This window comes from Triticum aestivum, chromosome 6A (genome assembly GCF_018294505.1).
Source record: "Triticum aestivum cultivar Chinese Spring chromosome 6A, IWGSC CS RefSeq v2.1, whole genome shotgun sequence".
In the NCBI taxonomy this organism is placed as follows: domain Eukaryota; kingdom Viridiplantae; phylum Streptophyta; class Magnoliopsida; order Poales; family Poaceae; genus Triticum; species Triticum aestivum.
Window position 1 is genome coordinate 453338913 of NC_057809.1, and position 72089 is coordinate 453411001.

The window sequence follows — 72089 nt, forward strand, 5'->3', positions numbered from 1 at the left end:
GCTACGACACTGCCATCTTACCCATCCTCATGCCAACACATGGCCATTCATACTCACATCCATCCACTTATGGATCATTGAACTCACTTACCTCAACATTGCATAAAATAACGTTCATCGGTATGCTCATCAACATGCCATGAAACTAACTAAATGCAGAACATGCCAAGACACTCATCATATCAAAAGTTCAAACATGCTTGCCTGGTTCAGAGTAGTCGGAGCCTAGCTCGGTGAAGTTCGCGGCTCCGTCACCTCCTTCGGTATCTACGGTATAAAGAAAGTATATGCGCTATCGTAAATACCAAGGAGTGCACAGAAAGTATACCAAATTTTTTTTAAATAAATATGATAAAAAACTAGACAAAATTTTAAAGAGAACAGAAAAAGAATCAACCAAAAATACCTTTCTGTTTAAAAGTTATAAAGGTTTTTGTCTAGGGACTCATCTGTAATGAAACAGAAGTTTTCTAGGAGCTAGTTTAGAAAAACAGAAAGCGCTTCGGTAGCGACTACGCCAGCCCAGAGGGAAAGCGCATTCGGCAGAAGACGTTTTCAGAAAATGCTTCGCTCCGACAGGATAGAGAGGCTGACAGGCGGGTCCCGCCCGTCAGGTTTAAATATTCAAACGGGGCGGCAGAGTTCGCCAGTGCCCGAGAGCCGCGGTGGTCGTCGGCGGTGATCCACGGCGAGGCAGAGAGATCGGAGGGTACCTCTGTGTTCAGGGCACCCTTCCGCGTCGGTTGGTGGTGGTGGTGGCGGTCGGCGAGCACCACGTCGACAGCGAGCTTTGCTCCGGCGGACGGCGGTTCGGGTGGTTGCGGACTTCGTCGGAGAGAGCTGCAGTGATCAAATTGAGGAGGGGGTTAGGCTTCTGGTAGCTAGAGGGAGTAACTGACGGGGTTTGGGCGCCGGAGATAGCCTCACCGGAGAGAATCGAGGTGGAGGTCGAGGCGGATCGGGGCGGCCGGAGCTGGGGGAGGAGACCTCCTCGAGGTCCCCCTAGTGGCCTGGCGGGGCGTTGGTGAGGTGTAGTGATGAGGCGTGCACGAGGGTGAGCTTGGGGGCCCTTTTTATAGGCGGTCCGAGGCGGTGGCCGTGAACGGGGATTTCCGGCGATGGTTACGGTGGCGCAGTGCTCGGTCGGGGGTGATTAGGGAGTCGAGCGCCGTCGTGGGAGTTTACTGGGTCCGTTTAGACACTAACCGGACTTGGATTAGAAGCTTAGGGCAGGCTTTGGTCGGAATGGGACGGCGCGGGTCCGTTGGCGGCAGAGAGCGCGTCCAGTGCTGTCGGGCCACGGCAACAGTGCAGCGGGGGTGCGCCGGCGTGCATGAGGCCACGCGGAGAGCCAGGGAGCAATGGGCGGCGCGGAACGGCGTTGAGCCGCCGTTCTTGTCCCCTGTCAGCCGCCACGGGAGATCTCAACGCCGCAGAAGACTCCGGCGAGGGCGGGCCAGCGTGCCACCGACGCCAGGAAGAGGCCAAGTGAGCGTGTGGTGCTCTAGACAGTAGGAAGAGGCGGAGAGGAACGTGCCAAATGCACTGTGAACGCGTGAGTGAAGCTGACGAACGAAAAATGACACTGAAGACTGAATTTTTCTGAATTTTGAACAGTAACAGTGCCCGCAAGGTGTTCGACAGAATGCTTTTGGCCTCTGCAGATTTTTCCTTGAGCTGAAACTTGGTGGAGTGGCTTCTCATTGCTCACATAGGTTGCCTGAATTTTGGTGGAATTTTTGGAGTAGTGTAGATATGAATTTCATCAAATTTGGCAAATCTGGTCCAAACTTGCAGAGACTGAATTTTGAAAATTTTGAAAAGAGGAGGAGTGGATCAAGATGGTTCTGGTTTGTGGGTACAAAGGACTACCCAGGAGAGTTGGTTTGAGGTCAAAACTCAAATGCAATATGGTACTTGCTTTGAAAATCCCTCAGGCTCCAAATAATTATCAGATTTGTTTTGAGAGGAAAAATAATTAGAATAAAATCCAAAACTTGTTTGGATTAGTTGGGACAGAGGACTTAGGTTGATCACAAGGTGTAGGGGAGGTTTTGGAGGGGTTTTACCACATGGGAACAATGCAAAGTCAAGGGTGGTTCCAAGGTATGAAAATCCCCAAATTTTCATAGAGCTTCATTTTAAAAGAAAACAATTTAAACTCAAAAATTAAATTTGAGAGAGAACCAACAGAGAAGAAGTTTCAAAAGATCAAACACCAAGGTTTGAAAAAATAAAATCCTTGCCAAAGCAAAGGAAGTTTTTTTTAAGTGGAAGGTTTTTCTTAAAAAGAAAAAAAATTAAATAGCCTCTCCTCAAAAACCACAAAGTTTTTGATAAAAACCAAATAAAAATTTTAGAGTGTCACAACACCTACCCCCTTAGGAAAAATCTCGTCCCCGAGATTTTAGCTGATCCTTAAATAGATGTGGATGCTCAGTCCGAAGAAAATCCTCGCTTTCCCAAGTTGCTTCACTGTCGGTGTGATTGCTCCACTGGACTTTGAAAAACTTGATGGTCTTCTGTCGGGTCCTCCTTTCAGATTCCTCTAATATTCTTACGGGACGTTCTCGATAAGTGAGGTCTGGCTGCACATCAATGTTTTCATGGGATACTTGTTTCTCTGGGTTGCTTACATACTTCCTTAATTGAGAGACGTGGAACACGTCGTGAATGTCGGACAAGTCTTCGGGTAAGTCTAGCTGGTAGGCCATAGTGCCTCTTCGTGCCACTATGCAGAATGGTCCAATGAATCTTGGTGCTAACTTTCCTTTAATCTTGAATCGTTGCAATCCTCTCATAGGGGATACTCTCAGGTATACGAACTCACCGGGTTCGAAGCTGACCCTACGATGTTTCTGATCATAATAACTCTTTTGTCGACTTTGAGCAGTCTTAAGTCGGTCTCTGATTAGCTTGACCTTTTACTCGGCTTCTCTGAGCAGGTCTGGCCCGAAGATGCGGCTGTCCCCGGTCTCTGACCAATTTAACGGGGTACGACATCTTCGTCCGTACAAAGCCTCAAATGGTGCCATTTGTAGGCTGGCCTGGTAGCTATTGTTATACGCGAACTCGGCGTATGGCAGGCTTTCTTCCCAACTGGTTCCATATGTGAGGACACATGCTCTCAGCATGTCTTCTAAAATTTGGTTTACACGTTCAGTTTGTCCATCAGTCTGTGGATGGTATGCGGTACTGAAGGCTAGTTGGGTTCCCAGAGCCTGTTGTAAATGCTCCCAAAATCTTGAGACGAACTGAGTGCCTCTGTCGGATATTATAGTCTTCGGGACACCATGCAGACAAACTATGCAGGAAAGATAAATCCTGGCAAGCCTCTGAGTGGTGTAGGTTGTCTTCACTGGAATAAAGTGTGCCACTTTGGTCAACCTGTCAGTGATGACCCATATGGCATCATTCCCGTGTCGTGACCGAGGTAGTCCAACAATAAAATCCATCCCTATTTCATCCCATTTCCACTCAGGTATTTTGTTAGGTTGCAGTAGTCCGGCTGGTCTCTGATGTTCAGCTTTTATGCGTTGACATGAGTCGCAACATGCAATGAAGGTGGCTATGTCCCTCTTCATACTGTGCCACCAAAATCTTTCCTGAATATCCTTATACATTTTGGTTCCTCCAGGGTGGATCGAATATGGAGTGGTGTGTGCTTCAGCTAAAATTTGCTGTTTAAGGTCTTCTATGTTTGGCACGCATAGCCTTTCTCCGTACCATAATATTCCTTCATTGTCTATGACGAATTCCGAGGCCTTGCCCATACTCAACTTTCTTTTAATTCCTTCAATGCTGGGGTGACCGGGCTGAGCTTCTTTAATTTTCTCCACAAGGTTGGGTTGTATTTCCAAGTTTGATATGGTGCCTTCTGCTACCATTATCAAGTTGAGCTTGGCAAATTCTTGATGGAATTCGGGCCTCAAGCTGTGCAGATAGTTTCCGTCGGAGCTGGGGTTCCGACTCAGGGCATCGGCCACTACATTTGCTTTCCCTGGATGGTAATGGATACCAACATCATAATCCTTTACCAATTCCAACCAGCGTCGTTGCCGTAAATTTAGTTCTGGCTGCGTGAAAATATATTTGAGACTTTTGTGGTCCGTATATATTTCACATCGATTCCCGAGTAAGAAATGCCTCCATTCCTTGAGTGCATGAATAACTGCTGCCATTTCCAAGTCATGAGTGGGATAATTTTCCTCATGCTTGCGAAGTTGCCTTGAAGCATAGGCGACAACCTTGCCTTCCTGCATTAACACGCATCCGAGACCCTTTCTGGACGCGTCACAATATACTTCAAAATTCTTGTGTATGTCGGGTACAATTAATACCGGTGCTGTTGTTAACTTCTGCTTTAGCTCTTGGAAACTTTTCTCGCAGGCTTCTGTCCATTCAAACTTCTTATCTTTCTTGAGCAACTGTGTCATAGGCTTGGCTATGGTGGAAAATCCTTCAACAAATCTGCGGTAATATCCTGCCATTCCCAAGAAACTCCGTATGTCCGTTACGCTGGCTGGTGATTTCCAGTCAAGTACGGCCTTGACTTTCTCTGGGTCCACTGCGATACCGTCTTGAGTCAGCACGTGGCCTAGAAAACCTACTTGTCTTAGCCAAAATTCGCACTTGCTGAACTTGGCATACAATTGGTGTTTTCTTAGCTCTCCTAGCACAATCCTGAGATGTTCTGCGTGCTCTTCTGGTGTCTTGGAGTATACCAGAATATCGTCGATGAATACCACGACGAACTTGTCCATAAACTTCATAAATACTTTGTTCATGAGGTGAACAAAATATGCTGGGGCGTTAGTTAATCCAAATGGCATCACTGTGAACTCGTACAGTCCATATCTGGAGGTGAAGGATGTTTTGGGGATATCTTCCGTTCGTACCTTCAATTGATGGTATCCTGACCTTAAGTCAATTTTTGAGAATACCTTGGCCTGAGCAAGTTGATCAAACAAATCGTTTATCCTTGGCATCGGGTATTTGTTTTTGACTGTGGCCATGTTAAGTGCTCGATAGTCAATACACAATCTCAGCGTTCCATCCTTCTTTTTGGCAAATAAAATTGGTGATCCCCAAGGTGAGGAGCTGGCTCGAATGTATCCTTTTTCCAGTAATTCCTTTATTTGCTTCTTCAACTCGATCAACTCGGATGGTGCCATTCTGTATGGTTTCTTGTATATGGGGGTGGTTCCTGGTGCTAGCTCAATGCGGAATTCTATCTCTCGGTCTGGTGGCATGCCTGGTAGCTCTTCAGGGAATACATCTGGAAATTCACACACTACTGGAACCTTGTTTAGCTCAGAAACGTCCACCTTATTTAATCTCGGTTGCCGGGGTATTTTTCCTTCCTTGGCTGATACTTTTATTGTCTTCCCTTGGTGGTGTGAGAATCACGGTCCTGTTGAAACAGTCGATAAAACCTTTATTGGTGGTTAGCCAATCCATCCCTAGGATGACATCCAGTCCTTTATTTTCCAATACAATAAGATTGGCGTGAAACTCCAATCCTTCAAACTCAATGATCACATTCTGACAGTAATTCTGAGAAACTTGCTGAATCCCAGGGGACTTGATGATTATGGATTTCTCCAAAGGAAGCATCGAAAAATTATTTTGCAAAGCAAAACTTTTCGAAATGAAAGAGTGAGAAGCTCCAGAATCAAACAAAACCATTGCAGGTATTGTGTTGACAGGAAACGTACCGAGTACGATATCCGGAGCATTTTGTGCCTCCTCTTTGGTTACGTGGTTCAGATGACCCTTCCTGTGGTTATTGTTGGGATTGAAATTGTTTCGCTTTGGCGCTGAATTATTGCCGCCGTTGTTCGGCTTTGGGGTTGAACTCCTTGGCTTGGGGCACTGTTTGGCATAGTGCCCTTCTTCTCCACAAGCGTAACAAGTAACGCCGGGGCGATAGGTGAATTCCTTGTCCCTTGCATGAAAATTCTTGATTGGGCGTGAGACATTGGATGTGAATTTGTGTGTCCCACCCTTTTGAAAATCTGTCTTGCTTCGGTGATTGCGAGCGTGATTAGTCTGGTCCCTTTTTTGCTTGCGGATATCTTCCAGACTGCGTCTCTCATTTTCCAGAGTAATGGCTTTGTCCACCAGTGTTTTAAAATCAGGAAAAGTGTGCACAACCAGTTGGCATTTAAGCGCGGGCGCCAGACCGTCAAGGAATTTCTCCATCTTCTTGATTTCAGTCATACGCTCCTCATTGGCGTAGCGGGATAATAGGGTAAATTGACTGTTGTAATCTGACACTGTCATGTTCCTTTGTTTGAGGTCATCGAATTCTCTCTTCTTGATTTTCATAATACTCTTAGGAATATGTGCACCACGGAAACCTTCCTTGAAATCATCCCAGGTTATGTCATTTTCGTTGGGATGCATGTGCAGAAAATTCTCCCACCACGATGCGGCTGCTCCTGTGAGATAGTGTGGAGCATATAATACCTTCTCGGGGTCTGAACATTTTGCAATAATTAATTTTCTCTCCATATCTCGAAGCCAGTCCTCGGCTTCAAGAGGCTTGTCAGTGTGAGAAAATGTTTGAGGACGTGTCTTCTGTAGCTCAGATAACTTGGAATGCTGCTGATACTGTCCATGATGATTCCCCATGTTGATGACTTGGTTCATCATCTCACGATGTTGTTGCTGACTCTGCTCATAAAGGCGACACATTTGTGAAAGTGCCGATTCACTGCCCTGTTGGCTTGACTGTCCCTGAGTGAACTCGTTGTTGGGTTGTGCATCATAATTTTCCTCTGGTGGAGTTGGCATGGAACGTGTCCAAGGACGAGACATTTTTCACTCTGGGGATATATTTTTGTAAAACTCATAAGAAAAGCGGAAAGTGTCGCAAAACAAAACCATAAATGCATAAAGCTGGCAGATAGAATTAAATAACTCGGCTTACTTAAGAAAAACAAATCGACTTGCGCACGGAGAAGGACTGCTCATTACATATCTTACACGCGGGCGGTAATTATACAATACATCACTCAGGATATGCGTACATAATCCTGACATGTTATTTAGGCTAGTGCACTTCTCCAGATCCTACATGATGCGCAAACAGGCTACTTCTCACAACCTATGTACATATCTTACAAAGCGGTACAATACACGGCAGCTAAGCGTACTCAGGCAGAGATGTTGACGACCTCCTTTGCCCTGCCGAGGGCGAGGCATAGCGAGGTTGGGGACTCGACTTCCTCCTCGCTAATAGGCTCCATACGTGTAGTGTTGCGCAGAGTGGACGGAGCGGTTGCCAGGGGCGGAGCAACACGTACAGGAGTGGGCGCGAAGGGTGGTGCAGTGCGCGCTGAAGTGGGTGCAATGACTTGGTTGAATTCTTCGGTAGAAGGCAGGTGACGAGTAGGCGTATAAGATGCTGAGGACGAGACCAAAGTCAGTGGCGGAGCGATGGGTAGGAGCTCCCTCCTGTTGGCAGCACAGCCATGGACTGAGTCCATGCGGGTAGCTACGAAATCGTCCACCAGGTTGTCGAAGGCTGCCTCCAGGGCCCGGAGATACTCAATGAGCATCTCAAAAGCCTCGTCTCGTTCTCCTCTGGGGCAGGAGTATGCGTAGTGACAGGTGTAAGGCACATGGCACGGAAGATAACGGTAACGACGAGTCTTCATCACGGGAAGGACATCCCTGAGATGAGCTATCGCCTCGCGGGCTGCCATCTGCATAGCATGCCTCTCCGTAGGCATGGCTCTTCCCATGAACCGGAAGCAGCGTAACTCACCACGCCCTCCCTTGAACTGTACCGCGGCCTGGTGCATGGTCAGACTGTCGTTGACTTGGTGCTGGCAGAGTGTGAAGACGGGGCGCACGGATGGCCCCATCGCGACCTGAAGGATGAAAGAAAGAAGCTTGACGAACCCATCGGGCACGTTGGCGAAGGTCAGAGACTCGCAGCTGTTGTCGGCCATCTACAAAAGTAGGTAAAAATTCTGCAGGGTCAGATCATAAATTTATGCTGACTGACACAAAATGACTACAATTGCAAAAATATAAAATAGCTCTATCATGCTAATAACTAATTAGCGATCGCACCTAGTGGCTTCCTACAGTCAGCCTGGCTCTGGTACCAAGCTTGTCACGACCGGTTTTCCAATAAAAATATTTATTGAGAAACCAGTCCAGTATGAGAGAAATCCTCCTCACTGGTAGACAATTTCTTGATACAATAAGCCAGTAGCATAAAATATATTACAGGGTCGAACTGCGGTTGCTCAACCAAATTATTACAAGCACGCCAATAATTGTACATAATGGCGGACATGACACAGTGGTGTGGAGACATACTACTGACTCGAGGATAGGGCGGTGGTGGAAAAACACAGCGGGGAGAGAAATACAAGACTCTAAGTCTATCATCTCATCGAGCGTCGAGGTGAGGCTCGATGAATTTATTTGGTAGCGGAAGCGGATATAAAACAATGACCAAATCCAGGGTTGCACGAGACTGACTGGGACTCCTCTAAGTGTCGGACTCGCTATCAAACTCTTCATCCATGAGATCGCCTTCGTCAGCATCTGGCCAAATCAACAAGCCAGTGAGTACTTTGAAAGTACCAGCAAGACAGTTCGGACGTAAGATATAACAAATGCATGCATGGATGCGTCATGAATGAATTCACCAATGTACATTCAAAAATTAGCATAACAAGGTAAGTAAAAGGGAAACGGCGGTAGTCCGCCTGAAATCCCAACAGAACATAAATAATTACCGATCGGGTGTCTGAAGCGACGCCTCGAAAGGTGAACAAATAAATATAAGGAAAAAGATGCCACAGTCGGGCGTCTTAGCGACACCACATAAAGGGCTTAAAAAGAAATACCTTAGTCGGACGTCGGGGCGACGTCACAGAAAGGGCTTTAAAAGAAATGCCACAGTCGGACATCGGGGCGACATCATAGAAAGGGCTTTAAAAGAAATGCCACAGTCGGACGTCGGGGCGACATCATAGAAAGGGCTCTAAAAGAAATGCCTCAGTCGGACGTCGGGGCGACATCACAGAAAGGGCTTTAAAATAAATGCCACAGTCGGACGTCGGGGCGACATCACAGAAAGGGCTTTGATTCATAAGTAAATAATACTCATAATAAACATTTAATTCATGAGAATAAATGGGTTAGTCCATCCACAGGAATATTCATTTAATCGGAATTAGCACTCATGCGAATCACCGGAGTCTCTGTCATCAAAACTGTCATTGTTAGGACAAGATAATACGAATTTGGACATGGAATAGATGATTTGGAGGGGATATATGACTCTGCAGAGTTTGTACAAAATTATTCCCACAGCCAACGGATTTCCGTAGTCACGAAGGACTAGTTCCGTTTACGGTATTTCGGAAGAAAACATAGCTAACCAGTACACACCCATCCTACCTCTCGATGCTAGGAATCACCCTAGACATCGTCCAAGAAAAACTTTCGAGACGGGGAGATCACAATCTCGAATAGCATGGGATCAAATTTATATACGCGCGCTCTAAGGGGTGCCCCCTCTCGGTCCCAACCGGAAACACCCATGCCCCCTGACCGGATGACTGGCTTTAATCCAGGGCCATGGAACCATCATCACGACCTCTCCTTTTTGTGTGTACCAGAAAAGCGGTTTGCAACTTACTAAACCATATTCCTTGCGGAAAACATGTGGTAGTACAGGGAAGGAAATGAAAGGAACTGGACCGATACGGTTTGACACTGAAGTCACATAGTCTGGCATAAGACTGGCATGCTACGACACTGCCATCTTACCCATCCTCATGCCAACACATGGCCATTCATACTCACATCCATCCACTTATGGATCATTGAACTCACTTACCTCAACATTGCATAAAATAACGTTCATCGGTATGCTCATCAACATGCCATGAAACTAACTAAATGCAGAACATGCCAAGACACTCATCATATCAAAAGTTCAAACATGCTTGCCTGGTTCAGAGTAGTCGGAGCCTAGCTCGATGAAGTTCGCGGCTCCGTCACCTCCTTCGGTATCTACGGTATAAAGAAAGTATATGCGCTATCGTAAATACCAAGGAGTGCACAGAAAGAATACCAAATATTTTTCAAATAAATATGATAAAAAACTAGACAAAATTTTAAAGAGAACAGAAAAAGAATCAACCAAAAATACCTTTCTGTTTAAAAGTTATAAAGGTTTTTGTCCAGGGACTCATCTGTAATGAAACAGAAGTTTTCTAGGGGCTAGTTTATAAAAACAGAAAGCGCTTCGGTAGCGACTACGCCAGCCCAGAGGGAAAGCGCATTCGGCAGAAGTCGTTTTCAGAAAACGCTTCGCTCCGACAGGATAGAGAGGCTGACAGGCGGGTCCCGCCCGTCAGGTTTAAATATTCAAACGGGGCGGCAGAGTTCGCCGGTGCCCGAGAGCCGGGGTGGTCGCCGGCGGCGATCCACGGCGAGGCAGAGAGATCGGAGGGTACATCCGTGTTCAGGACACCCTTCCGCGTCGGTTGGTGGTGGTGGTGGTAGTCGGCGAGCACCACGTCGACGGCGAGCTTTGCTCCGGCGGACGGCGGTTCGGGTGGTTGCGGACTTCGTCGGAGAGAGCTGCAGTGATCAAATTGAGGAGGGGTTAGGCTTTTGGTAGCTAGAGGGAGTAACTGACGGGGTTTGGGCGCCGGAGACGGCCTCACCGGAGCGAATCGAGGTGGAGGCCGAGGCGGATCGGGGCGGCCGGAGCTAGGGGAGGAGACCTCCTTGAGGTCCCCCTAGTGGCCTGGCGGGGCGTTGGTGAGGTGTAGTGATGAGGCGTGCACGAGGGTGAGCTCGGGGGCCCTTTTTATAGGTGGTCCGAGGCGGTGGCCGTGAACGGGGATTTCCGGCGATGGTTACGGTGGCGCAGTGCTCGGTCGGGGGTGATTAGGGAGTCGAGCGCCGTCGTGGGAGTTTACTGGGTCCGTTTAGACGCTAACCGGACTTGGATTAGAAGCTTAGGGCAGGCTTTGGTCGGAACGGGACGGCGTGGGTCCGTTGGCGGCAGAGAGCGCGTCCAGTGCTGTCGGGCCACGGCGACGGTGCAGCGGGGGTGCGCTGGCGTGCACGAGGCCACGCGGAGAGCCAAGGAGCGATGGGTGGCGCGGAACGGCGTTGAGCCGCCGTTCTTGTCCCCTGTCAGCCGCCACGGGAGGTCCCGACGCCGCAGAAGACTCCGGCGAGGGCGGGCCAGCGTGCCACCGACGCCAGGAAGAGGCCAAGTGAGCGTGTGGTGCTCCAGACAGTAGTAAGAGGCGGAGAGGAACGTGCTAAATGCACAGTGAACGCGTGAGTGAAGCTGACGAACGAAAAATGACACTGAAGACTGAATTTTTCTGAATTTTGAACAGTAACAGTGCCCGCAAGGTGTTCGACAGAATGCTTTTGGCCTTTGCAGATTTTTCCTTGAGCTGAAACTTGGTGGAGTGGCTTCTCATTGCTCACATAGGTTGCCTGAATTTTGGTGGAATTTTTGGAGTAGTGTAGATATGAATTTCATCAAATTTGGCAAATCTGGTCCAAACTTGCAGAGACTGAATTTTGAAAATTTTGAAAAGAGGAGGACTGGATCAAGATGGTTCTGGGTTGTGGGTACAAAGGACTACCCAGGAGAGTTGGTTGAGGTCAAAACTCAAATGCAATATGGTACTTGCTTTGAAAATCCCTCAGGCTCCAAATAATTATCAGATTTGTTTTGAGAGGACAAATAATTAGAATAAAATCCAAAACTTGTTTGGATTAGTTGGGACAGAGGACTTAGGTTGATCACAAGGTGTAGGGGAGGTTTTGGAGGGGTTTTACCACATGGGAACAATGCAAAGTTGTAACGCCCCGAGACCGATGTGCCAGGTGTCGTGCAGTTATTCGCTGTTGTTGCGTTGTCAATGCTTGCGTGTCATGCATCTCATATCATGTCATCATGTGCATTGCATTTGCATACGTGTTCGTCTCATGCATCCGAGCATTTTCCCCGTTGTCCGTTTTGCAATCCGGCGCTTCGTTCTCCTCCGGTGGTCATTTCTACCTTTCTTTCTTGTGTGGGGATTAAACATTTCCGGATTGGACTGAGACTTGTCATGCGGCCTTGGTTTACTACCGGTAGACCGCCTGTCAAGTTTCGTACCATTTGGACTTCGTTTGATACTCCAACGGTTAACCGAGGGACCGAGAAGGCCTCGTGTGTGTTGCAGCCCAACACCCTTCCATTTTGACCCAAAACCCACCTAACTCTGCTCCATCGTCTCGGTCGTTCGATCACGATCGCGTGGCCGAAAACCGCACCTCTTTTGGACTCTCCTAGCCCCCTCTACCTATAAATATGTGATCCCCTCCGAATTTTTCGCGCAGTCCAAAACCTAACCTTCGTCCACCTCGCGCCGTCGGACAATTTCGCCCGCGCCGGACATGTCCGTCCCCGCGCGCCACCTCACTCCGCCCAATGAGAGCGCGACATGTCACCCCGCCGCCGCTTCCCCTCCACTCACCACGCGCCACGTCAGCGCCCAGCCTCCCCACTTCGCCGCCGGGCCCGGAAAGCCCGCAACCGGCCCGCGTGGGTCCATCTCCTCGCGCCGCCGCCCGGGAGGCGCCGCCTTCGTCCTCCCCGACGCCGTCCGCCGCCCGCCGCCTGTCTCCACCGCGCTTCGACCCCGCCGTACTTCTCCCGTGCCGCCACCTACCAAGCTCCCCGCCGGCCCCGTCTTGCCGCGTCGTCGCCGGATCCGGGCCTTCCCTCGTCGGATCCGCCTCTCCCCATCCCCGCTGCTTCCCGTGCCGCAGCCGGGGAAGCCCCGCCGTCCCTCGCCGGCTTCACCATCGGGCGCCGCCGCCCCTGCCTCCCCGATCCGATCGGGATCGAGGGAGACGAGCCCCTCCTCGTGGGCCTCCGCACCAGCCCAGCTCGCCCACGCCCCCGCGAAGGCCCAGCTCCCCGCGGTCCAGCCTCCCGCGCCTCCAGCCCCAGATCGCCCGCGCCCGAGTGGGCCACCTCCTCCGAACCGGGCCAGATCCATCTCCCACCGGCCTGCTTCCCCAGCGCGAGCGCCCCAAGGCCCATCTCCAGCGCCGGCCTCGCTCGGCCTCCTCCCCAGCTCCCTTCGCCAGCCGCGTGGGCCGCAGCGCCAGACCTAGCCGGGCCACCTCCTCCGCACCGCGCCAGCCCAGCTGGCCTGCCTCTTCCTCCGACCGGGCCAGGCCCAAGGGTGAGCCGACCCCAGCGCCCCTCCTCTTTTATCTTCCTCGCTGTTGGGCTTCCTCAGATTCGGCCCGATGCATGTTTTTTTCAGCGTCTGGACGATTTGTCTATTATCCTGAGACAGCAGTTTTGCAGTTTAGTCCCCCTAGTTCATGCATTTAATAACTCACAAACCGTGCATCGGATTAAAATGTTTTATATATGAAACTTGCTCAAAATTTTGTGTAGATTAATAATATCCAACTTTCATCCATATTTAAAATGTTAAAAATGCTGTTTGCATTAATTTGCTCCTATGCCATGTTAAAATGATTTAATTCATAACTAAATAACCGTAGCTCCGAATTAAATAAACTTTATATGTAAATGGGGTAGAATTTTGCGTAGTTTAACATGGTGTACTTACTTTGCATGTTTAACAACTCTAAAATTGTGTTTAGGGCAGAACAGTACCTAATCCATAAATATGATATGGGGATTCTCCGGAATTGTTGTTTGTTGCTTCCGGCCTCATTTAACCTTGACTAGATAGGTAGTTTTCATTTGCTTCACCCTCTTGCCATGCTTAACAAAATTTAATATTGTTGGGTTCATAAACGAGATCAAACTAAATAATTGATGTGGTGTTTCGTCAACATGCACCTCGTTGCATATTGAGCTCCACTTAACTTGTAGTATTGTTTGTTGCACTTTGCCATGCCATGCCTCATTAAACCGGACATGCATCATACTTGTTTGCGCATCATGCCATGTTTATGTGATGTTTGTTTACTATGTTGTTTGTTTCTTTCTGGGTTGCTTCTCTCGTTAGCTTCGGTTTCGTTTCAGAGTTGTGAGGATTTGTTCGTCTACGGCCGTTTGTCTTCTTCTTGGATTCGTTCTTCTTCCTTGCGGGATCTCAGGCAAGATGATCATACCCTCGAAATCACTACTATCTTTGCTATGCTAGTTTGCTCGTTCTTTTGCTATGCCAATGCTACGATGCCTACCATTTGCTTGTCAGCCTCCCGAATTGCCATGTCAAACCTCTAACCCACCATGTCCTAGCAAACCGTTGATTGGCTATGTTACCGCTTTGCTTAGCCCCTCTTATAGCGTTGTTAGTTGCAGGTGAAGATTGAAGTTTGTTCCTTGTTGGAACATGGAGATGTTGTTCCTTGTTGGAACATGTTTACTTGTTGGGATATCACAATATATCTTATTTAATTAATGCATCTATATACTTGGTAAAGGGTGGAAGGCTCGGCCTTATGCCTGGTGTTTTGTTCCACTCTTGCCGCTCTAGTTTCTGTCATATCGGTGTTATGTTCCCGGATTTTGCGTTCCTTACACGGTTGGGCTATAATGGGAACCCCTTGACAGTTCGCCTTAAGTAAAGCTCTTCCAGCAATGCCCAACATTGGTTTTACCATTTGCACTAACAACCTACCACCTTCCCTTGGGTTCTGCAGACTCAAGGGTCATCTTTATTCTAACCCCCCCGGGCCAGTGCTCCTCTGAGTGTTGGTCCGAACTAGAGCCCTGTGCAGCGCCCCCTCGGGGAAACTCGAGGTTTGGTTTTAGTTGTACGGATTGCTCATCTGAGTGTGCCCTGAGAAAGAGATATGTGCAGCTCCTATCGGGATTTGTCGGCACATTCGGGCGGTGTTGCTGGTTTAGTTTTACCTTGTCGAAATGTCTTGTTGTACCGGGATACCGAGTCTGATCGGAACGTCTCGGGTGGAGGTCTATTCCTTCGTTGACCGTGAGAGCTTGTGATGGGCTAAGTTGAGACACCCCTGCAGGGTATTATCTTTCGAAAGTCGTGCCCGCGGTTATGGGCAGATGGGAATTTGTTAACGTCCGGTTGTAGAAAACCCGAAGTTGACCTTAATTAAAATACATCAACCGTGTGTGTAACCGTGATGGTCTCTTTCCGGCGGAGTCCGGGAAGTGAACACGGTGTTGGAGTTATGCTTGACGTAGGTTGCTATAGGATCACTTCTTGATCATACTTTTATCGACCGTGCTTTGCCTTCTCTTCTCGCCCTCATTTGCGTATGTTAGCCACCATATATGCTAGTCGCTTGCTGCAGCTCCACCTCATTACTCCATCCTTCCTATAAGCTTAAATAGTCTTGATCTCGCGGGTGCGAGATTGCTGAGTCCCCGTGGCTCACAGATACTTCCAAAACCAGTTTGCAGGTGCCTATGTTACCGTGCAGATGACGCAACCAAGCTCAAGGAGGAGCTCGATGAAGATCTTGCCCTTTGTGTTGTTTCGTTCTAGTTGATCAGTAGTGGAGCCCAGTTGGGGTCGATCAGGGATCTTTGTCGCATTTGGGGTTCTTCTTTTATTTTGGTTCCGTAGTCGGACCTTGATTGTATCTGGATGATGTAATGCTTTATTCATGTAATTGTGTGAAGTGGCGATTGTAAGCCAACTATGTATCTCTTTCCCTTATGTATTACATGGGTTCTGTGAAGATTACCTCACTTGCGACATTGCTTTCAATGCGGTTATGCCTCTAAGTCGTGCTTCGACACGTGGGAGATATAGCCGCATCGAGGGCGTTACAAGTTGGTAATCAGAGCCTTCCCCGACCTTAGGAGCCCCACTGCTTGATCGTTTTTAGCGGCCGAGTTGTGTCTAGAAAAATATTTTGAGTCATTTAGGATTATATATATCGGAGAGTTAGGAATTCTTTTTACTCCCCAGTCTCTTCATCGCTCTGGTAAGGCATCCTGACGTAGAGTTTTGACTCTTCTCTTCTCAAATTTCACTAAAAAAAATTTCGGATCACGCGGGTATCTTGGAATCGTTCCGATGGTTTTATGATGAGAACATTGTCTTGGTGCCTCCTGTCAGGGGTTTAGTGGAAGTGTCCCGGGGAGTTGAGCTCTGTGGTGTTGTCGTCATAATTTTATCGTTGCAGTTCTGGAATACCTGAGTTTATTACGCCGACATCGAAAATCTCTTTTATGCAGTTGTTGGTGAGATAACCCCGATAACCCAGTACTGAGGTGAGTACGGGAGTATTGCCATGACTTGTATAACGGATGCTTTTCGAAGGTTGAGGTAGACGATTTCCGAAGGTTTCTTGGTTATGTGTTGAAGGATGGATACAGCTGGATGTAGGATTTGTTAGTTTTGGGTGAGATATTATGCTTCCCCTGTATCCCCAACACCTGATTGCATAACCGGAAAATTTCGGGAGTTTCATAGGTGGGAATTCAAGTAGCTCTTAGGATATCTTTCCAACAGATGTATGATTTGAAATTGGGGTTCGATGTCTAGTGGTCCGCCTATTCACGGTCGATTTTACAGTGGTCTCGTTGTGTCTTAAAGAGTCCTTGGCTATGCCGACTCGGGGACGCTTCGTATGTCATGTGCACTGCCTTGTACATGATGGTGCTGTACGATCGAGCCCGTGTAGGCCCCACCACGAAAACTTCGGACGAAATCTCTATCATATGTTTGTTCTGGCTTATTTTGCAAGCCAATCCTTTGTTTTGTTTTGAGTTGTGGTATTCGAGTTGCTTCGAAGTCAAATGTTGATTCCATACCTTTTCCAAATGGTGTTCTCATATTCCTATGTGAATACTAATCCTTCTTGATCATCGAGTCTGTCTTGTCAATCCTTTTTTTTAACCGGTGTGTCTCTCCTCAAGTGGATCCGTTCACGTCAACATTTGCAAGATCATTTATCACTTCTTCTCAACGGTGTTTGTTTCATCCGTCTCCAAGTTGCCTTTGTTTTTCCCACCCTCCCTCCCTTTTGTTTTTCTTCAAGGACTAAGATTTCTTCTTCAAGTATCCATTTTATTGATGGGAACTTTCTCCATTCTTTTCCGTCAATGTTCTTATCCGGTGATTCTCACGAAGATTCCAATGGAGCTTCAAGTTCGTCATTCCTCGTTCTTTTCTTCTCCGGTGGATTTAATTCAAGCTTTGGTATTAAGCATACTCCTTTTCTTTTTTTCCCAATGCTTTTCTTATGCCGGTGCACCTCTTAATCATCCGTCTCTCGCTATTAAATTGTTCCGGAGTGCTCAAGATATCTCGAAGATTCGTGTTTCCACTCTGCATTCGTTCAAGCTCTTTAGAGATTGGTATCTCATTCAAGTCATTTAATTCAACCGGTGCAACATCTCTTTTAAATCTTTTCAACGGTGTTCTTTTGAGTGGGCCCTAACCCACAGGTCTTTTTCCAGGATCTTACCTGACTCTACTATTTTCCCAGAGCTATCCTAAATTCTTCTCCAAGTTTGACGTAAGAATGAGTTATCATTAGTCAAATGCTTTTCTCCAAGATGTTTCAAATTCTTTTCATAGTTGGCTCAACCTCTTCGCTTTTGATTCTTCCGGTGTGCCTCAATAATTCTTGGTGGTGTTTCTCGTTGTCATTCTCATCATTTGAAGACCGAAGAAGAGTTTCTCTTTAATCTTGCTCTATTCTCTTCAAGATTCATGGTGCTAGCTTGTTGCCATCCTCTCATAATTGTTTTCGATTGTGAGAATCTTTTTCACCCATCAGGAGATATTCAAGAGTCTTCTCAGTTTGTCATCCGGAGTCCATCAATTCAGGTTTATTCATTCTCAGTCGTCAGTTATCATTCTCCTATCTTGCCGGTGCATCTATCGAATATCCTCTAATCAGTTCTTGATCTCTTTGTTCTCATGTATCTAGTTTGTCTCAAGCACCTTCGTTCATTTGCTAATTCTTACCGGTGATGCACCCCTACTTCGATCATTTTCAATTCTTACGGTGGTTCTTTCAAGATCTCTCTTCCTTGTTCATCATATCAATTCATTTGTTGTTCCAATCCTACCGGTGGTTCGTTGAAGACCTTATCAAGTTTACGCTATATCTCTTTTAATCCTTTCTACGAGAATAAGTAGTATGCCAAATCCGTTGATTGTCGTCAATTTAATTGGTGAAGGATAAGCATAACATAATTCTTATTCTTGTTCATCCAAGTGATTAATTCTTTATTCCGGAGGCCCTTAAAATTCTCGGTTTCATTTGTTTCATCTTCTCTTTTTCCCGGAGTTCCAAGCTCTAATTATCACGGAGATCCATCTAAATCATTGCAAGGATTCACCTTGTGTTTTCAATTTCTCTTTATTTTCATTCCTTTTGTTTACCGGAGTTCTTCATGGAGGTTCTACATGATGGTTCATCAAGGATTTAATTCCCTTCTCAAAGTTTTCATCGAGATTCTTTCCTAAGGAGCTCAAGCTTTCTTCATATGGTAATCCGTAGTGCAATTCTTTCTACCATATTTTGGAGGTGGTATTATGTCATTCTTGATAATTTGAGTTCATGTTCCATGATTCACATGTTGTTAAGAATGAATTATTTTTAAATCCATCAACCTCGTTGTTGGAGTTATCTTGTGTCATATTTCACCTAAAAGCTTTCCATTGGGAATGTTGCTATTTGTGGTGCTTGCCAATGATCCAAGTTATCTCTTTATCATCTTGGTGGAAGAAGTTTTCATCTCTTCGTTGATCTCAAGCAAGCAATTGTTTCCGTTAGTGGCCGGTTGTCACCTCATAATTTTGAGATGTTTTCCATAAGCCCACTACAAGCTTGTGCTTTTCGTTGTTGATTTTCCAACAACTCCGTTCAATTCTTCTTTGCAAGGATGCTTTCCAAACTCATTTGTGGCAGAAGTTGGCATTTTCTTCTCCATTCTGTTATTCCAATGATATATCTTCTATTATTTCTTTCGGAGGCATTGTGACGTTGCTCTTTTCACTCACCATCTCGATTCGTGAGGATCGTGTTCTTTTCTTGCTTATCCATTTAACCGGAGTGTCGTGTTTTCATTCGAGTTCTCTAATCTTATCAAGTTTTCCCTCCTTCCTTAACTGGAGAGCTGTCTGAAATCCTTCTTACCCATTGTGCCATTCTTTCAATAGTTCCGGAGGCAGTGTGTTGTTGATTTCATCAAGTAACATCCCATCTTCTCAAGTTCATGTTCTATTCCTTCCATGTTCAACCGGAGTACTGCCCGAATTCTTCCCCTCTCATCTTGTTTTAACCGGAGTGGTTTCGAATTCTATCTTGTCCATTAAACTCCTGATTCATGTCTTTGCAACCTTCAAGTTCTCGTAATGTTCCTTGTTCCTTTTTTTTCTAACGGACTGTTTGCAATCTCGTTCTTCTCAGTTGTGCTCTTTCTTTTAATTTGTTCAACCTCTCAAGGTTCTTTGGTTTCACTCATTGGTCAAAGAAGCAACTTAGTTTTACCTCTTCTCTTCCTCTTCCATTTCTCTCCGGTGCCATCCTAGATCTCGGGACGAGATCCTCTCATAGTGGTGGAGTGTTGTAACGCCCCGAGACCGATGTGCCAGGTGTCGTGCAGTTATTCGCTGTTGTTGCGTTGTCATTGCTTGCGTGTCATGCATCTCATATCATGTCATCATGTGCATTGCATTTGCATACGTGTTCGTCTCATGCATCCGAGCATTTTCCCCGTTGTCCGTTTTGCAATCCGGCGCTTCGTTCTCCTCCGGTGGTCATTTCTACCTTTCTTTCTTGTGTGGGGATTAAACATTTCCGGATTGGACCGAGACTTGTCATGCGGCCTTGGTTTACTACCGGTAGACCGCCTGTCAAGTTTCGTACCATTTAGACTTCGTTTGATACTCCAACGGTTAACCGAGGGACCGAGAAGGCCTCGTGTGTGTTGCAGCCCAACACCCTTCCATTTTGACCCAAAACCCACCTAACTCTGCTCCATCGTCTCGGTCGTTCGATCACGATCGCGTGGCCGAAAACCGCACCTCTTTTGGACTCTCCTAGCCCCCTCTACCTATAAATATGTGATCCCCTCCGAATTTTTCGCGCAGTCCAAAACCTAACCTTCGTCCACCTCGCGCCGCCGGACAATTTCGCCCGTGCCGGACATGTCCGTCCCCGCGCGCCACCTCACTCCACCCAATGAGAGCGCGACATGTCACCCCGCCGCCGCTTCCCCTCCACTCACCGCGCGCCACGTCAGCGCCCAGCCTCCCCACTTCACCGCCGGGCCCGGAAAGCCCGCAACCGGCCCGCGCGGGTCCATCTCCTCGCGCCGCCGCCCGGGAGGCGCCGCCTTCGTCCTCCCCGCCGCCGTCCGCCGCCCGCCGCCTGTCTCCACCGCGCTTCGACCCCGCCGTACTTCTCCCGTGCCGCCACCTACCAAGCTCCCCGTCGGCCCCGTCTTGCCGCGTCGTCGCCGGATCCGGGCCTTCCCTCGTCGGATCCGCCTCTCCCCATCCCCGCTGCTTCCCGTGCCGCAGCCGGGGAAGCCCCGCCGTCCCTCGCCGGCTTCACCATCGGGCGCCGCCGCCCCTGCCTCCCCGATCCGATCGGGATCGAGGGAGACGAGCCCCTCCTCGTGGGCCTCCGCACCAGCCCAGCTCGCCCACGCCCCCGCGAAGGCCCAGCTCCCCGCGGTCCAGCCTCCCGCGCCTCCAGCCCCAGATCGCCCGCGCCCGAGTGGGCCACCTCCTCCGAACCGGGCCAGATCCATCTCCCACCGGCCTGCTTCCCCAGCGCGAGCGCCCCAAGGCCCATCTCCAGCGCCGGCCTCGCTCGGCCTCCTCCCCAGCTCCCTTCGCCAGCCGCGTGGGCCGCAGCGCCAGGCCCAGCCGGGCCACCTCCTCCGCACCGCGCCAGCCCAGCTGGCCTGCCTCTTCCTCCGACCGGGCCAGGCCCAAGGGTGAGCCGACCCCAGCGCCCCTCCTCTTTTCTCTTCCTCGCTGTTGGGCTTCCTCAGATTCGGCCCGATGCATGTTTTTTTCAGCGTCTGGACGATTTTTCTATTATCCTGAGACAGCAGTTTTGCAGTTTAGTCCCCCTAGTTCATGCATTTAATAACTCACAAACCATGCATCGGATTAAAATGTTTTTTATATGAAACTTGCTCAAAATTTTGTGTAGATTAATAATATCCAACTTTCATCCATATTTAAAATGTTAAAAATGCTGTTTGCATTAATTTGCTCCTATGCCATGTTAAAATGATTTAATTCATAACTAAATAACCGTAGCTCCGAATTAAATAAACTTTATATGTAAATGGGGTAGAATTTTGCCTAGTTTAACATGGTGTACTTACTTTGCATGTTTAACAACTCTAAAATTGTGTTTAGGGCAGAACAGTAGCTAATCCATAAATATGATATGGGGATTCTCCGGAATTGTTGTTTGTTGCTTCCGACCTCATTTAACCTTGACTAGATAGGTAGTTTTCATTTGCTTCACCCTCTTGCCATGCTTAACAACATTTAATATTGTTGGGTACATAAACGAGATCAAACTAAATAATTGATGTGGTGTTTCGTCAACATGCACCTCGTTGCATATTGAGCTCCACTTAACTTGTAGTATTGTTTGTTGCACTTTGCCATGCCATGCCTCATTAAACCGGACATGCATCATACTTGTTTGCGCATCATGCCATGTTTATGTGATGTTTGTTTACTATGTTGTTTGTTTCTTTCTGGGTTGCTTCTCTCGTTAGCTTCGGTTTCGTTCCGGAGTTGTGAGGATTTGTTCGTCTACGACCGTTTGTCTTCTTCTTGGATTCGTTCTTCTTCCTTGCGGGATCTCAGGCAAGATGATCATACCCTCGAAATCACTACTATCTTTGCTATGCTAGTTTGCTCGCTCTTTTGCTATGCCAATGCTACGATGCCTACCATTTGCTTGTCAGCCTCCCGAATTGCCATGTCAAACCTCTAACCCACCATGTCCTAGCAAACCGTTGATTGGCTATGTTACCGCTTTGCTTAGCCCCTCTTATAGCGTTGTTAGTTGCAGGTGAAGATTGAAGTTTGTTCCTTGTTGGAACATGGAGATGTTGTTCCTCGTTGGAACATGTTTACTTGTTGGGATATCACAATATATCTTATTTAATTAATGCATCTATATACTTGGTAAAGGGTGGAAGGCTCGGCCTTATGCCTGGTGTTTTGTTCCACTCTTGCCGCTCTAGTTTCCGTCATATCGGTGTTATGTTCCCGGATTTTGCGTTCCTTACACGGTTGGGCTATAATGGGAACCCCTTGACAGTTCGCCTTAAGTAAAGCTCTTCCAGCAATGCCCAACATTGGTTTTACCATTTGCACTAACAACCTACCACCTTCCCTTGGGTTCTGCAGACTCAAGGGTCATCTTTATTCTAACCCCCCCCCCCCGGGCCAGTGCTCCTCTGAGTGTTGGTCCGAACTAGAGCCCTGTGCAGCGCCCCCTCGGGGAAACTCGAGGTTTGGTTTTAGTTGTACGGATTGCTCATCTGAGTGTGCCCTGAGAAAGAGATATGTGCAGCTCCTATCGGGATTTGTCGGCACATTCGGGCGGTGTTGCTGGTTTAGTTTTACCCTGTCGAAATGTCTTGTTGTACCGGGATACCGAGTCTGATCGGAACGTCTCGGGTGGAGGTCTATTCCTTCGTTGACCGTGAGAGCTTGTGATGGGCTAAGTTGGGACACCCCTGCAGGGTATTATCTTTCGAAAGCCGTGCCCGCGGTTATGGGCAGATGGGAATTTGTTAACGTCCGGTTGTAGAAAACCCGAAGTTGACCTTAATTAAAATACATCAACCGTGTGTGTAACCGTGATGGTCTCTTTCCGGCGGAGTCCGGGAAGTGAACACGGTGTTGGAGTTATGCTTGACGTAGGTTGCTATAGGATCACTTCTTGATCATACTTTTATCGACCGTGCTTTGCCTTCTCTTCTCACCCTCATTTGCGTATGTTAGCCACCATATATGCTAGTCACTTGCTGCAGCTCCACCTCATTACTCCATCCTTCCTATAAGCTTAAATAGTCTTGATCTCGCGGGTGCAAGATTGCTGAGTCCCCGTGGCTCACAGATACTTCCAAAACCAGTTTGCAGGTGCCTATGTTACCGTGCAGATGACGCAACCAAGCTCAAGGAGGAGCTCGATGAAGATCTTGCCCTTTGTGTTGTTTCGTTCTAGTTGATCAGTAGTGGAGCCCAGTTGGGGTCGATCAGGGATCTTTGTCGCATTTGGGGTTCTTCTTTTATTTTGGTTCCGTAGTCGGACCTTGATTGTATCTGGATGATGTAATGCTTTATTCATGTAATTGTGTGAAGTGGCGATTGTAAGCCAACTATGTATCTCTTTCCCTTATGTATTACATGGGTTGTGTGAAGATTACCTCACTTGCGACATTGCTTTCAATGCGGTTATGCCTCTAAGTCGTGCTTCGACACGTGGGAGATATAGCCGCATCGAGGGCGTTACAAAAGTCAAGGGTGGTTCCAAGGTATGAAAATCCCCAAATTTTCATAGAGCTTCATTTTAAAAGAAAACAATTTAAACTCAAAAATTAAATTTGAGAGAGAACCAACAGAGAAGAAGTTTCAAAAGATCAAACACTAAGGTTTGAAAAAATAAAATCCTTGCCAAAGCAAAGGAAGTTTTTTTTAAGTGGAAGGTTTTTCTAAAAAAGAAAAAAAAATTAAATAGCCTCTCCTCAAAAACCACAAAGTTTTTGATAAAAACCAAATAAAAATTTTAGAGTGTCACACGGCCTCTACTTCAGCCCACTTGGTGAACTTGTCCATGGCGATGTAGAGGTAACGGTAGCCCCCCGGCGCCCAAGGAAACGGGCCCAGGATGTCCAGCCCCCAGACTGCGAATGGCCACGAAAGGGGTATAGTCTGCAGGCCTCCTGCCGGCTGATGGATTTGCTTGGCGTGGAACTAGTAGGCCTCACAAGCTTTCACTAGTTCGACGGCGTCATTGAGTGCGGTGGGCCAATAAAATCCACTGCGGAACGCCTTGCCGACGAGGGTCCGTGATGATGAAAGATGCCCACAGTCTCCCTCGTGTATATCTTCCAGCAGTTCCTTTCCTTGCTCCCTGGAGATGCAGCGCAGGGATACATCGTTTGGTCGCTTCCAGTAGAGCTCTCCATCCTTGATGCAGTATGTCGTGGCCTGCCGTGGCACACGCTCCGCTTCCTCCTCCTTCTCCGGTAGGGTCCCTTGTGTTAAGTAACTCCGGAGCTCCGTGATCCAGCACCCCTCCTGAGGTTCCATCGTCAGGAGCAGGCGTGCTCCTAAGGCCGGGCCACAGACCGGGGCTCCTGAGGCAGGTGGCTGGGGAGCTCCTCCCGAGGCTGAGCTATGTTTGACAATGACGGCAGGGCTGAGGGCTTGAAGAGCTGCTCCTCAAAGACGCCAGGCTCCTGAGGTAACCGCCTGGACGCCCGTTTGGCGATGTCGTCGGCCTCCTGATTGGTGCCACGGGGCACATGCTGCAACTCCAACCCCCAGAACTGCTTCTCCATCCTGCGGACCTCCCCAGGGTAGGCTTCCATGTGCTCATCTTTCGGCTCGTACACCTTGTTGGAGAAATTGACAAGGAGATGCGAATCGCCCTTGATGGTGAGGCGTTTCACCCCCAGGGCAGCTGCGGCCTTCAAGCCCGCTATTAAACCTTCATACTCTGCTATGTTGTTGGAGACCTTTTCACCTTGCTGGAAACAGAGCTGTACAGCATAGTAGAGCTTGTCCTGAGTGGGCGATATAAGCACCGCCCCAGCCCCAGCGCCATGCCTAGAGAACGCGCCATCGAAGTACATGACCCAGCCTTCGGCGCCTCGCTTCCCGGGGAGAGGACCGAACCTCGTCGGCCTTGAGGCCTGGTGCCTCCGTCCATTCTGCCACAAAATCCGCTAATGTTGCTCCCTTGATGACTCTGGTCGTGCTGAATTCGAGCTGAAATGCTTGCAGTTCTATGTTCCACTCAGCGACCCTTCCAGCTGAGTTAGGGCTCCTGAGAAGTCTCTCCAGGGGGTATGACGAGACGACCTTGACGGGGTGACTCTGAAAATAGTGCCGCAGCTTGCGCGAGGCCACCAGTAGCGCGAGGAGGAGCTTCTGAGGCATGGGGTACCGTGCCCTCGCATACCGCAACACCGTGCTGACGAAGTACACTGGGTGCTCAACGAGGATGGGTGCGTCAGTGCTGGTGGCGCCCTCTGGGAACCATGACGCCTCCTGAGGCAATGAGGCCTCCTGAGGCTGGCCATCTGGGAGACGGGCCTCATCCGCCTCCAGTGCACTCCTCTGCGGCGGCTGATCCTCCTCAGCCGTGGTGGCGGTTTCTATGGGCCTTCCTTGTTCCTGTTTTGCCTTGTCCCGGGCTGCTGCTGTCATTTTGATTCTCCTCCCTATCCGCCACCAGGGCTGCACTGGCGGAGTAGGGAGTGGCAGCAAGGTAAAGCACCAGGGGCTCTTGAGGGCGCGGGGCCACTATGACCGGAGGGCCGGTCAGGTATCTCTTGAGATCCTGGAACGCCTTGTCGGCCTCTTCGGTCCATTCAAAGGGCCCCTTTTTCTTCATTAGCTAGAAGAAGGGCAGCGCTCGCTCCCCCAACTTGGAGATGAAGCGCCCCAGCACGGTCACGCGCCCAATGAGCTTCTGCATTTCTCTGAGGCTCTTTGGTGGGCTCATGTCCTCGACTGCCTTGACCTTTTCCGGGTTAGCCTCGATGCCTCGGTGGGACACGAGGAAACCCAAGAGCTTGCCCGAGGGGACTCCGAACACACACTTCTCTAGGTTGAGCCACAGGTTCACTGCGTTGAGGCTCGTGAAGGTTTCCTCCAGGTCTTGTATCAGGGTCCTGGCCTCCCGAGACTTCACCACAATGTCATTGACGTAAGCCTCAACATTCTTCTCGAACTGCGGGCCCAAGGTGATGTGCATCAGCCGCTGAAAGGTCGCCCCTGCGTTACGCAGCCTGAATGGCATGCACGTGTAGCAGTACACCCCGCACTGGGTTAGGAAGGCTGTCTTTTCGACGTCTTCTACCGCCATCTTGATCTGGTGATACCCAGAGAAGGCATCCAAGAAGCATCGCAGGTCGCATTCTGCGGTGGAATCGACGATCTGGTCGATGCGGGGGAGCGAGAACGGATCTTGCGGGCATGCCTTGTTGAGGTTGGTGAAGTCGACACGCATGCACTCCTTCCCTCCCTTCTTTGGTACAACGACAGGGTTGGCTAACCAATTCGGGTATCGGACCTCGCGAATGACCCCACCGGCTTCTAGTTTGTGGGTCTCTTGGACGATGAAGGCCTGCTTTTCTGTGGACTGCCGCCTTGCCTTCTGCTTCACAGGGCGCACGTTGGGGCACACGTTGAGGTGATGCTTGATTAGGCTCCTAGGGATCCTCGCTAGCTGGTCAGGCTCCCAAGCGAATACCTTCTTGTTTGCGTGCAGGAACCTGACCAGGGCCTCCTCTTGCTCGGGCTCGAGGTTGGCGCCTATGGTGAAAGTGGCATGGGTGGACCCATCCTCATCGACGGGTATCTGCTTGGTTTCTGCCTTCTTGGGTGAACAATTGTTTCTTCTTGGCGGGTGCAGCTCCCTTGGGTTCGGGGGTCTCCGAGTCGGCGGGCTGTGCCAACGCCGCCGTCTTGAAGGCGAGCTTGAGCACTCGCAGTGCGTCTCCGGTGTCCCCATGCACGGTGAGGACACCGCTGCTCCCGGGCATCTTCATGAGGTTGTACGCCGGGTGCGTCGCGGCCATGAACTGGGCCAGCGCTGGGTAGCCGAGGATGGCGTTGTAGGGGAGGCCGATGGGGGCGATGTCGAAGTCGACCAGCTCCGTGCGGAAGTTGTTGTAGGTGCCGAAGGTTACCGGGAGCCGGATCTGTCCCAAGGAGCTGGATGATCCGCCCCCAACGGCTGAGAAGGGTCGGCTGGGTTGCAGCCATTCCAGGGGTATGCAGAGGAGGTTGAAGGCCTCAACCGAGAGCATGCTGAGGCCCGCACCGCCATCGATGAGAGTTCTGGTGACCGCCACCTGGCAGATGGTGGGGGTGCACAGCATGGTGAGCGCACCCGAGTAGGCCGAGTTGGGGGGGTGGTCCTCCGAGATGAAGGTCAGGCCGGCCTTGGGCACCGCCCGGTCCGAGAGAGCCCCCTACCGCATGGAAGCGGCGCTGACCGGCGGATGAACGGCTTGACATGGTGACTTGTAGGCGGCGCCTGTGAGCCGCCCAGGAGGGCCGCGACGACCGGGGGTGTTGGTGTAGCGTGGTGGGCGGGGAAGAGGCTGCAGAGCTCTTCCCAAGAGGCCACGGAGGCTGCCGGCAGGTGGAGCAGCCATGCGCGCGGAGCGCCGGTGAGGGCCGTGGGGAGCCAGTTGGCCATGACCCTATCGTCACCTCCAGCTTTGAGGATGGCCTCCTCGTACGCCAGCAAGAAGGCCAGCGGATCAGTCGTGCCGCTGTAGCATGGCGGCGTCGTTGGCTTGAACTTGTCCGGCCACCGTACCCGTTGCAGGTCTGGGGCCAGGGCTCGAAGCCCCCTGGCCCCCGTGCTTGCACCGGCGGCCTGAGCGGGCACACGCTACTCATCGTGAGGCAGGTCGTGGCGGTGGCGGAAGGGAGAACTCCGGTGCACCCCTACCTGGTGCGCCAAATGTCGGATTTCGGGTTCCGGCAGACCCTTGAGGTTTGAACACTGGGGTGCGCATGGAGATTTCACCTTCTACCTACCTGCACCCCTCCGCCTCGCTAAGATCTAAGCTATGGAAAGAACAGCACAAGGGACACAGGGTTTATACTAGTTCGGGCCACCGTGATGGTGTAATACCCTACTCCAGTGTGTGGTGTGGTGGATTGCCTCTTGGGCTGATGATGATGAGCAATACAAGGAAGAACAGCCTCGCGAGGGTCTGTTCTTGGCTGGGGCGACGAACTTCTAGGAGGAGTTCAGTCACCCTTCTCTCTCTCTCTCTCTTCTCGATCCTCTCTCCAATTTTTCCCCTTCCTACCCTGGGGGTGGCTAGTCCTATTTATAGGCAAAGGCCCTGGGCTTCTTCCCAAATATTGAGCGGGAAGGGCGCCAACAATTGGCCATTATAAAGGGGGACATCTGGTACACTTATCCTGACTAAAGTTGGTCCTCGCCTGGCAAAGGCTCTGGTGGTGACGATGGTTGGGCTCCACAATGACCTCCTCCCTGCCGTTGGGCTGGTCTTGGTCTCGTTGCACCGAAACGGGTGCCTTTGCTTGATGCCCTCGCCTGCGCTTGCTCCCTTTGCACCAAAGAGGAAAGGAGGACACTGCGCGGGCTGACGCCCGCCTAGCACTGTCTGGGGAAACTGATCCACGAACACCTATGGGGCCGGCGGACCGGGCCCCTTTCGGTTCGGCGGGGGGCGGAGATCGCACGAAGAGCAGATAGAGGCGAGGCACACGAGTAGTTTACCCAGCTTCGGAGCTCTCCGGAGAGATAACACTCCTACTGCTGCTTGTCTGGTTGTATTATCTGGTATCCTTGCTCTCGAGAGAGTGAGTGTGATGTTTTCTGGGCTACGAATGAATCGAAGCAAACTGTCCGAACCCCCTCTACGTTGCACATGGGCCTCCTTTTATACGCTAAAGGGGTCACCGACAGGTGGCAACGCAGAGGAGGGTAAAAACGTAAAAAGTGAGGTAGTTGATACAGTTGCTTGTACAGTGCACCCTACCTAACCCTGACGGCAGGGGACAAGGGCATTAAATGCCCGTCTGAGTCGCCCGAACAGTACAGAAAAGGACCGTTAGGGGCGCCACCGTTTGCCACGATGGCGATCTTGTCAGCTTCACATGCCACTGTGCACTGCTGGCTGCACAGCCTCCCGCCACGCGCGCCCGGAGAAGCCCCCAGAGCGACACGTTGGTGGATGCGCTGGAGCATGGGTGCAGAGTGGCCGCCTGCCACGGCAAGCGCCTTGCCGCTGTTGTTATCTTGTTGGGTCCAGAAGCTAGTTGCTCACCGGGCCTCGGGGTACCTTGTTTAGTCTTCCCGGCAAGCTCCTCTTGCCGGGGCCTTGTTGGCTTGCCGGAGCGCGTGGCGCGTCGCGGCAAGTTCCTTGGAGCGCCTTGGTTGGCCTTCCCGGCAAGCTCCTCTTGCCGGGGTCTTGTCTCCTTAGCTTAAATACTTTGTTCTTGGATGGCTCCAAGGGAACCTTGGGGGATCTTGGCGTTCGCCCGACAAGCCTTTGCCGCGGGGTGCTGCAACTGCCCGTGCACAAGTTCGGGGTACTAGGGTACCCCTATTCTAGTACACCGACAGGAGCCCCCGGGCCTGGGCCAGACACGGTGCCGAGCACTGTTGGGCCAGGCCCAAGACAGGGCACGGGCACACGCGGGCTGGGCCACGCCAAATCTTGCTCCGTATACACCGCGCTCTCCCATAACGGCACGCGTTGAATGCGGCATCGTGGGAGAGATCGTGGGTGGTTGTTTATTTGGAAGGCTGAAACGTCCGCCCCGTCCCTCTTTATAAGCAGAGGAAACAGGGGCAGTTCGTTCCCCCTTGCTGGTTGCTGCTACTTCTTCTTCACAAACTCCGCCGCTCCCCCCTTCTTCTCGAAGCCGAGAGAGCAGCGCTCCGCCCCCCATTGCCACTAGCATCACCACGCCGTCGACCTTCCACACCACCTCCGCCATGGCCTCGAAAGCTGACAAGGGAAAGGGCGTGAAGTCGGCCGAGGCGCAGCGGCTCGCGGCGCTGCGGAAGGAGCGGGTGATCTTCAACCCCCAGCTCAGCGTGCAGGAGCTGAGGGAGTACTTCTACCTCTTTTGGGCGACGGAGACGCGTGCGCATCCATGCACGAATGTACTCCCGGCCGCAGCCTCGGAGTTGGCTCCAAACGGGTACCCGTTCTTCGCGCTATTCTTCTATTGCGGGCTCTGCCCGCCCTTCTCGGAGTTCTTCTGTGACATTATGAACACATATGGCTTCCGCCTCCTTGACTTCACCCCCAACGCTGTCCTGACCATGGCAGTTTTCGCACACTTGTGCGAAAACTTTGTCGGAGTCCACCCTAGTGTTGCCCTTTTCCGCCACTTCTTCATACCTCGGGTAGAGAGAGGAGAGCCGCTTGCCGGAGGGATTGCCTGGATCTCGAGAGTCGGCGAGAAAGAGGTGTACTTGGAGGGTGAGCTCCGCAGCAAGTGGGAGGAGTGGAGAGCGGAGTGATGCTGGATCATTGAGGAGAATCCGCAGCCCTTCACCGCCGTGCGCCAAACCCCAATAGTGCGCGGCAATGACTGGAGCAACGTGGCCCCGGAAGACGAGAGGCTGAAGATCGCCATCACTAGGATTCTTCGCCTCGGGCTTGCCGGGCTCACCGTAGGTGCTGTCGGGGCAGATTTCCTCCGCCGCCGCATTGCCCCCCTGCAGGAGAGGGGGAGGCCCGCTTGGGAATTCAAGAATTCGGCGGACATCATGAGGCTGCGGCCGGGCCTCAACTACAACTTCACCGTCTTGGAGCTGGACGCAATGCTCTTGGAGTTATTCAAACGCGACCCCCAGCACCCATTCACACTGCCGAGGGGCGTAGTTCCTTTGTGCAATAACTCTTCGCTTGACTGGATCCGCGCCATGATGCCGTTGTCCGATTCACACGGAATCGTCCCAACTTGGCAAGAGCCTGCGGATGACGTTGTGCGAGCGTTCTTCGACACCTTGGAGGAAGTGCCGGTCCGCGCTGACGAGCAGAAGAGCCTCACCCGTGACACCACCGATGAGGACCTGCAGCGCATCGCCACTAGGGCGGAAGAGGCTGCGGCCGCAGCTCCTGTGGGCGCGTTTGGGTTTACTGTGGAGGAGGCGGAGGCTGCGGAGGCGGCAAACCTTGCCGAGCGCGCGGAGTTCATGGGCGAGGAGGAGCCTGCCGGTTCCGAAGCCGAGCCGAGCGAGGCCGGCGAGGAGGAGGCCGAGCCTTCAGAGAACTTGCCGCAGGCGGAGCCCCCGGCCCCACCAAGGAAGCGCCTTCGCAGGGCCGGGGATGCAGCGGGGCGGCAGCCGGCTCCACAGCCACCGAGCCGCGCGACGCGCTCTACCGTGGCAAGCAATGTTGCCGCGGGAGCGCCTCACACAACAGCGGCAACTAGAGCGGGATCTTCCCGGGCCACCGCCACCGCCCCCGCCAAGCGAGCAAGGGATCCTACTCCTCCACCTCGCCGCACTGGAGGAGGGCCGGACTTCGATCTTTTTGCGCTCAGCTCCGACGAGGAGGAATAAGAGTGAGTTTCTTTGGTGCTCTTATAATCCTTCAATCTTGCTGCTTATATCTTTTATCTGACTTGCTCCAATCTGGACTCCTTTCTTTTCGGGACGTTGGCCCAGAGAGCGGCGAAGAGGGCCAAGGCCGCGGTGATCGTCATCGAGGATGACCCCATTGTGTCAGCAGGAGGTGGGTTCGAGACCACCTTGACGGACCCGGCAATCACCCCTCAGAGTAGCCCCCAGCGCAGCCCGCAGCGTAAGTTCATAGTTTAGCCTTCTGCTGCCGGGCGCGCTTGAGTGCTTTTTCCTTTGTTGATATCTTGCTTGTTGACTTGTGCAGGAGCAGAGCAGCCTCATCAGGAGCGCCCGGAAGTTGGTCCTGAAGTGCCACCTGCTTCGACTGCGCCGCCAAGGGAGGAGTCCCCGGCAAGGGAGCGCTCTCCGGCAAGGGGGAACTCTCCGGCAAGGGACGACACAACTGATCCTGCGGCGACCGAGGCCGCAACTGCAGATCTCGGCGCAGGTAATCCACTTGCCCAAAAACTTTCCCCTGGGTTCTGCTTCTTCCGTTTTTCCTTTCTTGGATTTTTGATTGATTTTCCTCCCTTCTTCGTTCTTCAGACCCATCTGCGGCTGAGCCAATGGAGACAGAGGGCGCCGGCGAGGAAGGGGCCGGTGTTGACGAGGCCGCCGGCGAGGAGGCCGCCAGGGCTGCCGCCGCAGAAGCCGGCGAGCGGTCGGGCGATCGCACTGACGACCCTGAGGCCGCAGGAGCGCCAGGCGCTGCACCAACCGCCGATCCCTCTGCTGCTTCTGCGGAGCCGGGCTCCGAGGAGCCCCAGCCTGGCGCCTACTTGAAGGCCGGTGATGATATCTTCATCAAGCTACCCTGGGCGTCGAGCTCCAGGGCGCCGGTCGAGGGGGAGACTTTCGACGGGGAGGTGCTCGCCTCTGCTGGACTATCGTTGGTTGACGCGCCCAGCAGCAGCAGCGGCGAGCCTGAGGAGGAGGAGCTGCTGCGGAAGCTGCTGTCACTCTACCGCACCCGGCAAGCCAAGCTGGCTTCCCGGGAAGCGCTTGTCGCGAAGGCGGGAGTTGACATGGAGAAGCGCGCGGAGGAGCTCCGGGGCCAAAATCAAGAAGCTCTCCGGTCCCTGGCGCAGGAGCGGGAGCGACTCGACGAGGAGCGCACGGCCTTTCTTCTCGAGAAGGCCGAGGCTGAGGAGGAACAAAGGCTGGCTGCCGAGAAGCAGTCCGCGCGGGAAGGCGAACTAGTGCAGCGGAAGGCCCACCTCGACAGCTACGAGGAAGAGCTCGCCGAGCGCGAGCGAGCACTTGGCGGGGCACTCAAGGAGGCAAAGGACGCTGCGGCAATTGCAGAGGCCGCCAAGAAAGAGCTGGAGGAGAAGGTGGCGCAGCTGGAGGCCAACATTGGGAAGAGCGGGAGGAGCTTGCCGCGCTCAAGCGTGAGCGTGAGAAGGATGCTGCCGCCCACGGTGAGCTGCAAGGTCTTCTCGCTGAGAGGGGCAAGGAGCTCAGCACCGCCAAGGATTCCAAAGCAGACCTGGAGTTGAAGCTGGCCACGCTGATGCAGACGCTGGAGGCCGCCAAGGATCGGGAGAAGACCTTGTCGGAGAAGGTCAAGGCTGACACGGCGCTGCTGGAGAGCATTGCAGTTACCCAGAACTCGTTCAGAGACACTGTGGAGCACTGGACCGAGGGTCTAGTGAACATTGCCGCAGTCATCAACGAGGAGCTGGCGCAGCTGGGGATGGAGGACTTTGGGTATCCTTCCGACGAGAGTCTTCAACCCAGCGCCAAGCTTAGCCTGTTCTTCAAGGGCGTGGCGACGGCACTCCAGCGGCTCCGGGAGAGGATCCCGAAGCAGCTGGCCGACGAGTCGCGCAAAATCTGCGCCGGGGTTCTCCAGAAGGTGCTGATGAAGGTAGCCTTCCGCAATCCAGGCCTCAGCTTCACCAACATCCTCAGGTCCTTGCCGCCTGACGCTGATCTGGATGCACTCAAGGCCCTTGTCGCACCCATTGTGGACAAGGTGAGCGAGATCAAGAGAGTCGAGGGCGGACGCGTAGATTAGGGCGCCCATTTCTTCTTTTCCCTTGTCGCTGCTAATCATGTTATGAAAACAGTCTGTTAGAGCTGCGACAAGTTATCTTGTAATATAACTTTATTTCTGTTATCAATTGCTATGTTATTTCCTCTACTAGATTCCTTCCTTTGTATGTTTTTACCCTATGCTTCTAGGGAACTTGTCGGTGCAGGCGCCCAAGCCGCGAGCGCTGAGTGTGGAACTTCAGCAGCCTGCTGGCGGCGCTGCTTCCAACAAGAAACCTTGTCGCGACTAGATGCAGCACACTTAAGTTGTTGAGCGGACTCGAAAAAAGTAAGGGCGCAACTAGCCACGAGTTGGTTCCTCCATGCACAGGTTTTCCATACAAAGCAGGGTCGTTCGAGGAAGATAACTCAAAAATTTAAAAACTGATTGCTCAAACTTTGGCAACTTAGCTTTTCTGTCGTTTGCTTCCCGGCAAGGCAAAACTTTGCTTGAACGACGCCTGGTCCATACCACAATCTTCTCCTCCCCCCCCCCCGACAAACATGTGCGCGAGGGAACCTTCTTTTCCTTTGTTGAAAAAGAAGAAAGAAGAGAAAATAATAATATGGAGCCCTTCGGCTCGTTACTGCTTACCGGATGTATGTGCTGCACAAAATGTCAGATAACACATGCAAGAAAGGAAACTAATGCACGAAATGGACAAGTTGTGCGGAGCACATGGGGTTTTACTTATGCACGGGATCTGCGCCCGGCTTTGTACAAAGGATTACATGCAACAGCGACAAGACTTGTACAAAAGGTGGTTGTCGGAATGGGTTCCGGCAACCGCGCCCTATGGGAAAAACTTACGAAGATGTTCTATGCTCCAGGAGTTGCTCACCGGAATGCCATCTTCGGTCTCAAGGCGTGCAGCGCCAGGCCTTGTGACTCGTCTCACCCGATAAGGGCCTTCCCACTTCGGCGTCAACTTGTTGGAATTCTTGGCAGACTGAACGCGCCAAAGAACAAGGTCGCCTTCCTCGAAGCTTCTGGCTTTAACTTTGCGGCTATGGTAGCGGCGCAAAGCTTGCTGGTATCGAGCAGCTCGTACAGCAGCCTGAAGACGATCTTCCTCAAGGACCAGCGCATCGTCTTGTCGCAGCTGTTCTTGCTCAAGCTCATCATAAGCGAGCACTCGAGGTGACCCGTATACGAGTTCCGTGGGGAGAACTACCTCTGCTCCATAGACTAGAGCGAAAGGTGTCTGGCCAGTGGCTCGATTTGGCGTCGTTCTGATCGACCAAAGAACCACCGGCAGCTCCTCGATCCAGTTGCTTCCGCACCTGTGCAGCCTGTTGAAAGTTCTGGTCTTGAGCCCGCGCAGCACTTCAGCATTTGCCCTCTCTGCTTGACCGTTGCTTCTTGGATGAGCAACAGAAGCAAAGCAGACCTTGGCGGCAAGGTCTTGGACGTACTGCATGAAGGTGCGGCTCGTGAATTGCGTGCCGTTGTCGGTGATGATCCTGTTGGGGATCCCGAAACGGCAAACAATTGACCTGAAGAACTTGACTGCTGACTGTGCTGTCACCTTCCTCACCGGATGCACTTCTGGCCACTTTGTGAACTTGTCAATTGCGACGTACAAGTACTCAAAGCCCCCGACAGCTCGGGGGAAGGGGCCGAGGATATCGAGCCCCTAGACCGAAAATGGCCAGGATAAAGGGATCGTCTGGAGAGCTTGAGCTGGCTGGTGTATCTGTTTGGAGTGGAACTGGCACGCTTCACACTTGGTTACTTGTGCAGTTGCATCCTGGAGGGCTGTTGGCCAAAAGAAACCTTGCCGGAAAGCTTTGCCGGCAAGTGCTCTTGCGCCAATGTGGTGGCCACATATGCCTCCATGTATCTCCGCCAACAGCTTTTGTCCATCTTCCTGGCGAATACACTTCAATTTCACACCGTTGAGTCTTCTTCTGTACAGTATGCTATCAACAAACTGGTACATACTTGACTGTCGGGCTACTCTTTCCGCTTCTTCTTGTTCTTCGGGAAGTTCTCCTGTCTGAAGGAAGTGGACAATCTGCTATGCCCATGCTGGAGCTTGTGGCTCGACAACAAGGACTAAAGGCGCATCTGCTGCTGCGGGAACATCCGCTTCCACGGCAAGGACTTGTGGTCCTATCGGAGCTTGATGTTCCCCGGCAAGCTTGCCGGAGCAAAACTTGTCGGGAGCGTCTGCTTCAACGGAACAAACCATAAGGCTTGCCGGAGCAGACTGCCCCTCAGCCTCCTTGGTGTTGATCTTGGGGACTTTCTTGGCGGCGGCATCGGGGAGCTCTGCTGGAAAGTAGTCACCAGAAACCAACTTCCTCTTCTTGCTTTGTCCAGTTATGGTGTTACGGATGGTTGAGTCAACTTAAGCACAAAGATCCCTGGTTCCACAGGTAACTTTAGTGCGGCGCACTTTGACAGGCCATCAGCAATATCATTCTGAGCTCTTGGGATATGCTCCATTTGTAGGCCGTCAAAGTGCTCTTCTAGCTTCCTCACTTCATCAACATACGCTTCCATCAACGGACTCTGGTAGTTCTTGTTCACTTGTCGGACGACAAGCTATGAGTCACCCCTGACAATGAGCTTCTTGATCCCAAGGTCTGCTGCGATTCTGAGACCGGCAAGCAATCCTTCATACTCTGCAGTATTGTTGGTTGCTTGCTCTTTGGGAAAGTGCATCTGGACTACGTACTTGAGGTGCTCTCCGGTGGGTGCGACAAGCAGCACGCCTGCACCGGCGCCTTGTAGTGAGAAGGCACCATCAAAGTACATCAACCACTCTTTGCTTGCCTCTTTGACGGGGATGCTTGTTTCTGGAATTTCTTCATCTGGGGTTGGCGTCCACTCTTCTATGAACTCTGCCAATGCTCTGCTTTGGATAGTTGAAGTGCTCTCAAACTTGAGGCCAAAGCTTGACAATTCCAGCGCCCACTCGACAATCCTGCCTGTTGCTTCTGGATTTTGCAGTATCCTCTTCAGCGGAAAGCGAGTGATGACTGTGATCTCATGTGCTTGGAAGTAATGGCGCAGCTTTCTCGAGGCCATGAGGAGGCCGAAAAGCAACTTCTGCACACCAGAGTACCTTGATCTAGCCCCCTGCAGAAGAGAACTGACAAAGTAAACTGGGCGCTGCACCATTCTGTTCAGCATCTTATCATACTCCTGCGCAGATCCATCTTTGTCGGGACCAGAGCTTGTCGGCGAAGCCCCCTGCTTGTCGCTGGATGGATCTGCCGTGGTTGCTGGCTCATCATCCGCCACTAACGCAGCACTAACCACTTGATTGGTTGTCGCTATATACAACAGCAACTTCTCTTGCGGCTTAGGTGCGACAAGCGTTGGAGTGGAGGATAGGTATCTCTTCAAGTCCTGTAGCGCAGCCTCCGCTTCCGGAGTCCATTTCATTGGACCTGCCTTTTTCAAAATTTTGAAAAATGGCAGGGCACGCTCAGCAGATCTAGAGATAAACCTGCTGAGAGCAGCCACGCAACCGGCAAGCCTTCGTACATCCTTGACGCGCTTTGGTCCTTCGATCTGCTTAATGGCTTTGATCTTGTCGGGATTGGCTTCAATTCCCCGCTAAGACACGAAGAACCCGAGAAGCTTGCTGGAAGGGACTCCAAACACGCACTTCTCGGGGTTAAGCTTGAGGTTGATCTTGCGCAGATTTGCAAATGTCTCGTCTAAATCTTGAATCAAGGTCGCTTTGTTCTTGCTCTTGACTACTATGTCATCCATGTAAGCTTCCACATTTCTGTGCATTTGCGGCTCAAAAGCATGGTGGACTACCCTTGCGAATGTTGAACCAGCATTCTTCAAACCGAAAGGCATCCGTACGAAGCAGTACGTGCCACACGGGGTGATAAATGCGGTTTTCTCTTCATCTTCTTCTGCCATGAAGATTTGATGGTATCCAGAGTATGCATCAAGAAATGAAAGCAAATCACATCCGGCTGTGGAGTCAACAATCTGGTCAATACGCGGCAAGGGAAATGGGTCTTTGGGACAAGCTTTATTAACATCAGTGAAGTCAATACAAAGTCTCCATTTCCTGTTAGCCTTGCGCACAACAACAGGATTGGCCAACCACGTGGGATGGAGCACTCCTCTGACAAGGCCTGCTGCTTCCAACTTCTTGATTTCTTCTGCGATGAATTCTTGGTGCTCTACTGCCTGCTTCCTGACTCTCTGCTTGACGGGCCGCACATGAGGACAGACGGCAAGGTGGTGCTCAATTACTTTCCTGGGAACACCAGGGATATCAGACGGTTGCCACGCAAACACGTCGACATTCGCCCGCAGGAAAGAAACGAGCGCGCTTTCCTATTTGGGGTCAAGAGTGGCGCTGATGGTGAAGGTACCACCAGCGCCATCCTCCTTGGCGGCCACCTTCTTGGTCTCAGGTGGAGCTGCCTTTGTCTTCTTACGCTTGCCGGTGGAGCTCGATGGTGCGTCCTCGACGGTAGCGCAGCACTCCGAAGAGGTGCGCTTGCCGGAGTGGGCATCAGAGCTCTTGCCGGACTTGGTCTTCTTCTTCCCCCCGGGAGCTTCAGCGGCAAGTATCTTGCGTTCTGCTGCGGCTGCTGCTTCCCGGTAGATCTTGTCGGCACAGATAAGAGCATCCTTCTTGTCGCCAGGGACAGAGATGACACTTATCGGGCCTGGCATTTTCAGTATGTTATACGCATAGTGAGAGGCTGCCATGAACTTTGCGAGTGCCGGACGGCCAAGGATCCCATTGTAAGGCAACGGAAAGTCGGCAACGTCAAACGTGACCCTCTCAGTCCTGAAGTTCAGCTCACTGCCAAATGTTACCGGCAACATGATCTTTCCCTTTGGCTTGCTCCTTCCCGGGTTGATTCCTTGAAATGTGCCGGTCTCTTCGAGCTCGCTGTCAGGGATCTGGAGTTTCTGGAGCACCGCGGAGGAGATCAGGTTCAAGCCGGCCCCGCCGTCAACTAGCATCTTAGTGACCTTGAGGTTGCGGATTGTTGGTGAAACCAACATCGGCAAGCACCCGACCGCAGTTATGCGATCCGGGTGGTCCTCAATATCAAAGATGATAGGCGTGCCGGACCATTTCAGAGGCTTGCGTGACTCGACGGGTGGTTCTGCTGCATTAACTTCCCGCACCCACTGCTTGAGCTGGCGGTGCGAGGCATGCAGAGAAGCACCACCGTCAACGCACAGGACCTCTGTGGCTTTATGGAACTCCTGCTCATCAGTCTCCTCATCATCCATATCTTCATCGTCGTTGTCATCTTCATCCTTGTCGCGGCCACGAGGAGGTCTGTCTCCTTGCCGCTGCTTGGCCTTACCGCGGCGTCCTCCTCGGCCGGGACGTTTCTTGCCGGATCCCCCAGCACCTTCCTGGGCCTTCTCCTTGTCGCGCCGCTCGTATTCAGCTTTCTGTTGCTCAACAAGCTGCTCAACTTTCTTACAGTTCTGGAGATCATGGCCCTTGGTGCCGTGGATCTTGCAATACTGCTTGTTGGTGCCGTCCTGCTTGTCGGTGACCGCCACCTCTGCGGCAACCTCCTTGCCGGGGTCACCAGCTTTGGCTTCCTTGGCGCCACCACCGTTGCCGGACTGCTCAACAACTAGCACCTCTTTGCCTTTCCTCCTCCTGTTGTTCCGCCGCCGGCTTTTCTTTGTCGGGGCAGCATCTTCGCTGTCAGATCCTCCTGCTCCTATATCTTCTCCGGGGAGTCTCCTCCCTTCCTCAGCATGTGCACACTTGTCGGCCAGTGCATATAACTCACTGACGTTCCTGATCTTGCACATCGCCATTTCATCCCGCATCCTGCGGTTTCGCACGTTCTGATGGAACGCGCTCATCACCGCGGCAGGGTGGATGTCTGGGATGTTGTGCTGCACACTACTGAATCTCTGATGTACTTGCGCAGGGGCTCTCCTTCCTTCTGGGCGAGCAGATGAAGATCACTCTCCTGGCCATGAGGCTTGTGTCCGCCTGTAAAGGCGCCGACAAACTGATGGCACAGACCAGCCCAAGAGGATATGGAGTTTTCTGGCAAGTGCATGAGCCAGGATCTGACGTTGGGCTTGAGCACCAGCGGGAAGTAGTTGGCAAGGATCTTGTCATCTCGTCCCCCAGCAGCCTGTACCGAAATGGTGTAGATGCTGAGGAACTCCGACGGATGTGTCTTGCCATCGTACTTCTCCGGTACGTCTGGCTTGAAGTTCTTTGTGCTGGGCCACTGGACTTGCCGCAGCTCACGAGTGAACGCAGGACAACCTACCGCGTACGGCAGATCGCCTGGTTCCCCTGGCGCATGCATGTCAACAGAGGGCCCAGCGCGCTTGTCGGATTGACGCCGCGCTTCTCTTTGGCGCTCGATGCGGGTTCGAGCGTCTTCTTGTTGTCGATCATGAAGAACTTGGCGCTGATCGCGATGAGCTCGTGGACCCGATGACACAGTGGAGTCGCTGTCGAGGTGGATCCGACGAGTCGGCGATCTTGGCCTTCGGGGCGGTGATTGCATGGTAGTTGCACCTCCGCCCGTTTCGTCGCCACCGGCTCGCGTCCGGCAACCCTGCCGCGGCGGCGACGCGCTCGGCCGCTGTGGAGTGTCGCCGTTGGCGTAGCCGATGAGACTCTAAATGGTGGCCCTCCATTCGTTGATCTTGTCCGACGTCGGAGGGTAATCTAGGAGAAGTTGAGCTCGTGCCAAAGCTTCTGCTGGAGTGGTGGGTAGCAGTGGCGGATGGCGCGAGGAGCGGGACGTGCTCGAACTCCTAACTATGTTAGAAGGAGCAGTATCCCGTCCAGGCGACCGTGCCCCGCTCGTGCCAGCACGCTGGCGTGCATGCTGGTCTTGAGCGCCCCGAGATCCACCAGCTTGGTCTTGGCCTATCATGCGAATGGCACTGCTAGTGCCATGACGCTGTTGATCTTGCGCCTCCTGAGAGTGGCGTGGAACATGCACAGTCGCCGAGGTTTGTGCAGCCTTGTTCTTGGACCTGGCGGCATCATGAGCTTCCTCGTCGACGTCCTTTCTTCCGCCGGCATCCATTCCACCACCCGTTTGCTCCAACGGTGGTGGAAGTGACGTGGACAGAGCGGCTGCCGCCGAAGTCTTCTTCTTCGGTGGCATGTTGATGAAGGGAATAAAGATCTAGCTCATGTGAATGCCGGATCAGGTTCACACAATCTCGACACCCCCTACCTGGCGCGCCAAAGATGTCGGGGGAAACTGATCCACGAACACCTATGGGGCCGGCGGACCGGGCCCCTTTCGGTTCGGCGGGGGGCGGAGATCGCATGAAGAGCAGATCGAGGCGAGGCACACGAGCAGTTTACCCAGCTTCGGAGCTCTCCGGAGAGATAACACTCCTACTGCTGCTTGTCTGGTTGTATTATCTGGTATCCTTGCTCTCAAGAGAGTGAGCATGATGTTTTCTGGGCTACGAATGAATCGAAGCAAACTGTCCGAACCCCCTCTACGTTGCGCATGGGCCTCCTTTTATACGCTAAAGGGGTCACCGATAGGTGGCAACACAGAGGAGGGTAAAAACATAAAAAGCGAGGTAGTTGATACAGTTGCTTGTACAGTGCACCCTACCTAACCCTGACGGCAGGGGACAAGGGCATTAAATGCCCGTCTGAGTCGCCCGAACAGTACAGAAAAGGACCGTTAGGGGCGCCACTGTTCGCCACGATGGCGATCTTGTCAGCTTCACATGCCACTGCGCACTGCTGGCTGCACAGCCTCCCGCCACGCGCGCCCGGAGAAGCCCCCAGAGCGACACGTTGGTGGATGCGCTGGAGCGTGGGCGTAGAGTGGCCGCCTGCCGCGGCAAGCGCCTTGCCGCTGTTGTTATCTTGTCGGGTCTAGAAGCTCGTCGCTCACCGGGCCTCGGGGTACCTTGTTTAGTCTTCCCGGCAAGCTCCTCTTCCCGGGGCCTTGTTGGCTTGCCGGAGCGCGTGGTGCGTCGCGGCAAGTTCCTTGGAGCGCCTTGGTTGGCCTTCCCGGCAAGCTCCTCTTGCCGGGGCCTTGTCTCCTTAGCTTAAATACTTTGTTCTTGGATGGCTCCAAGGGAACCTTGGGCGATCTTGGCGTTCGCCCGGCAAGCCTTTGCCGCGGGGTGCTGCAACTGCCTGTGCAAAAGTTCGGGGTACTAGGGTACCCCTATTCTAGTACACCGACAGGCACCCTTGGTCGTCATGGCTTGTGTCACGGGCACGTCGTGAGGTGCCCCGCCTTGATCTCTCCGCCTCCTTTCTAGCCAGCCTGATGAGGCCGTGCCTGAGGAAGCTTTGTGTCGTCCGCCCCGCGAGGCTTGATCCCTCGCGAGGGTCTTGGTTCTGTGTTGATGAAGATGGGCCGTGCTGGGCCCCTCCTCGAGCCATGCCGCAGGCCGCAGGCAGGCAAGTCTGGGGACCCCCGTTCCCAGAACACTGACAGTAATGCACCTGCTACCTTTCAAAGATGTATGACTGCTATATTCTCTGACCTTTGTGAAAAGATTGTTGAGGTTTTCATGGATAATTTCTCCGTGTATGGAACTTCTTTTGATAATTTCTTAAGCAACCTTGATCGAGTTTTGCAGAGATGTGAAGAAACTAATCTTGTCTTGAAAGAGGTATTGAAGTTGATAAAGCTAAAGTTGATGCTACTAAAAAGATGTCGTGTCCTAAGGACATTAAAGGTACAAGAAGTTTCCTTGGTCATGCCGGTTTTTATGGGAGGTTCATTAAAGACTTCTCAAAAATTTCTAGGCCTTTGACTAATCTCTTACAAAAAGATGTTCATTTTGTCTTTGATGATGATTGTGTCGAAGCATTTGAAATACTTAAGAAAGCCTTGATTTCTGTACCCATTGTTCAACCACCTGATTAGAATTTACCCTTTGAAATTATGTGTGATGTTAGTGATTATGTTGTAGGTGTTGTTCTAGGACAAAGAGTTGATAAGAAATTAAATGTTATCCAATAATAGTAAAACTCTAGACAGTGCCCAGAGAAATTATGCTACTACTGAAAAAGAATTTTTAGCAGTTGTATTTGCTTGTGATAAGTTCAGACCTTATATTGTTGATTCTAAAGTAACTGTTCACACTGGTCATGTTGCTCTATTAAATATCTTATGGAAAAGAAAGATGCTAAACCTAGACTTATTAGATGGGTTCTCTTGCTACAAGAATTTGATTTGCATATTATTGATAGAAAGGGAGCTGAGAACCCCATTGCAGACAACTTATCTAGGTTAGAGAATGTTCTTGATGACCCACTACCTATTCATGATAGCTTTCCTGATGAACAATTAGCTATCATAAATGCTTCTCGTACTGCTCCATGGTATGCTGATTATGCTAATTACATTGTTGCTAAATTTATACCACCTAGTTTCACATACCAGCAAAAGAAAAAGGTTTTCTATGATTTAAGACATTACTTCTAGGATGACCCACACCTTTATAAAGAAGGAGTAGATGGTGTTATTAGACATTGTGTACCTGAGCATGAACAGGAACAGATCCTATGCAAGTGCCACTCTGAGGCTTGTGGAGGACACCACGCTGGAGATAGAACTGCACATAAGGTATTGCAATCCGGTTTTTATTGGCCTACTCTTTTAAAAGATGCCCATAAGTTTCTCTTGTCTTGTGATGAATGTCAAAGAATTGGTAATATTAGTAGACGTCAAGAAGTGCCTATGAACTATTTACTTGTTATTGAACCATTTGATGTGTGGGGCTTTGATTATACGGGACCGTTTCCTTCCTCTAATGGGTATACACATATTTTTGTTGTTGTTGATTACGTTACTAAGTGGGTAGAAGCTATTCCAACTAGTAGTGCTGATCGTAACACCTCTATTAAGATGCTTAAAGAAGTTATTTTTCCGAGCTTTGGAGTCTCTAGATACTTAATGACTGATGGTGGTTCACATTTTATTCATCATGCTTTTCGTAAATTGCTTGCTAAGTATGATGTTAATCATAGAATTTCATCTCCATACCACCCACAGTCTAGTGGTCAAGCAGAACTGAGTAATAGAGAGATTAAATTAATTTTGCAAAAGACTATTAATAGATCTAGAAAGAATTGGTCCAAGAAACTTGATGATGCATTATGGGCCTATAGAACTGCATATAAAAATCCTATGGGTATGTCTCCGTATAAAATGGTTTATGGAAAAGCATGTCACTTACCTCTCGAACTAGAACATAAGGATTATTGGTCCATTAAAGAGCTCAATTATGATTTCAAACTTGCCGGTGAGAAGAGACTATTTGACATTAGCTCACTTGATGAGTGGAGAAACCATGCCTATGAGAATGCCAAACTGTTTAAAGAAAAAGTTAAAAGATGGCATGACAAAAGGATACAAAAGCATGAGTTTTATGTAGGTGGTTATGTTTTGTTATACAACTCTCGTTTAAGATTTTTTTGCAGGAAAAATCCTCTCTAAATGGGAAGGTCCTTATGTTATCGAGGAGGTCTATCATTCTAGTGCCATAAAAATCAACAACTTCGAACGCACAAATCCGAAGGTGGTGAACGGTCAAAGAATCAAACATTATACCTCAGGAAATCCCATAAATGTTGAAACCAATGTTATTGACACCGTAACCACGAAGGAGTACATAAGGGACACTTTCCAGAACGTTTCAGACTCCGAAAAGGAATAGGTATGTGGTACGGTAAGTAAACCGACTCCAAAACAGTTCTAATAGCAGTTTTTCTCCATTTTGGAATATTTTAAAAAGCAGGAAAATAAGAAGTAGTCTGAAAGGGACACGAGGCATCCACAAGGGTGGAGGGCGCGCCCTACCCCCTGGGCGCGCCCCCTGCCTCGTGGGCTCCTCGTGTGCCCTCCGGACTCCGTTTTCTCGCACGATATTTCTTTTGGTCGGTAAAAATTCCTTATATAATCTCCCAAAGGTTTTAACCACCGTACCGCGACGAAGCCCTCTATTTTTGTTTCAAGATGTTTCTGCAGTAGATTTAGAGCAAGATGTCTTCTCAAGATTCAGTCGGGGAGAGTCAGGTGTCTCATCGGACACCGGGGCCAGGAGCTAACAGTGATGCTGACCACTTTGAGCCATCAATGGAGGAAGATATGGAGGCCGACATAGAAAAGATAGATGCCATGGAGGAGGATAAACAAGTTACCTCTCGTCTCCAAGCCGGGTTTACGGTGGAGGAACTTCAGAGCTCAACAATTCCAAACTCGGTCATCCCTCCCAATGCTAGATTGCTTTCTTATGAAAATATGAAAAAGAGTGTTACTTGTTCTCCCGCAGCTATGTAGCATCCGTGGGCGAAAGGAGCTTTAGCCGTCACGGGTAAGCTCCATAGGGAAATAATGGATCTGAAGCAGCAAGTCAATAAGCTCGAGGAAGAGAATCATATCCTAAGGGGCATTACCGCCAAGAATATCACATCACCACCTCCGAAGAGAGAGGTATAAATACATGGGTATGGGCACCCCCCTTGGCAAATGCTAAGCTTGGGGTAGGTGCCCCGGTATCGTATCACCATCACACTTCTATCTTTACCATTTTTCTTAGTTCGATCCTTTTGGTTATATCCTCATCTAGTAAAATAAAGTTTAGTATGATCTAGCTTTGAGTTTTTGTGTTGATCCTTATCTATGTAATTGGAGTCCGTGAGCTATATATAATAAAGATTAGTCTTGAGTCGAGGGCTTGGTTATCTTTCTATGATCTTGAGGGAATAAAAGAAAAAAATAAAGAATAAAAAGAAATAAAGAGATCATATTGATCTTATGGAGAGTAATGACTTCACATATAAAGAGTATGATGAATAAAAGTTGTTGAGAGTTGACAAACACAATTTTGGTCATCGTTGCAATTAATAGGAAGCAATAAAGAAATAGAGGTTTTCACATATAAATATACTATCTTGGACATCTTTTATGATTTTGAGCACTCCTTCAAATATCACATGCTAAAAAGTTGATGTTGGACAATGAATACAACATAATGGGTTGTGTTTTCTTATATCCGAAATAAATTATATGGTCATGAATCATCCAACATGATGAGCTTTCCTTTCCCCCTCATGCTAGCCAAATTCTTTAAACCAAGTAGAGATACTACTTGTGCTTCCAAATATCCTTAAACCCTGTTTTTGCCACGAGAGTCCACCATATCTACCTATGGATTGAATAAGATCCTTCAAGTAAGTTGTCATTGTTGCAAGCAATAAAATTTGATCTTTAAATATATATGTTCTATTAGTGTGGAGAAAATAATCTTTATACGAGCTTGTGATATGGAAGAAATAAAAGCGACGGACTGCATAATAAAGGTCCCTATCACAAGTGGCAATATAAAGTGATGTTCTTTTGCATTAAGATTTTGTGCATCCAACCATAAAAGCACATGAAAACCTCTGCTTCCCTCTGCGAAGGGCCAATCTTTTATTTTTGTCTTATACCTTATACAAGAGTCATAGTGATCTTCACCTTTCCTTTTTACACTTTATCCATTGGCAAGAACTATGGTGATATACATAAACACTATTCTGATCACATGATGAGAATAATATTCTGATCACAACGTGAACTTCCCGAGTAACGCGCCTGAACTTCCCTGTGTACGAACCCGAACTTCAGGCTATCTTCGCAACCGTGGCTTCCCTCGCGAATTATTCTAGTCGGTAGTGTTGTCTGGGATGTGACTATAATCCAGATACCCATACCTGCATCTAAATGCTTGTTTTTATTCGTAATTTTGCATTTTGGTGGATTCACTCTCGGGCGGATGAACTTGTGTCTGTTTACAAGTTTAATGCGTTCACTGGATGTTCTAGAACCTCTAACATGATGGGAATTTGGTGTAGGTATGAGTTTCGTGGACAATTTGTTGTTAATTTCAACGGATTTGATTTCGGGTTCTGTGTTCTTCATCCGCGGGAGCGGTTTCACGGCTTCTGTGTATTTGTTGTTTTTATTTGAATATAGATGGCAAAATTGATTGCAGTAGGGAGATTGGACCGTTCATGCGTTGTTAATTTTATCGGGCAGGCGAATACACCCGTGAAATCAGGCGATTGGATCTCGTGTCCGCCCGTGTTGGTTCCGGTTCTTCGATGAGACAGCTTGGTGGCTTTATCGTTTTGATGTTTGGGCGTAGTAGGATATCGTTCGAGGTCGCGGACTGAGAAGGTGTAGTCACCCAATTGATTAAATCTAAAAAAAATTGATAGCGTGTATTTTTCCAATGATTCTACTGTCTGTCTTACGAGTTGGACTTCTACACCTTTTGTGCTAGAACTTCCGTCGTTTTTATGCATGTTTTTAGGTGATGTTGCAATATGATCTGTTCGGTTGATGTTGTTATAAAAAATTTGTGTATGTTTTTTTTGTTTTTAGAGTACTCATAATTTGTGTATGCTGGTCCATAGACACACAAATCATCATTTTTATATTTATTCTATCTTCGGGATTATTTTTGGATCATCCACATTCTTTGGTATTAGTAGGACTTCTATGGTACTAGGGATTGAACTTTCTGGTTTCCACATTGCAAGGCGGTGTAGCATCACGCTCTATTTTTTCTTTTTTTCCTTTTGTTTTTTTTTGTAATTTTCAATTTTCTAATTTGGGTTTGAGTTTGTTCCGTGGGAAACTATGGGATTATTCCCAAATATAAATGCATACCTTATTTATTTTTTTGTAACATGATTGCATACTTTGAACAGTGGTAGAACTTCAGTATGTGTTTAACGTGAAACTTACAAGATTTTTGCCCAAGTATGCATGCACTTTTTCCAGATCATGTAAGGGTCGTTGTAGAATCTGGACTTCTATGTTGTTCATACGTGAACTTCTTCTTTTCATTCTTTGCAAAGTAATGCAGCAAGTCCTTTGTATTTCTTTCTCTTTTATGTTACTTTTCATTGTTTGCATTGGGTTGGATTTTTTTTCACTTTAGTCCCATGAACAACCATGGAATTGGCCGACGGATATGCGTATTTTTTTATTTTTTTTCTAGTATGTTTTTGTACTTATAATAGTTGTTGGTCTTCACTGAATAACTATCCTGAACTTCTGTGTGACAATTGCTTTTAACATGTTAATTTGACGTTTTACAAAATGTTGAACTTCTATATCTTCACTACTTGAACTTCTTATTTATAATTTTGTTTGTTATTTTTGGATTTAAATATTTGTAGACATTGAAATCGGCATTGCGCGTATTGACAAATGCGGTAGCGCGAGGCCGAGCAGGGGGGAGGGGGAGGGACCCCCCAACCCTCCCCCTGCGAGGCCGAGACAGGAACGAGCTGGGGCAGGCGACGACGCGGCGTGCCGCGTCGTCGCATGCGGATGTGAGTCCGTCACATCCGTGACCCCACTATCTATCTTAGGGTTTTTAGGGTTTAGGGTGCGTGTTTTAGTTAGATATGAACTTCATCTGTTTTTGTACTTGAACTTCTTCTTTTTGTTTCTTATGGTTTATTTATTCATATGCCTTTACTTCTTTTATTAGACTACTTGAACTTTTGTTCTTTATTTTTTGAACTTCTTTCTCTTGTTTTTTTAGGTGCATATTTTGTGTATGTATTTTTCTTCCCTTGGTAGTGTATTTGCCATCAATTTTTGGTTTCTAAGGATATCAGTAGTGCTGTTGTGTGATCTTATCTGATTTATAATAGATGCATTCAAATGGTGCATTCATTTATCTATACATGTATTTACTATTTTAGTTGTTGGGGGGTAAAACTGTAAATTCACCTGCTCTGCAATTCCCACGATAGAGAGGCATTAACTGAGCATCTCGCTCGCAACCACGTGTTAGAAAACCCCTCTCCCCCTGTCGCTCGCTCTCTCCTCCCTCTCCGTCGCTTCACTACCTTCGTCGCCTCCAACTCCCCCCGATTTCTCCACCCTGTCCCCTGCCCTCGTGCTGGAGTAACCGACACACGCCCCCGCTCCTATTTCTCCCCCACGCCCCGCTCTCCCTCGCCCAGCCCGCTCTCTTCTGCTCTGAAGCGAGGGTGGCAACTGCCTGCGCGGTTGCAAGGTGCGCATGGCGTCGTGGGGAGTGGAAGAACCGCCGCGGATTCGTGTGTGCGGGGGTTGTTTCGAGAGGTACAAATGCTGCCCCCCTAATGCTTGCTTGTAATTTCGCCAGATCTGCAGAGTCCACCTCCTGTGTGCTCCCGCGTCCGCGTCCTATCCCCTTCTTCTGATGGTTTGGTGGGAGATTGGGTAGGGTTCTTGTGCGTGTGGTGGGTGGATTCCACTCCCCCATGGTCAGATTTTTCTATGAGATGCTTGTGTGTGCTATTTCTCCCTTCAGAGTTGAGTTGATTTCGTTTCCCCTTTGGTGATTTCAGCATTCAGATGCATGTAAGAGAGGGTGTGGTGTGATGGTGTTCTGAATCTGATGTATCTAATTGTCTTAGTATTGTTGATTTCGAAGTCTAGATTGTGTCAGTCGCATGCTAGTTAGTTTCTGGATTCTTTTTTTGTTTGTGCTTTCCTATATGTGCTACTGTTCATGTTTTCATACTTGTTGATATGTTCTAGTTGTTTCATTCTAGGATTTCATTTAGTTGTTTTTTGTATTTGTTGTATGATTTTTCTACCTGCTAACTATATGCAATCTATCCCCTGTTTTTAGTAGGTTGTTCTAGGGTTTTGAGATCCATTCAACAAGGTGTTGTGTTGTCATGGCTTCAAAACCTTCTCCAAGTATTTTATTGTGGTTGGATCTTGTATTTTAAATAGCAATTTTTCTTATATATGGCTGCCCATATCTTCACTTAGTTGTCTTGTTGGACTGCCCTTTCTTAAAAGTGTGAACTTCTAACAATGGTCATGTGTATGCATTTTACCCTTAGTTTTAGTTAGTGAAGTGTTGCTTAATTTTTATTTGATGAATTGCTGGTGAGCTATGTCACCAAGTGTTGTTGGACTTCCCAAATGTTTCATATTTATAGTGTATATCTTTGTTTTTTTTGTTATCATTTTCATGGTATTGATATTTAAATTTGCCTATGAAATACTATTTGTGGTCATGCTACATCTTTTTTATGTGATACTTGCTTGGTTCACATAGTTGAACTTCTGGTTTTAATTATTGTTTGTTTATTATGAAAATTGGTTAAACTTCTGTTATGCACATTTTGTTTTACTGCTTTGTTATATATTATTGAACTTCTGGACATTTATGTTATATGTAGTAGCCCCTTTGGTGTAGATTATTTTTATATTTAGTATGTAAATTTTAGTTTGCTCGTTGTGTTTACTGCTTTGTTAGGTATTGTTGAACTTCTGGGTATTGGACATTGTTGTAAAAGTAGAAGTCCCATTGGTGTAGGATTGCGTATTAGAACTCAGCTGCCTTTTTACTTGCATTTTTTGTAGTTGGTGATGAGTTGAATAGTTCTGAAAAAATGCCTGCGATCAAGATGGAGCTTCAGAAGTTAATACTCATGCTCCAATATTTGATGCAGCTAAATCACCCATAATCCCTTTGACTGTGATTGCTGAGGTTGCTTCGAGCCTTGAGAATTTTTCAAGGCTCGAGGATCTTGCTTCTGCAGCTCTTGCTTCACCTAGTATGTGAAACCTCTTTCTTTTTCATTTTAAATTCTTGAGCCATGTTTTTTTTGCTTGTTCATGTCAGTTGTTTTTGTTTTTCTTCCTAACTTTTTAATTTTTTGCTTTGATTTTTTGTGTTCTTTGCAGATGTGTCCACAGAGGAGGAAGCTGTGAACACCATCAACGATGTTTTATTGGATTTGGGTTTATCTGAAACCCCTGCTGCTGCTGACGAGGGGGCTCCATCAGTCAAAGGTTGCGATTCTGTTCCGGATCCTTTGTGCCCTCTTCAGATGTCAGAGACGAAGTCGCAGTCTGTTGATTGCACTGAACCTGTCACGCAACCTGAGGATGTGCCTCTTCAGCTTCTTGTGGAGGACCAATGTAAGAGGAAGAAGCAAGAAGATTTTGACAAGAAGAGGGAGTCCCGCCTTGAGAAAGGTTTTGATGTTCCTAGATCTGTTCATGCGGTTCAGCTCACGGTTGGGGAAGACATGCCATGTGGCAGTGATGGCACGATTGTCCCTGTTAAGAAGAAAATCAGGAAGACCATTGCGAGGAAGCATGTAGTTGGTGGAGTTACTCCTCGGAGGAGCCCGCACGTTTCAAGGCCTGCAACACTTGCTGAAGATGAAGGGCTGGGCCTCGGTGGTACGACACCGTAGTCCTCGTGTGCTTGCCACTGCCGCGCCTACACCTTCTCCACTTGGTGCTAGTGCATCTGGTAATGGGAAGAAATGCAGCGTCAATCGCAAGGTTGCACCTACAAAGGTCAACAAGGGCCAGAAGAAGCATTCTCGTGTTAATCCAGAGGACAAGGATGATGCTGATTTCAATGCTGATGACGAGGACGACGACGATGATGATGTTGCGGCTAATCAGGTGTGAATGTCTCATGTTTACCGTTTTTAGAGCATTTGTCGCTATTGTTGTAGTTTTTGTGTTTTTAGCACTGCCTTGGCGTACATAGCTGACCTTCTGCTCCATATAGACGAATAAATTAGCCGATCTGCTTTGATTTTATGGTATTACTGCCTTTGTGTAGATAGTTGGACTTCTGGATATATACATGAAGAGATTAGCTTAACTTGGTGGTATACATGTTTGATTAGTACCTTGGTGTACATGGTTGAACTTCTACTTTTTAAATTTCCAACATTTTTTGAAAGCATGTTAACTTGTGCTCATACATGGTTGTATGATAACCCACAAATATAGGGGATCACAACAGTTTTTGAGGGTAGAGTATTCAACCGAAATTTATTGATTCGACACAAGGGGAGCCAAAGAATATTCTCAAGTATTAGCAGCTGAGTTGTCAATTCGACCACACCAGGAAACTTAGTATCCACAGCAAAGTATTTAGTAGCAAAGTAATATGATAGTAGTGGTAACGGTAGCAAAAGGTAACAATAGTAAAAGTAATGTTTTTGGTATTTTGTAGTGATGATAGCAATAGCAACGTGAAAGTAAATAAGCGAAGAACAATATATGGAAAGCTCGTAGGCAATGGATCGGTGATGGAGAATTATGCCGGATGTGGTTCATCATGTAACAGTCATAACCTAGGGTGACACCGAACTAGCTCCAGTTCGTTGATATAATGTAGGCATGTATTCCGAACATAGTCAAACGTGCTTATGGAAAAGAACTTTCATGACATCTTTTGTCCTACCCTCCCGTGGCAGTGGGGTCCTTACAAAAACTAAGGGATATTAAGGTCTCCTTTTAATAGAGTGCCGGAAGAAAGCATTAACACATAGTGAATACATGAACTCCTCAAACTACGGTCATCACCGGTAAGTATCCTGATTATTGTCACTTCGGGGTTAACGGATCATAACACATTATAGGTGACTATAGACTTATAAGATAGGATCAAGAACACTCATATATTGATGAAAACATAATAGGTTCAGATCTGAAATCATGGCACTCGGGCCCTACTGACAAGCATTAAGCATAGCAAAGTCATAGCAACATCAATCTCAGAACATAGTGGATACTAGGGATCAAACCCTAACAAAACTAACTCGATTACATGATAGATTCCATCCAACTCATCACCGTCCAGCAAGCCTATGATGGAATTACTCACGCACGGCGGTGAGCATCATGAAATTGGTTATGGAGGATGGTTGATGATGATGATGGCGATGGATTCCCCTCTCCGGAGCCCCGAACGGACTCCAGATCAGCCCTCCCGAGAGGTTTTAGGGCTTGGCGGTGGCTCCGTATCGTAAAACGTGATGATTTCTTCTTCTTGATTTTTTTCTCCCAAAACACAATATATGGAGTTGGAGTTGGAGACAGAGAGGCATCAGGGGGCCCACGAGGTAGGGGGCGCGCCCCCACCCTCGTGGATAGGTGGTGGGCCCCCTGGCCTTCATCTTTTGTAGGTATTTTTATATTTTCCAAAAAGTTGCTCCGTGAAGTTTTAGGTCATTCTGAGAACGTTTGTTTCTGCACATAAATAACACCATGGTAATTCTGCTGAAAACAGCGTCAGTCCGGGTTAGTTCCATTCAAATCATGCAAGTTAGAGTCCAAAACAAGGGCAAAAGTGTTTGGAAAAGTAGATACGACAGAGATGTATCAACTCCCCCAAGCTTAAACCTTTGCTTGTCCTCAAGCAATTCAGTTGACAAACTGAAAGTGATAAAGAAAAAATTTTACAAACTCTGTTTGCTCTTCTTATTGTAAATATGTAAAGCCAGCATTCAAGTTTTCAGCAAAGATTATAACTAACCACACTCTCAATAACGCTTAGATCTCAAGTTTACTCATATCAATAGCATAATCAACTAGCAAGCAATAATAATAAATCTCAGATGACAACACTTTCTCAAAACAATCATAATATGATATAACAAGATGGTATCTCGCTAGCCCTTTCTGAGATCGCAAAACATAAATGCAGAGCACCTTTAAAGACCAAGGACTGACTAGACATTGTAATTCATGGTAAAAGAGATCCAGTCAAGTCATACTGAATGTAAACTAACAATAATGAATGCAAATGACAGCAGTGCTCTCCAACTGGTGCTTTTTAATAAGAGGATGATGACTCAGCATAAAAGTACATAGATAGGCCCTTCACTGAGGGAAGCATGGATTTGTAGCGGTACTAGAGCTCGGTTTTGAAATAGAGGTGAATAATATTTTGAGCGATATACTTTCATTGTCAACATAACAACCAAGAGATGGTGATATCTTCCCTGCTACACACATTATAGGCGGTTCCCAAACAGAATGGTAAAGTTTATACTCCCCCTTCCACCAACAAGCATCAATCCATGGCTTGCTCAAAACAACGAGTGCCTCCAACTAACAAGAGCCCAGGGGGAGTTTTGTTTGCAATTATTTTGATTTAGTTTGCATAAAGCATGGGACTGGGCATCCTGGTGACCAGCCATTTATCTCGTGAGTAAGGAGCGGAGTCCACTCCTCTTGAAAATAACCCGCCTAACATGGAAGATACAGACAGCCCTAGTTGATACATGAGCTATTCGAGCATGCAAAACAAGATATTTATTTGAAGGTTTAGAGTTTGGCACATACAAATTTACTTAGAACGGCAGGTAGATACTGTATATAGGTAGGTATGGTGGACTCTTATGGAATAACTTCGGGGTTTATGGAGTTTGGATGCACAAGCAGTATTCCCGCTTAGTACAGGTGAAGGCTAGCAAAAGACTGGGAAGCGACCAGCTAGAGAGCGACAACATTCATGAACATGCATTAAAATTAATCAACACCAAATGCAAGCATGAGTAGGATATAATCCACCATGAACATAAATATCGTGAAGGCTATGTTGATTTTTTTTCAACTACATGCGTGAACATGCGCCAAGTCAAGTCACTTAAATCATTCAGAGGAGGATACCACCCTATCATACCACATCACAACCATTTTAATAGCATGTTGGCATGCAAGGTAAACCATTATAAGCTCCTAGCTAATCAAGCATGGCACAAGAAACTATGATCTCTAGTTGTCATTGCAAACATGTTTATTTATAATAGGCTGAATTAGGAACTATGAACTAATCATATTTACAAAAACAAAAGAGGTCGAGTTCATACCAGCTTTTCTCATCTCAGTCAGTCCATCATATATCATCATAATTACCTTTCACTTGCACGACCGAATGATGTGAATAATAATAATAGTGCGCGTGCATTGGACTAAGATGGAATCTGCAAGCATTCAATAAACAGGAGAAGACAAGGCAATATGGGCTCTTTTGTCAGATCAACAATAATGCATACAAGATCCACTTCAACAATTTAATTATGGTCTTCTCCTATCGATCCCCAAAGAAAAGAAAAAGAAATAAAACTATTTACACGGGAGAGCTCCCAACAAGTAAAAGAAGAACATGAAATATTTTTGGGTTTTCTTTTTTTAATTACTACTACAAGCATGGAAAGTAAACTAATTAAAAGCTACAACTAATTTTTTGGTTTTTCTTAAGGCTTATTAAACACACAAGAAGAAATCATAAAAAGGAAAATAAACTAGCATGGATGATACAATCAAAAAGTATGAGCACCAACATCTAGAATGAGTGTGTGAACATAAATGTAATGTCGGTGGGAAATACATACTCCCCCAAGCTTAGGCTTTTGGCCTAAGTTGGTCTAAGGCCATGGCTGGCCTGGTGGATTTCCATAATAATAGTTGGGGTCGTACTAAGATGCAGCGGCTATCGCCTGCTAAGCTGAAGTGTGGCGACGAGCGGCCTCCGCTCTCCTCTCGTACTCATCTACCTCCTCTCTGGTAATAGTATATCTTCCTTTTGCCTGATGATCAAATAAGGCAGGAGTAGGGAGAGTAATATGGACAGCATGGCGTCTGCCAAAGATTAGTCGATACTGGAGAGGTGATTCATTCCTCTCGACAAACTAGTGGTGAACCATAGCATTAAAATCTAGATAAGCATGAGGTAATTCAATATCATCTTCGCGTATGGCTACACCAAAAAATTATCTATGCGAGTTGCATAAATTCCACCAAAGAAATCTCCATTAAATCTATTAAGATGCAACCTACGTGCAACAATGGCTCCCAAATTATAAGATTTATCTCCTAACACAGCACTCCTAAGAATACTGAGATCAGGGACACACATGTGACATGCCTCATCTTTACCATTAATGCATCTACCTATCAAGAGAGAAAAATAATGTATAGCTGGAAAGTGAATGCTCCCTATGGTAGCTTGTGTTATATCTCTAGATTCTCCCATAGTTATACTAGCAAGAAAATCTCTAAATTTAGATTTGCGAGGATCCCTTATACTACCCCATTGTGGAAGTTTGCAAGCAGTGGTAAATTCCTCTAAGTCCATAGTATAAGAATTTTCATAAAGATCAAATGGGACAGTGGGAGAATTACGAAGTTGAAAATTCAAACCTCCTCACAAAGGTAGTGGTGAGGTTGTGATACTGACTGCACTTCTCTTCCTCGAAGCCCACAAGATCGGTGTTACGCAAATATACGTTGAATTCTTCTTTAATTCCTGCTCGATCCATAAAATTTTCAGAAGGCCACTCACAAGGACGCACTGGAGCGTCTCTTGGTGGCTCTTCATCAGCATCACGCATTGCAAGCCTGGGTCCTTGCTTCCTTGAGGAACCACCTTGGAACATTCTCCTAAGGATTTTTCTTCCTCTGAAAAATTCTGAATTTTTTTAGTAACTTCAAAATAAAAGTAAACCAAACTCAATAACATTGATTGCAACTACTCCTACAAGTGCCTAGAGCCTATATCATGCATCAAAACTACTTTTGACCATATAAATTTGACATGCAAGCTCAAGAACAGGGTCACCTAAGCAGCAAAAGTTTGCAATGAATAAAGCACTAGTACAAAAACTAATTGGACCAATGGAGGAGTCACATACCAAGGAACAATCTCCCCAAGCAGTTTTGTGAGAGGTGCTTTGGGCAAGGAGATCGAAAATGGCAACAAAACGAGCTAGAACTCGGGTTTGAGCTGGTTATTCGTGTTTGGGGGAGGAAGAAGGAGTGTGTGGGTGAAAGCATAAGTGGAGGAGGGCCAACATGGGCCCACGAGGCAGGGGTGCGCCCTCCACCCTCGTGGGCAGGTGGTTGACCCCCTACTGTGTTCTCAGTGCCAAATATTCTGGAAAAAATTATATTTAAATTTCAGGGCATTTGGAGAACTTTTATTTTTCGAGGTATTTTTATATTGCACGGATAATCAGATAACGGGTGGAAAAAATATTTTTTTATTTTATTTAATATAAATAACAGAAAGTAAAAGTGGGGTACAGAAGATTGTGCCTTCTAGTTTCATCCATCTCATGATCATCAAAAGGAATCCACTAACAAGGTTGATCAAGTCTTGTTAACGAACTCATTCCGAATAACATGGAACCGGAGAAATTTTAAATAACACCATGTTACCTCAATATGCACATCCCCAACAATAAGAATATCATATTTCTTCTTCACAGTAGGAAGAGGAAATTCAAAACCTCCAAATATAATCGATGGAATTTTTCCAATAGAGTTAATACAATGAACTTGAGGTTGTTTCCTCAGAAAGTGTACTGTATGCTCGTTACCATTAACATGAAAAGTGACATCGCCTTTAGTACAATCAATGACAGCCCCTGCGGTATTCAAAAAGGGTCTTCCAAGAATAATAGACATACAATCGTCCTCGAGAATATCAAGAATAACAAAGTCTGTTAAAATAGTAACATTTGCAACTACAACAGGCACATCCTCACAAATACCGACAGGTATAGCAGTTGATTTATCAGCCATTTGCAAAGATATTTCAGTAGGTTTCAACTTATTCAAATCAAGTCTATGATATAAAGAGAGAGGCATAACACTAACACCGGCTCCAAGATCACATAAAGCAGTTTTAACATAGTTTCTTTTAATGGAGCATGGTATAGTGGGTACTCCTGGATCTCCAAGTTTCTTTGGTATTCCTCCCTTAAAAGTTTAATTAGCAAGCATGGTGGAAATTTCAGCTTCTGGTATCTTTCTTTTATTTGTAACAATATCTTTCATATACTTAGCATAAGGATTCATTTTGAGCATATCAGTTAATCGCATACGCAAAAAGATAGGTCTAATCATTTTAGCAAAGCGCTCAAAATCCTCATCATCCTTTTTCTTGGATGGTTTGGGAGGAAAAGGCATGGGTTTCTGAACCCATGGCTCTCTTTCCTTACCATGTTTCCTAGCAACAAAGTCTTTCTTATCATAATGTTGATTCTTTGATTGTGGGTTATCAAGATCGACAGCAGGTTCAATTTCTATATCATTATCATTACTAGGTTGAGCATCATCATGAACATTATTATCAACATTATCACTAGTTTCAGGTTCATTACCAGATTGTATTTCAGCATCAGAAATAGAAATATCATTTGGATTCTTAGGTGTTTCAGCAATAGGATCACTAGAAGCATGCAAAGTCCTATCATTTTTCTTTTTCTTCTTTTTTGAAAACCTGGGTGCATCTATATTATTTCTCTGAGAATCTTGCTCAATTCTCTTAGGGTGGCCTTCAGGATACAAAGGTTCCTGAGTCATTCTACTAGTTCTAGTAGCCACTCTAACAGCATTATCATTATCCTTACTATTCAATTCATTGAGCAAATCATTTTGAGCTTTAAGTCCTTGTTCTACTTGGGTGGTAACCATAGAAGCATGTTTAATAATAAGTTTAAGTTCACCTTTGACATTAGCCATATAATCACCCAAGTGTTCAAGCATATTTGAATTGTATTTCAATTGTCTACCAAAATAAGCATTAAAGTCTTCTTGCTTAGCCATAAATCTATCAAACTCATCTAAGCATGGGCTAGCAAACTTAGTAAATGGGATTGCAGCTTTGTCGTATCTATAGAGAGAATTTATCTTTACTACCTGTGTCGGGTTATCAAGACCATGAGTTTCTTCAATAGGTAAAGGATTAAGATCATATGTTTCTTCAACAGGTGGTAAATTAAGACCGTGTATTTCTTCAATAGGAGGTAAATTCTTAACATCTTCAGCTTTAATACCTTTTTGTTTCATAGATTTCTTTGCCTCTTGCATATCTTCAGGACTGAGAAATAGAATACCCCTCTTCTTCGGAGTTGGTTTAGGAATTGGCTCAGGAATTGGCTCTGGAGGTGTCCAATTATTTTCATTTGTCAACATATTATTCAATAGAAATTCAGCTTCATCCGGTGTTCTTTCCCTGAAAACAGAACCATCACAACTATCCAGGTAATCTCTGGAAGCATCGGTTAGTCCATTATAAAAGATATCAAGTATTCCATTTTTCTTACGAGGATGATCATGAAAAGCATTAAGTAATTGGAGAAGCCTCCCCCAAAGCTTGTGGGAGACTCTCTTCTTTAATTTGCACAAAATTATATATATATCCCTTAAAGCAGCTTGTTTTTTATGAGCAGGGAAATATTTAGCAGAGAAGTAATAAATAATTTCCTGGGGACTACGCACACAACCAGGATCAAGAGAATTAAACCATATCTTAGCATCACCCTTTAATGAGAACGGAAATATTTTAAGGATATAAAAGTAACGAGTTCTCTCATCTTTAGTGAACAGGGTGGCTATATCATTCAGTTTAGTAAGATGTGCCACTACAATTTCAGATTCATAACCATGAAAAGGATCAGATTCAAGCAAAGTAATTATATCAGGATCAATAGAGAATTCATAATCCTTATCGGTAACACAAATAGGTGAAGTAGCAAAAGCAGTGTCAGGTTTCATTCTAGAATTTAGAGATTGCTTATTCCATTTTGCTAATAACCTCTTAAGTTCGTTTCTATCTTTGCAAGCTAAAATAGCTAAAGAAGCTTCTTGATCAAAAACATAACCCTCAAGAATAACAAGTGATTCTTCATCATCACTTTCATCAGTATTATTAGATTCAATATTTTCAATCTCTCTAGCCCTAGCAAGTTGTTCATCAAGAAATTTACTAGGTGGCACAGTAGTATCAAGTATAGAAGTAGTTTCATCATAAGTATCATGCATAGCAGAAGTAGCATCATCAATAACATGCGACATATCAGAACGAATAGCATAAGCAGTTTTAGGTGTCGCGAGCTTACTCAAAATAGAAGGTGAATCAAGTGCAGAGCTAGATGGCAGTTCCTTACCTCTCCCCTCTTAGTTGAGGGATAAATCTTGGTTTTTGGATCTCTCCAGTTCTTCATAATGATAAGCAGATATAAATCACAAAGTGACTCAAAGAATAGAGCTATGCTTCCCGGCAATGGCGCTAGAAAATATTCTTGATAACCCACAAGTATAGGGGATCGCAACAGTTTTTGAGGGTAGGGTATTCAACCCAAATTTATTGATTCGACACAAGGGGAGCCAAAGAATATTCTCAAGTATTAGCAGCTGAGTTGTCAATTCAACCACACCTGGAAACTTAGTATCTGCAGCAAAGTAATATGATAGTAGTGGTAACGGTAGCAAAAGGTAACGGTAGCAAAAGTAATGTTTTTGGTATTTTGTAGTGATGATAGCAATAGAAACGGGAAAGTAAATAAGCGAAGAACAATATATGGAAAGCTCGTAAGCAATGGATCGGTGATGGAGAATTATGCCGGATGCGGTTCATCATGTAACAGTCATAACCTAGGGTGACACAGAACTAGCTCCAGTTCATTGATATAATGTAGGCATGTATTCCGAACATAGTCATACGTGCTTATGGAAAAGAACTTGCATGACATCTTTTGTCCTACCCTCCCATGGCAGTGGGGTCCTTACGGAAACTAAGGGATATTAAGGCCTCCTTTTAATAGAGTACCGGCACAAAGCATTAACACATAGTGAATACATGAACTCCTCAAACTACGGTCATCACCGATAAGTATCCCGATTATTGTCACTTCGGGGTTAACGGATCATAACACATAATAGGTGACTATAGACTTGCAAGATAGGATCAAGAACACTCATATATTGGTGAAAACATAATAGGTTCAGATCTGAAATCATGGCACTCGGGCCCTAGTGACAAGCATTAAGCATAGCAAAGTCATAGCAACATCAATCTCAGAACATAGTGGGTACTAGGGATCAAACCATAACAAAACTAACTCGATTACATGATAGATCCCATCCAACCCATCACCATCCAGCAAGCCTACGATGAAATTACTCACGCACGACAGTGAGCATCATGAAATTGGTGATGGAGGATGGTTGATGATGACGATGGCGACGGATTCCCCTCTCCGGAGCCCCGAACGGACTCTAGATCAGCCCTCCCGAGAGGTTTTAGGGCTTGGAGGCGGCTTTGTATTGTAAAACATGATGATTTCTTCTCCCTGATTTTTTCTCCCCGAAACACAATATATGGAGTTGGAGTTGGAGTCGGAGAGGCATCAGGGGGCCCACGAGGTAGGGGGCGCCCCCTAGGGGGGCAGGCGCGCTCCCACCCTCGTGGACAGGTGGTGGCCCCCCTGGCATTCACCTTTTGTAGGTATTTTTTATATTTTCCAAAAATTTGGTCCGTGAAGTTTCAGGTCATTCCGAGAACGTTTAGTTAAAACTTGTTTGTCTCATTTATGTATTTTTCATATGTTAGTGTTGTCTGCATTATTTTGGGACAAGATTTTCATAGGTCAATTTGATTCCCGTGTGAGGAAGAACTTCTTGGCGAGTGGTCCAGATAGCATGGATGCACATGATTCGGTAGGAAATATCTTGTTCTTTGCCTCTGTATTAGTTTTGCACTGTGATTCACTATGCTAATATTTGTTTTATTTTGCATTGTACCGTTTGATATTAATTCTCAGTTTTTAATGATTCATGTGTTTATGTTGCTTGAGGTTGTTTTTCCCACTTTTGACCCGCCTGATATTCCTGCTTCCATGTGTGGTGTTGGTCATTGGGTTTAGATATTTCTTGACCTAAAGAATTCAAGGTTCCAGCTTCTCGACTCCTATTGTAGACCAGACGATGAATGTGCGGTACGCCTATTTTGGCGGATGACCGATAACATCAAGAAGCTTTGGAGCGATGCCAGCAACGACAGGGAGACACCCTTCAGTCCTCTTACCATCGACCATTTCCCTCTGGATTGGATTGATGTGCCCTAGCAGCAAAACAAGTATGAGTTCCACTTTTCTCCTTATCACTTCTGTTTATCTGTAGTTGTACTTAAGCTGCGACATGTTTTATTCATTGGCTTTCTTTTTCTATTCTAACACTATTCTTTTACTATGTTTGATGGCAGTATCGACTACAGATTCTTCATGCTTACGAATGTTAATTCATATCATGATGGGGTTCTTGCAAATTATTCCCATGAAAATATCGTGGATATCAGGAAGACGTGGCTATACTCAATCGCTTCTTCTAACCTGTTTGAGACAGACTTCCAAGCTCTTTTTGGCTACTACACATGTAAGTACTAGAACTTGGACTGCTTACCTACACTGCATCTTTTATTCTACCCGAACTTCATATTTTCTTTGAACTTGGACTTCTGCTTGAGATCTGGCTGGGCTACTGGTTTTGGATGGAGAGGAGCATTTTCTTGTACATGAACTTCATTGCTATCTTTTTATTTTGCTTGTGTGTTTTGTTTCAGTAATTTCTTTCCTTCCATTCCTTACTTGGACATGAGCATTTCTTTCTACTTGAACTTCATAGATGATGCCTTTCTATGGTTTTGTTAGCTGTAGTTGAATATTTTCCGGTTCATCGGTTTATCTCAAACTGTGCGTTTTGGTTGTGCCTGAACTTCATTTAGTTTTTTAATGCAAGTAATTTTTTAGGCCAGCTTGAGTAGTAACCATGTCATCTTTATTAGTTGGAGTACACATTGCGTTGTTCCTGAACTTCAATTATATTTAATGATGATGTTTTCTCTTCCTTTTATTTTGACAGTGGATCAGTTGGACTTGACCGATTACCACTACTCATTCCTCGGGTCACAGGAATACCAACCTAGGGAGGAATCAATGAGTACAGCTCTGATAGAAGATGATAGACCTTGAACCCTTATTCCTTCCAAGTTGAGGAAGCAGGCTGGTGGTATTTGTGGTGGTCCAAAAACCCCTTGCTCCAGGAAGGTTGGTGCAGTCGAAGCAGCCGAAGCAGAAGTGATTTCATCTGATGATGATTTTGAGAAGATTGCTTACCCGAAGAATGGTAAATCTACTGCTAGTATTGTTATTGGGAGAGGTGGAAAGAATGATGTCATCACTAGGAGGAAACCGGCAGTTGAGTCTGGCAACATTACTTCCACCAAGAGAGCATCAAGATTGCCTTTGAAGTGGCGTTCTCCTGTCACTCCCCTAAAAAAATATAGTTACCCCCATCTATCCGAGGCTCGGAAGTTGAAACAGTATGTGCTTAGTGAAGATGGTCTGGAGAAGTATTCAGAGTGAGTTTTCTTCTGCTTAACTTTGTTGCTGCCAAAGATGCTACTTTTTGTCTGAACTTCTGTTGTTGTAGTAGTATGTGGGCTTCTATTCATTTTCTCCCTTGCCTTGGAGTTATAGTGTCTGAACTTATGTTGTTATATTGTCTAAACTGTCGTTGTCGTAGTATCTGAACTTCTATTTTATGTCTCCTCTTGCCTTTTGAGTTATAGTATCTGAACTTATTTTTGTTGTTGTATCTGAACTTCTGTTTTATGTCTCCTCTTGCCTTTTGAGTTATAGTATCTGAACTTCTATTTGTTGTTGTATCTGAACTTCTAATATTTTTTTACCATCCTTTTGTATTCTGTAGGATAAGCTACTGCATGTATACCATCCCTGCGAATGTGATTGACCTCACAGGACGTGTCCTTTATACTCTTTTCGGTGAAGGGCAGTAGATGGAAGGAGACATAATGGATTATCTCATAAATTTGTGGAAGGATAAGCCGGAGACCTCTGAGATATTCATTAGTGCTGACAGGGTTGTACTTAGTCCCTACTTCATACAAGTTTTAGTTCTTTGCACCCCTATCTCCCTTTTTTGCCTTAGTTTTGTTGTAGTGGTATTTGGGAGGTGTTTTAATTGTGTTTTTGTGAATGCACAGTACTGCCTGGAGTATGACTTCTTCGCTGCAATAGTTCCAAAGTTTGATGCAAAAAAATATGTTGGTCTCCTCCCAATGTTTGTTCGCAAGGAAGAAGACCTTCTTAACGCAAAGCTGGTTAGGTTTTCATAACTCTTGCTTTTTTTTAATTTCATGTGCATCCTTTTGCTGAGTTTATCAAGAAGTTTTTGTTCATGTCGGTTCTTCTGTACATATGCTTTATAGTTTGTGTTCACTGGTCCTTTCATTCTTGGCAGGTTTTCTTGATACTATTCAAGCCAATTGGCACAATGGCACACTATAGTGTGTATGTGGTGAATAGATATCATGGGAGCATTGACATCCTTCATTCACTTCCTTACGCTAATATGGAAACGTCGCAAACGAGTTTCCACGGGGACTGTCAAAATATCGTGAGTGTTTCTTAGCCTGAACCTCCTTTCACATTCTCTTGTTTCACATGAAGTTTATTATGCCTTGTGTTGATAAAATATGTTGTTGCCTCTGTTTTGGTAATAGTGATTGAACTGACTATCATTTGGAAGTTAACCTTCTGCTATTTGTTTAGCTGGATCTTATGCAAGTGTCGCTTTTTATGTACCCGAACTTAACTATTTTGGTTAACATGTTTTTGACTTCGTCTTATTTTGTTATTTCTGGCAGATCATGAGATTTGTTGGGTTGCTCTAGGAGGTGTACGGCAAGGCTGTGTACAAAGCGAGCAAGTAGCCTAACTGGGTGACTATTGCAAAGAGGCCGACTTTCATTGATGTTCCAAAGCAGAATAATAATGATTGTGGTTTCTTTGCCGTGAAGTTCTGCTCTTCATATGATGGCGATGAGATTGTTGAAGATTTTGGTGATGTGGAAGTATGTTTTGTCCTTGTTCTTCTCTCATCATCCTTTCACTTTTCTTGTGTGTTTTTGCTGAGACCCTCCTGCTGTGGTTTTAGTTATCCGTTACTAAACCATTGTTTCATTTTCTTTGTTTGCAGGCTGCTGTAGATGACTGGAAGGCTGATTTCGTGCACACTTTGATGTTTAGCGAGAAGAATGAAGTCATTCGTTCAGAGCTCCCTAAAGAGATCCAGTCCTTTGGCCCGTGAATTTGAAGCATTAGTTTCATTGTAGATTTGATTTCGTACAGATTTTTAGGTTTGATAATGATTGGAACAATTTCGTAAAGATTTAGTTGTAAGAACGTTTTAGTGATTTGTGTATCTATAGGTGCAACACTATTTACTTGTGATATTGTGGACAAATGTATTTGGTGTGAAGAATGATTTGGCTTCGTGAATTTCAATGTACTGCATCGTTTTCAGTATCCATGTGTTGCATGTTTTTGCCCCAACAAATGTACCTGAACTTCTCCCTCGGTTATGGTTGAACTGCTTGTTTTTTTGTGTTGTTTATTTTTGGGCCCCAACACATGATCGTAGACTTGAACTTCTGCTTTGAGAATGTGGCTGGGCTACTAGTTTCAGATGGAGAGGATATTCTGTGTTGTGTAATGTATTGGTATTTTTCAACCCAACCAATATGTAGCCTTTTGCATAGAATCTATATTTTTTTGTGTTTTTTCAAGTGCGAATGGATTTTAGCTATAACTTTGTGCAAAAATATTCTCACACACTCCTTGACGTTTCATTATCTTTTCTTGGCATTGTACATGAACTTCTACATGTATCCAAATAGAACTTCACATATGAGCGCGTTGTCTTAGGCTTGCTAACCTTAGTTCATATGACAAAACTTTATTTTTTTTAAGCATATTTTTCCCTACATCGATTTTATATACCAGAACTTCTTCTGTAAGCTGACCTAAACTTCAAAATTGTATGATTATTTGCTGGTTGCTCTTTTATGGAATACAACACCAGCACCTGCTGCTATAATATACTAGAACTTCCACTGTAATCTTACTTGAACTTCATAGTCTATATTTTTCATTTTTTTTTCTAGCATGCACTTTGCATGTAATACATCACCAGCACAACACTTCCTCTCATAATATACAAGGACTTCTGCAGTAATATTACTTGAACTTCACAGTGTATATTTTTCATTTTATTACTGCTTGCTCTTTCATGCAATAGATCAGAAGCTCAGCACTTCCTGCCATAATATAGTAGGACTTCTGCAGTAATATTACTTGAACTTCACAATGTATATTTTTCATTTTATTACTGCTTGCTCTTTCATGCAATACATCACAAGCACCTCCTCTCATACTATACCAGGACTTCTGTAGTAAGCTTACTTGCACTTCTGGTGCATAATTTCTGTGAAACTTCAACAATAGAAGTTCAAGTAAGCTTCTCCTAAAATACTGTTTCAAAAGTGGAATAACATTATGCACATTGAGATGACATAAGTTTGCTATGTTTAATTGACCTAGTCTAACTGTTCATGAGCCTTGCGCTCCTCCTAGGCTTTGGTGGTAGTGGTTTTTGCTTGACATGTACCTCTTCCTCTTCATCGCCCTCTTCATCTTCCTCTTCATCGTCCTCTTCCTATTCTTCTTCCTCTTCCTCTTCCTCTTCCTCTTCTTCGATGGTGTCTTCATCTTCGTCTTCCTCTTCATCTTCCACCACTATCTTGTTGCCGGCTGCTACCTCTTGAGCACTGCGTTGGTTTTCCATGAAGCGGAATTCAAAGTAGTGTAAGTATTTCCCTCAGTTTTTGAGAACCAAGGTACCAATTCAGTAGGAGGCTACGCGTGAGTCCCTCGTACCTGCACAAAACAAATAAATCCTCGCAACCAACGCAAATAGGGTTGTTAATGCCTATAAGGCCACTTACGAGAGTGAGATCTGATAGATATGATAAGATAATATTTTGGTATTTTTATGATAAAGATGCAAAGTAAAATAAAGGCAAAGTAAATAGAAAAGGAAATAACTAAGTAGTAGGAGATCAATATGATAAAGATAGACTCGGGGGCCATAGGTTTCACTAGTGGCTTCTCTCAAGAGCATAAGTATTCTACGGTGGGTGAACAAATTGCTATTGAGCAATTGACAGAATTGAGCATAGTTATGAGAATATCTAGGTATGTTCATGTATATAGGCATCACGTCCGAAACAAGTAGACTGACTCCTGCCTGCATCTACTACCATTACTCCACTCATCGACCGCTATCCAGCATGCATCTAGAGTATTAAGTTAAAAACATAGTAACGCCTTAAGCAAGATGACATGATGTAGAGGGATAGACTCATGCAATATGAAGAAAACCCCATCTTGTTATCCTCGATGGCGACAATACAATATGTGCCTTGCTGCCCCTACTGTCACTAGGAAAGGACACCGCAAGATTGAACCCAAAGCTAAGCACTTCTCCCATTGCAAGAAAGATCAATCTAGTAGGCCAAACCAAACTGATAATTCGAAGAGACTTGCAAAGATAACCAATCATACATAAAAGAATTCAGAGAAGATTCCAATATTGTTCATAGATAGACTTGATCATAAACCCACAATTCATCGGTCTCAACAAACACACCGCAAAAAGAAGATTACATCGAATAGATCTCCACAAGAGAGTGGGAGAACATTGTATTGAGATCCAAAAACAGAGAAGAAGCCATCTAGCTACTAACTATGGACCCGTTGGTCTAAGGTAAACTACTCACACTTCATCGGAGGGCTATGGTGTTGATGTAGAAGCCCTCCGTGATCGATGCCCCCTCCGGCAGAGCTCCAGAACAAGCCCCAAGATGGGATCTCATGGATACAGAAAGTTGCGGCGGTGGAATTAGGGTTTTGGCTCCGTTTTTGATCGTTTGGGGTACGTAGGTATATATAGGAGGAAGGAGTACGTCGGTGGAGCAACAGGGGCCCCACGAGGGTGGAGGGCGTGCCTGGGTAGGCAAACGCGCCCCTACCTCGTGGCCTCCTCTTTTCTTTCTTGACATAGGGTCCAAGTCTCTCTGGTCTTGTTCGTTGAGAAAATCACGTTCCCGAAGGTTTCATTCCGTTTGGACTCCGTTTGATACTCCTTTTCTTCGAAACCCTAAACAGGCAAAAAACAGCAATTCTGGGATGGGCCTCCGGTTAATAGGTTAGTCCCTAAAATAATATAAAACTGGACAATAAAGCCCAATAATGTCCAAAACAGTAGATAATATAGCATGGAGCAATCAAAAATTATAGATACGTTGGAGACGTATCAAGCATCCCCAAGCTTAATTCGTACTCGTCCTCGAGTAGGTGAATGATAAAAACAGAATTTTTGATGCGGAGTGCTACTTGGCATAATTTTAATGTAATTCTTCTTAATTGTGGGATGAATATTCTGATCCGAAAGATTCAAGACAAAAGTTCATATTGACATAAAAATAATAATACTTCAAGCATACTAACAAAGCAATTATGTCTTCTCAAAATAACATGGCTGAAGAAAGTTATCCCTACAAAATCATATAGTCTGGCTATGCTCTATCTTCACCACACAAAATATTTAAATAATGCACAACCCCGATGACAAGCCAAGCAATTGTTTCATACTTTTGACATTCTCAAAACTTTTCAATTTTCACGCAATACATGAGCATGAGCCATGGATATAGCACTATAGGTGGAATAGAGTGGTGGTTGTGGAGAAGACAAAAAGGGAGAAGATAGTCTCACATCGAATAGGTGTATCAACGGGCTATGGAGATGCCCATCAATAGATATCAATGTGAGTGAGTAGGTATTGCCATGCAACGGATGCACTTGAGCTATAAGTATATCAAAGATCAAAACGAAACTAAGTGGGTGTGCATCCAACTTGCTTGCTCATGAAGACCTAGGGCAATTTGAGGAAGCCCATCATTGGAATATACAATCCAAGTTCTATAATGAAAGATTCCCACTAGTATATGAAAGTGATAACATGAAAGACTCTCTACTATGAAGATCATGGTGCTACTTTGAAGCACAAGTGTGGTAAAAGGATAGTAACATTGTCCCTTCTCTCTTTTTCTCTCATTTTTTATTTGGGCCTTTTCTCTTTTTTATGGCCTCTTTTCTTTCTCTTTTTTTTAATTTTTCGTCCGGAGTCTCATCCCGACTTGTGGGGGAATCATAGTCTCCATCATCCTTTCCTCACCGGGACAATGCTCTAATAATGATGATCATCACACTTTTATTTTTCTTACAACTCAACAATTACAACTCGATACTTAGAACAAAATATGACTCTATATGAATGCCTCCGGCGGTGTACCGAGATATGCAATGACTCATGAGTGACACGTATGAAAGAAATATGAATGGTGGCTTTGCCACAAATACGATGTCAACTACATGATCATGCTAAGCAATATGACAATGATGGAGTGTGTCATAATAAACGAAATGGTGGAAAGTTGCATGGCAATATATCTCGGAATGGCTATGGAAATGCCATAATAGGTAAGTATGGTGGCTGTTTTGAGGAAGGTATAGTCTTGTTATAAGTAGTCATGTGAATTTGGTATTCGTTCGATATTTTGATGAGATTTATGTTGTCTTTCCTCTAGTGGTGTGATGTGAACGTCGACTACATGACACTTCACCATTGTTTGGGCCTAGGGGAAGGCATTGGGAAGTAATAATTAGATGATGGGTTGTTAGAGTGACAGAAGCTTAAACCTAGTTTATGCATTGCTTCATAAGGGGCTGATTTGGATCCATATGTTTCATGCTATCGTTAGGTTTACCTTAATTCTTCTTTCGTAGTTCCGGATGCTTGCAAGGGGGGTTAATCATAAGTGGGATGCTTGTCCAAGGAAGGGTAGTACCCAAGCACTGGTCCACCCACATATCAAACTATCAAAGTAACGAACGTGAATCATATGAGCATGATGAAAACTAGCTTGACGATAATTCCCATGTGTCCTCGGGAGCACTTTCCTTTATATAAGAGTTTGTCCAGGCTTGTCCTTTTCTACAGAAAAGATTGGGCCACCTTGTTGCACCTTGTTTACTTTCGTTACTTGTTACCCATTACGAATTACCTTATCATAAAACTATCTGTTACCGATAATTTGAGTGCTTGCAGAGAATACCTTACTGAAAACTGCTTGTCATTTCCTTCTGCTCCTCATTGGGTTTGACACTCTTACTTATCGAAAGGACTGCGATAGATCCCCTATACTTGTGGGTCATCACTGGCCTACTAGCAAAACTCCCAGGCACATCTACACATGCACAACTCCAATGCGTAGAAATAAATAATGATGGCTTTTGAGAGAGTCCATCAGGGATAGCTAACTTTCCTAGTACCCACTTCTTGTCATGTAGGAGAAACTTTTTATACGGGGTGTCATATAGGATAATTAATTGTATTCCTCATTACTACGTGTGCTAACTGGACAATATATATAACCTCTAACTTAAAAAAACAATGCAACAAGTGTACAACCTCTATGGCGAAGCCATGTCGATCCCACATCATTGGGTTGGTAGCTAAGGATGCTGAGGATGTTGGGGCTGATGTGGCTGTCGGAGGAGGGGAAGAATATCTTAGGCGTCTGGAGGTGGAGTCAAGGGTACTGCTCCGCTGTGATGGAGGGTTTCGTTGTTGGAGCACCTCCAGTGAGGTGTACGACGGCGAGGCTGAAGTGGGACAAGAGAGACAACATTAACCTGAAGTGGTATTCTAATAGCATTTGCAATAGATGATGCAAATAAAATTCATCACCAAAAAGTGCTAGATGTAAAATACATCAGCCGCTCATCTCTAAACTTAATTGCCGAAACTGAATTTAACTGCCGAAACTAAATTTAACTGTCAAAACTGAATGCGCTAGTAGCAGAAAAGTAGTAGACTAATTGTTTTGGCCACTCGAGCACTAGTGGCAGAGGAGCAGTGATCTAAATCGGTAGCCGCTCCAATAGGGAATGTACAACCAGAGAGCAGCTGGGGCACTTGGTCCTGCAGCAGCGCCCGGAGCAGTAGCGCATGCGAGAGCCAGGGCAGCTTGTCGTGTAGCAGCAGCAGGGACTCGAGCTAGAGCCTGAGCTGCTTCTCTTGCAGCTACAGTGCGATCAAGAGTAGAGCAGCAACGCAAGCAAGAGCAAGAGCAGTAGTGGGAGCTAGAGCAATAGCAGACGAGGCAGGGGACCAAGAGCAAAAGCAGAGCAGCAGCACCACCAATGAGATCCGGAGCAGCAGCAACTCCAACGAGGGTTCTACGGCATGGAGGTAGTGGTCGGCGACGACGCCGTAGAGGGAGTCCTGCCATGGCAACTCTTGACCGAGCGCCGGTAGCACCGTGAGATTGAATCAAGAAGAAAATGCAGTGATTACTGTAGAACCTCTTTGGTGGCGCCGATTAGGCCTACGCTTCATCCCAGGAATCGGTGATGGTGCTACTCTTACGGTGGTGCAGGTGAAGACCTTGTTGTGGGAATGTAGGTGATGTGATAGACGAGGTGAACGTCGGGCAGCTCCTTGGAGGTGGAGGACGGGGTGGCTGAAACGGCGGGGCGATGAGATCAATGATGGATCCTCATCCAGTGCGGTGGATGAGGGACGTCGAGCTATTGCGGTGGACAATGTCGTCGGGGAAGAGGCTCTAGCTGGGTGGTGACGGAGGAGGGTGTGGGGCTTCACGGGTTTTCGCGACCTTGGTGTACGAATGTGGGCGGAGCGGATGGGAGTGGGGAACCATGGCTTAGGAACACGTTTGTCTCCAATGTTGGGTAAGTTACGAAAGTAGCCCCACCGATTTGAACTAGGTGGTTCTTTCGGTTTAGGGGTATCATGGGAATTTCACGTATCGGGATTTCGTAGGAGGTGGGAGTTTTCGCGCGCATTGTACTTTTGGGATAGCAACGCGCGGGTTGAGATGGAGGGAATTTTAGGAGAACAACAAGGCAAAGAGATATCTTGAAATTTCAGGACAACAAGGCGCGGGTTGAAATTTCCGGAGAAGTCTAACATGTATACTATATCAAATCAATTCGCACTTCCCTCGGCGAAAATCCAAAAAAGAAATCAATTCGCACCACACAAGAGAGTCTAGTCCCATGTACTGTACCAAAACAATTCACACTACAAATGTCATTCAAGACTTTGAATCCATGTTATTTTCAATTAAAATATTTCGCTACGTGTATAATGCATGCAACCTGCTACTCAAATGAGCATTTTAGTGCATTTTAAACGTATATACTACGCTTCAATATGAACTAAATTTGAATTCGTAACTCTATTTGAGTAAGATCTACAATGATGATTGTTGTCAAGTTAAACCATTTGAAATCGTTTCTCTATTTTAATAAGATCTACAATCATCAGTATTGTCAAGTTAAACCATCGTTTGTATATTATCTTCACAGCACACCACATGATTGCTGTCGAGTTAGATATGAACTATATGTACTATATGAACTCAAACTCGATTTTTTGAATCCACTTTATGTCGATTTCGAATCACAGTACATTTCAAGCTCTAGCTTGATCTTCATAATATAAACCATGTGTCATATGTATAATGTGTTTATATCACATAATGTTTGGCACCCCGCACCTACATCAACAAGTATTTAGCTGTGAGTTGCAAACACCACACATTACCAACAAATTCAAAGAAAATGTGAGATGGTCGATATATAGTATGGTTTAGATTGTTCGATGTTTAGTTGTGAGCTGCAAACACCACATATTATGACAAAATTAAATAAAATGTTAGATTGTTCAATATATGGTATGGTTTAGATTGTTCGATATTTAGCTGTGAGTTGCAAACGCCACACATTATCACATTATAGTATAACATGTCCAAAACCACACCACGCGTATCACCGCTATATGCATGCATGCATTGGTTTACAACACTACCATCTCTTATTCAAATATATGAATCCACTTTCATATCGAATTATGATCTTTGTTAGTCTCTTACACCAACACAATCCTCTAACTTTGTAGCTAACCCTAACTTTCTCTTGTGCATGCACATGCCCTCCTCGCCCTCCCCCTCCCTCAGCATTCTATCCATCATGCACATTCATTTTTTTCTTTAGGTCATTCTCCCACGGTCTCCACAACTCCTTCTTTCCAACACACACCGATCGATAAACCTCTCTAGCGATGTGTGCCTACCACATACACACACACACACTTCC